The following is a 72,089-nucleotide window of genomic DNA, read 5'->3' as shown; positions in this document are numbered from 1 at the left end:
GTCTATTCTTCAGAAAGACAGAGAACCGTGACACTGAAGTATACTCAGATGCGGATTGGGCAGGAAACATCATTGACAGGCGGTCCACTTCTGGATATTGTTATTTTGTCTGGGGAAATCTTGTTACCTGGAGGAGTAAGAAGCAATCAGTTGTAGCCAGAAGTAGTGCAGAAGCTGAGTACAGAGCTCTTGCACAGGGAATCTGTGAAGGGATTTGGATAAAAAGGGTTCTTAGTGAATAGGGACAAACGAGTTCATCTCCAATTCTGATGATGTGTGATAATCAGGCAGCTATAAGCATAGCAAAGAACCCTGTGCATTATGATAGGACCAAGCACGTTGAGATTGACAGACACTTCATCACAGAGAAGGTGACTAGTGAGACGGTTAAATTGAACTATGTTCCTACCAAGCACCAAACCGCAGACATCCTCACCAAAGCTTTACCTAGGCCTAACTTCGAAGACTTAACTTGCAAGCTGGGATTATATGATATATATTCTCCAGCTTGAGGGGGAGTGTTGAAATTTGGCATTCAAAGTTAGGGTTTTAATTTAGGAAAGTATTTTAGGAATAAAAAAGGAGAGATCATTTAGGATGATTCAGTTTCCTAATTTTAGGAGAGAATCAAGCTAGATTGATATTTTCTTATTCAGTCATTTGTGTATATATATGTGTATGGTGTGTACCTAAAGGATCAATAAAGGAATTCAGAAATTCTTCAATATACAATAGGGGTTCAGTAAGATACTATCTTGTAAAATAAAGTCGGTACAGACTTAGTTATAAATAGCTGAATTATTAAATTTCTATCGCATTGAGTGTTGGGCCCTTTCAGAGTTTGTGGTTTGGTTTGAATCTCAAATATGAAAAACAAATCATAGTGAATTGTTGACTGATATTTATGACCCATTTGTGAACTCATGAACTTCTCTGTTGATTCCATTTGGTTGCTGATAAAGCACAGGAAAAGGAATGAAAACTTGTAAGGTTTATCTTGGAGTGACAGTTATGAAAAATTCCAATTTCTTTTATGCCTTTTTGCCATTTCTTTGCAATCAAACAGAAGCCCATGTGTTGTAACTTTTCTTCTTGTATAGTTGCATCTTTCTCTTCCTACATGATGGTCATCAATTTATTAGGGAAAACTTTTATCTTTGGATAGGGTGCAAAGGAGGGGATGGTCTATGGCGAATAAATGTTTTCTTTATAAGAAAGATGAAGAGTTAGTAGATCACATCCATCTGCATTGTGCTAGATCTAGAGTGTTATGGAATTTGTTGTCTTCCTTGTTCAAGATTGTATGGGTGATGTCAAGTTCATTAAGAGAAATCCTTTTGCGATGACATGGTTCTTTTTGGGGAAAAAGCAGAAGAAGGTTTGGAGGGTTATCCCATTGTGTATGTTTTGGTCTTTGTGGAAGGAGAGGAACCGAAGAGCATTCAAAAACAAAGAAATTATTTATCAAATTCCTAAATCCATTTTTCTTTGTAATCTTTTGTTGTGGGTTAGGATGTATATAGATGAGGGTTCCTAAACCATGATAGATTTTATTGATTGGTTGGGTCTTCATGTCTTTTGTCTTTTTATGCACCTTGTTTTTTTTTTTTTTTTTTTTTTTTTCTTGGCATCTTAGAGTACTTTGTACATGACCCATATACTTTGTTGTGTTTTTTGTTGGGCGTTATTAATGTATTTTTTCCTCACTGCTGTCTAGTTTGATTTTGATGAGTTTTTTTTTTTTTTTTTTTTCACATTTAGTTTGGGTCAATTGGAATTGGAGTCAGCTTAAAAGAGCAGGGACAAAGCAGGAGATGGGATATTTCTAAAAGGTTGAAATTCAGTTTCGCCTTTATGATCTTAGGGGCCCCAAATATGTAGCCCATCCAATGGAGAACTGATTCTGGGGAACTTGCTTAGACTTCTTTTCTCATTGATTGAGTTTTAGGGGCATAGTGGTTGAGGGTTTTTTATTTTTTTATTTTTGGTTCCTTTCTCTTGTTTGGATAGGAGCTTATGGTTTTTGTTTTACTCTTATGTTGCAGCATAGTTCTCTTCCTTCCGATTGACGTATTTGTTATTTTATATTTTTTAGACTAAAATTCTGGTTTCACATAAAAAAGTATGTTGGCCAGATTTTTTTTTCTTGGATAATTAAGTTCATAAAGGGCCATCAGGGGTTTCCCCATTTTATTGGAGAGATCTTGCATGTCATGGGAGATCAAAGTTTTGCATCTGGGTGCAACAAATCCTCTGATATGCTAGTTGAATTTTAGTTAAAAGAGGTGCTGATTAGGTTTTTTAGTGCAATGTGCATTCTGTGGTTGGCTCTCTGATTTAAAATTGTCCTAAGGTGGTGTTTGTTTTTTGATTGAAAAGAAAAAACTAAAATATTTGACTTTTTCTATTCAACTAAAAGCAACTTGTTGATATCAACCAACATAACTAAAATGAACTCATTGATAATGGGTTCATTTTAGTTATGTTAGTTGATATCAACAAGTTGCTTTTAATTGAATAGAAAAAGCCATATATTTTAGCTTTTTTCTATTAAGCTAAAAAACAAACATCACCTAAGTACTCATGTTGACATAATATGGGTTATTTTTTTCAAATTTATTAGAATTATACAACAAGGGAATAACAAAAATTTGAAATATTAAAGGGTATTACTAAAAGGGTTGAAATATTAGATGATATTACAATTTTTAATATTTATGTGTGATTGCTTCTTTTATGTTTCTATATGCTGTAAACATATATATATTTTTTCAAATACTACACAGCTTTCTTTTGTTTTTAATGTTATGCAGGTTTGTGTAACCCATATCTGAAGTGTCTGAGTTATTTTTACACTTACCTATGACTAATTTGTGACATTCTGACCATAGGTTTTGGCATGCCTTCGCTCGCTTATTCGAAAAAGTGTACACGAAAATTTCAGTGGTGATGATATTTTGAAGCTGTTTCCACCTGATTTGTCACTTGATCTACAAAGTCTTCTTATATTATTGTTCCAGAAGTATCAGAACCAGTGGAAGGAGGATTTGTCCAGAGAAGAGGTGATCTCTCTTTTGTGCGTTAGTGCACACACAGACATTAAATGGTTCAGTGAATGCTGTTTCTGAAACTTGTATATCAAACATGCAGTAGACACTAGTTGGACAGATTCGGGAGGAGCATATTTTAATCATGGGCACTTTCATTAGCTGAAATTTGAAATTCAACCCATATTTGTGAAGAGCATGCTATAAACACAGGCACTTTCATATGTTGAATTTTGAGGGACAAAGCATAGATTAGACTGCTTAGTTGATGGTGCTTTATGTCATAGCCTCACACTGGAAGGTTGGAGGCTCAGTTTCTAAGTAGGAAACAGGCTTATGTCCAAAGAATAGGAAGAGTTAACAAAATGTGAAGATTATAGAAGTCTATAGACATGGACTTAAGACTTAAATACATAGACGATTCATTGATGCCTTCTAGGTGACTGCGATAGTGCCCTGTCAACTTTGAAGTCGTTCACTTATCCTTGCTAAATGTCAGATGATATTATAAAAGTAACTGCAAGAAAATATTGAATATTATGTGGAACAATGTTGTTTAGTCTGATGCTTTTAAACAATTTATAGAGTTCTGGATAATATAGTTGCTGTTCTTAGATGGTTTAAAAATCATATCAGTGGAATCTTAGTAATGATTTTGTAGATTGAGTTCTAGCCATTATTGCATTATAAGCTGATTGGTTTGAGTTTTCTTAGAAATTTACATCAGTGTTTTATTTGATTATTTACATTTCTACTAATATTTATGCTTGTTCTGTTTCATTATATTGTTGTTTACTTGAATTTCTCCAGTATCCATTGCCAGGGGCCCATGTATCCTATCAGGTCAAAGCAAATGTGCCACTGTCTTTCACACCTCTCCCACCCTCAGAGACTCCAGCATCATTGTGGCCTCGACAAGATGATTCTATTGCTCATTTCAATAACAGTGATCTTGTGTCTCCTACACCAAATGTTGTTGATAATAATGTTTCATGCTTGGCTCCCATTTCTTTGCAACGTGATGTTGGTCCTCTCGATAATCTGGTACACAGAATTAATTGATTCATTTTGTTCCTCAGATGGTTTTTTCCAAAGGTTTAGTTTATTGAGTTTATTTTCATAATGGACGTATTTGTGAAGACATTTTATTGTCCCTTCACTGGTCTCCTTTGTTCGATTTGCGTGAAATACTTTTTTGTGCTTTAGATTTATTTGAATTTAATTCCTCGCCTAAATGGCTTTGCCCTCCCTGGTAATGTCTTACACCTGAAAGACTCAACTACTGTTTTGCTTGTTGGGAAAGCATTGACATAAGTGGGATGACTTTAGTGAATGCAGGCTGACAGGTGATTACAGCATGAAAGTTGTATGCTATGCTTCAGTTATCATCAAGTACTGTCACATTTAATTCCCAATTATAGCTTTCTGTAATTTCATAGCAAATTGTGAAATGATTCTGTGTCCAAAATAAGGGGACTAAAATTAAAATCTCTATATTGAAATCAGCAGTAGGTGTAGTGTGGCTTGTTATGAAATCTGAACTGGGCCTTGCACCAAGAAGATTCCAGAATGGGTCAACTGCATTAATCATGTCATGAATCATGCTTTGGAGAGCAGAACTTAAATGCTTCCTGCATGTGTGATGCACACTTGTAATTTTGTTTACACTTGCATTTTGTCAAACTATAAGGATATATGTTGGTGCTGCCTATATATCTGATAAGATGGACATAGGTTGGAGTCAGGAGCCTGAAGTTATCTCTATGTATTGATTTTTGACTTTCTCTTCAACATTTCAAGTACTTTGGAACAGATATTAGCTGACTATGACTTGGGCTCAAACATTGATTTTGAGCTGTAATGATAAGACAGCATTAAAATGTTTTTCATTTACCTATCATCTTAAATTTGGAAATTGTTGAGAGCTACTTCCGGAGGCTGGTATAATTCTCTTAATTATTTTCTATTTATGGTTACTGGTACACATGCTAAAGTATAGGGTTCTGCAGTGGAATATTCAAACTAATTAGAAAATTTTCTTTTGTTTGGAATATATCATCTTTGGCAGCTTTCCTAAATCATATTTTTCTTTTGATAATATAGGGAATTCTACCCCGGCTCAAATCAATGACTTGGACCATGGAGAAACGGAACTTGGCACCTGCTAATAGAGTGGCCTTTGTCAGTCTTAAGGTATGCAAACAAAGCAAGGTATTCTTTCCTTACATTAACAAGCTAAGTAAATCCTATTAAAATTTTTAAAAAAGGAGCAGAGATTCTGAAGTGCTTAAGGCTTTTCTTAACCTAGTACATGAGTTGGTGGTTAGGGAGCAATAGAACTTGTACCATCAAAGTTTACTTATGAGTGTGGGTATTATGAAAGAGCTGTCTTGTGTGTATGTATACTGGTGGGATTGTGTAGTGTGTTGTAGTTGGCTTGGCTGATACGAACCACAGATTGTGAGTTTGAAGGAAGAAGTCAGGCTCTACATTTGTATAAGAACTGGTGTGTATGTGTGTGTATTAATACACACTTACTCATATATGCACGTATATGTCTATTCATTGGTAATATAAACCCTAGACTAGGAGTTTGTTTCAACGACAAGGGAGAGTACTCTTACTCTCTTGCCAATCCTTTTCTCATATTATTCCTGATAAGCAAAAAATTACGAAGTGATTAAGCTGCTTTCTTTGAGGATGGATAGGGGAGGGGTCCAAATTATCCTCTTTTGACATAAGACTATAGTTGAAAACCTTATATTGAACAATCCCCTTGAGCAGGAGTTTATATATTACTCCTTGCCACCTCACCCAATTCCCTCTAGATAAACCAAAGGGAGGAGTTGAATATAGTCAATTACCAAATTAATCTATGCTATCAATTTCAATTAAACCAACCTAATTAGGTTATTGAAATTAATTCTAATGTAAACGATTGACTTTGAATTGAAGATTTATTTAGACCTTGATGTTTAATTTAAATCAAACAATTTATATAAGCAAAATTAATTGGGATGTACTATTTTTATGTGGAAAATCCTCATGGAAAAAACCATGTGACCTAGTTTAGGTGTCAACGTCTTACTGTGTACCTAAAGGGAAAGTGTTTATAAAACCATGTGTGTTGGTTTAGGTCCCCCCTAGGAGTATTGGAGATATGATGGTTATTTCATTTAGAGGGTTGAGGAATTAAATCAGAGGCAAGACTCTTTGGCATATTGCTTGCCTCACTATATTGTGGATTGTGTGGCAAGAGCAAAATGCTAGGATTTTTGAGGATAAGTACAAAATAAAAGGGATGTTGTGGGATCTTCTTAACTTCTACTCCTCCTTTTGGGCTTCTTTTACGGCTACTTTTAGAGGAATCTCACTTAATGCTATGCAACTAAGTTGGACATTGATTTGTAATTTGAAAGGAGTAGATAACGTTTGAGAACGAGCCTTTTTGGAAATAGGTGATTGTAAGGAAATATGGAGAGGAAGAGGGAGGTTGGTGTTCTGGTGCTTCAAAGGAGAGTCATGGGGTGGGCCTTTGGAAGGCCATCGGGAATAGATGGGCGGAGTTTGGCAAAAGGGTGGCTTTTAAGGTGGGGAATGGTAGAAGAGTGTAGTTTTGGAAGGACAATTGGTGTGGAGAGAATTCCTTGAAAGAGGATTTTCCAAGCCTGTATTCGTTAGCCTCCTTTAGAGAAGCTTAGGTTGCCCAACTGTGGGATGGGATAGGGGAAGTGGGTCATAGGAACCTTGTTTTCACAAGACACAACAATGATTGGGAATTGAGACATGTGAAAACTTTGTTTAGAAGATTAAATGGACAAGTGCTTAGAAGGGATGACAAGGATGTCATGAATTGGTGGATATCAAAGAAAGGCCTCTTCACTGTTAAGTCCTTTTACTCCTCCCTAGCTCCCTGCAATGCTAGAGAGTTCCTTTCAAGTATTGTTTGGAATCTTTGGGTATTGAAGAAGGTTAGCTTTTTTGCTTGGGAAGCTTTTTAGGGGAGAATTCTATTTATGGATCAACTAAAAAGGAGGGGATGGTCTTTACCAAGTAGGTGCTTTATGTACAAAGCTGAAGAGGAATCAACAAACCGTTTACTTCTTCACAATCCCAAGGCAACCATGATTTGGCAGCTCATCTTTGCTCTTTTCGGTGTTCAGTGGGTCATGTCCTTTTCTATCAAGGACTCCTTACTTAGTTGGTGTGACTCTTTTGTTGGGAAGAAAAGGAAAAAAGCGTGAAATGCAGCCTTATTGTGTTTATTTTGGTCCTTTTGAAGGGAGAGAAATAGAAGAGCCTTTTAAGACACTGAACTAATGGACCAAGCTATTTATGGTCCTTTTTGTACATGTTTTTGGATTGGGTTAGGGTTAATGTAGGCTCTAGCTCGTGGTCTTTACTTGATTTCATTGATTGGTTAGGATGTAAGTAATTTGGTGGTTTTTGTGTTTTCCTTCTCTTTTTTAGCGTTTTAGCCTTGTATACATTGTGTATACTTTTAGGTGTATTTTTTTGGCTTTCTTATTACATTTGCATTTACTTATTAAAAAAAAAAAAAGTTATCATTGCATAGTGGAGGAGTATAGTCTTACTTTGATTAGGTTTTATATTTTGCAGGAAGTACTTCTCATCCTTCTCTTGAACTTGACTATTATCAATATATATTTCGTTTCTGATAAAAAAAAAATGGTTTGAATCTGCATTCAATCATAATTCTGAGTATATATTGATTTCTGATAAAAAAAAAAATTGGTTTGAATCTGCATTCAATCATAATTATGAGAGGAGCAGTTGACAGTTGAATCCAGTTTTTTCCATCATTTTCCATCAGTTACAATGCAAAAAGAAGGCTTATGAATGAAATCATTTATATGGATTGACCAATTTGACTTTTGAATCTCAGTCGATGTCCTTGTAGTCTCATATACTGGATCCCTTGATCTTGTACATAAACTGATTTCAAAGACTGAACTTAAGGCCTCAATTGATCAAGTTACAATTTTGATGGATTTGTACTTGGGCCCTTGATTAATTTCTCTAGATTGATCAATCAATGTAAAGAGTTGATCAATCAAGCATCTGGCAGTTTTATTATATATTTGCCTACCTTTAGTGCATTAAATGAAGGTCAGTTTAGGGTTGACTTTGAGAGATGAAGGTCTGATATAAAATCAAGCTAGTTCCAATGTCTTATCATCCTTTGCCATTCCTAAGGATGCATTTAGGCAAAGCCAAAATGTCTTTGATTACAAGATACAGGGATATCTTCCAGCTACTTTGTGAAAACCAGACTGAAGCTCACATTACCCTCACTGTTTTGTCCAAAGATTTTCCAACATCAGTAGGACTTACAATCTCTTAGGAAATTCCATGACAGAACTTTATTCAAATTCCTAACCACTCAAAATATTAAACTACTTAGTTACATGTGAAAATAGAAAAATTACAAAAATTACTCCTTGAATCTAGACATTGTTGCTCATCTCTTCTTCAAATACCTACTAGCCTGCACAACACTTGCACCCTTAGAGTCTGTTTAGCACTGTTTCTAGAAAACACTTCCAGCATAAAAAACGTTTTTGAAAAAAAATCAGGTGTTTAGCAAAAATTAGAAAACACTTTTAAAAAATTGAAAATAACTTGTGGTACTTCTTTGATAGGTGACTCTCAAAAACACTTCTAGAAAAAACACTTCCACTAAGAGTATTTTGAGTAGAGACACTACTACACAGTCTTAGTGAAACTTTTTCTGGTAAAGGAGTGTTGAAATTGAAGTGTTAAGATTGAAAGAACACTTCTCTCATTCCTTGCCAAGAGTTGACAAAGGAGAGATGCAAACAAAGCAATAAGTGAAAATAAAGGATAGGTAGCCATGTATGGACAACCATAGTATAAGTCTGTTCATGCCAAAGGTTTTAATGTTTACAAAATGTATCAACTAGAAACTTTAAAACGTTTTTCTGAACTAGCCTACTCAGTGGGTGACTGTTCAGCACCCAGTTCATAAGATGTGTAGATGAGCATATCATCCGAAGGTTTAGATGCTATTTGCTTGGGAGGCCACGTGGAAAAAGTCCGTAACATTGGATCGTCTTCAGAAAAGAGGGTTCTCCTTGGCTAATAGATGCTATTTGTGTTTGGTAGAGGAAGAATCTATTGACCACATCCTCTTGCATTGTGGGTTGGCCAGAAGTTTATGGAGCTTACTTTTCTCTCTCTTTGGAGTTTCGTGGGTGCTCCCCTCTTCAATAAGAGAGGCGTTATTGGGGTGGTTAGGGCCTTGTGTGGGGAAGGAAAGGAGGAAAGTGTGGCGTTCAGCACCCTTGTGCCTTTTTTGGATTGTTTGGAAGGAAAGAAACAGTAGGGCTTTTGAAAATGTAGAGCATTCAATTCAGGGGTGTAAATCGGTTTTACTTTGTAATCTGTGGGCGTGGTCCAGGGGTTTTTTTGTTTCTGGTCCCACTTCCGTTGTAGATTTTGTTGATTGGTTAGGCCATGGGTAAAGGTTTTTTCTTTGTATACTTCCTGTATACATTGGGGTGCTTCCTTGAAGTGCCTCTTTTTATTAATATATTGTCTCTTTATTCATCAAAAAAAAAAAATATCATCCGAAGGTTTAGCTTCGCAGTATGCAGATCTTGGGTGGAGTTGTTGGAGGATAGTTTGGATAAGATTTGTGAAAGTTAGTCCCGACCTCAGTAATCCCATGTTATAATGTACTGAACGCAATGTCACAATCACCTATAATGGTCACTTCATGTAGTTCATCAATAGCATTCTGCTAGCACTGAAGAAATCAAATACGGATTCGAGAATAAAGGCTCTCCTGAGGACAAAATGATTTTGATGATGCTGGTGATACATAGGTAGAGCTTTAGGTGACACAACTGTGGGAGCAGGTGCTATAGTATTTGAAGATGGGGTGGGCCTGTGGGTGGCCAGACTGCTGCTACTGGTTCTGAAGCTGAGAAAAACTCCTTTTAAGATTGGTGTGATGAACATGAGCATGTCTTGTTGATTGCCTGTGATTGTGTCTTAGTTATGCCCCTGGATCTTAGTTTCAGATTTGATTTGTCTGAGGGATGTCCATTATATTAAGTTAATCGTGTTACATATATTTATTTTGTGACTATCTTTTAACAAAGACTTCAGGGAGCATTCCTGCTTTCTTACCTTGTTTTGATTTTCCATCTCTTTCAGTTCATATAGCCTCATTTTTTTTCTCTACCATGTCTTGCATTTTCTTGCCTTGAACTTTTCCAGCTACAAGATTATACCAAATCTCCTTTAGGAGAAACTGAAGTGAAGTTTCAGCTTACTAGAGATACACTTGAAGGAATGTTGAGATCAATGACCTACATCAGCGAGCAACTCTCAAACACTGTAAGCACTCTTCTCTCCATGTTGTTATGGTTTTGAAAAATGTTGGAAACTAAAAGCTTCCATGTTAGGAAGTTGCTTCTTTAAGAGCCCATTTGAGAGTGATTTTGATAGGGTTAGAAGTGCTTTCTAATGCTTGGACGTGCTCCCTTACAAAAATTGGGTGTTTGATAAACTTTTAAAGATCTAAAGACCCTCTTGAAGTGATTCTTTGACGATCACTTGGTAGGAGATTCTTCCAAAAATCACTTTTTTGTTTTATAACACATTACCAAAAATACTATCATTTTTTTTTTATACAGGTAAAAACAATCGTATCAAAAGCACCTAAAACGCGGCTAAAGTATGCACGATGTATACAATGCCAAAAAAGGGAGGGATTCACAAAAAAACAACACCCTTGCTTCACTTACAACCTAACTAATCAATAAAGTCAAATAAAGACAAAGTGCTAGACCCTAAATGTACCTTGACCCACTCCAAAAACATGTACATGAAGGAGCGTAAAATAACATGGTATGTCAAGTCTGAATCTTCAAAAGTTCTTTGATTTCTCTCTTTCCAAAGGGTCCAAAATAAGCATAAAGGAGCTGCTCTCCACATCTTCTTCCTTTTTTTCCCAACAAAGGATCCCTGCTAGCTAAGAAGGGCATCCTTGATTGAGAAAGACATTACCCATTGGACATTAAAAAGAGCAAGGATGAGGTGCCACGACAAAGTCACCTTTGGATAGTGGAGAAGGATATAGTTTGCCGACTCTTCTTCATCTTTACACAAATAACACCTGCTTGGAAGACACCAACCCATCCTTTTTAGCTGATCTAGAGTTAAATTTTTTTCCCAAACTGCTTCCCAAGCAAAAAAACTGATCATCATTGGGACCAAAGGGTTCCACACAATACCGAATGGGAAGCCCTTTGGAAAGCACCCTATTAGGGATTGGTAAAAGGACTTCACTGTAAAGGTGCCTCCCTTTGTTACCCACCAAGCCATGACATCCTCAACACTACTTCTAATCACTTACCCTTGCAACCTATTAAGCAGCTCTTCCACCTCTCCCAATTCCCAATCATTTATTTGTCTTGTGAACACTGGGTTTCAACAATCCTCACCCCCAACCTACTCCCACATCTGGTTTACCCAAGTTTTTGTATCAATGGCAATTGAAAACAACTTTAGAAAAGCCATTGCCAAAGGATCCTTAAAAAACAACCCTGTTGTTGAATTCCTTCCACCCATTCCGGATTGCCTTCCAAAAACCCACCCCATAACCTTTCCTCGAAACTCTAGAACACTACCCCCCTTCTTCCTCTCCATACTTCCCTATAATCACCAACTTCCACAGAGCCTCATTCTCAGAAGCAAATCTCCTACTCCATTTTCCAAGGAGGGCTTTGTTCAAAGTGGACAACTTTCTAATCCCCAGACCTCCATCCCTTTTATCCAAGCTAACTAATGACCAATTCACCAAATGAGGCTTCCTTTGGAGCTCCCCTCCCCCCAAAGGAAATCTATTTGAAGCTTCTCCAATCTAAGGCTTGCCTTATGTGGGATTATAAATAAAGACATATAGTAGATTGGTAGACTAGATAAAGTGCTCTTAATTAAAGTCAATCTCCCTCCTTTCGATTAGTAATGTCTTTTCCATATAACGAGTCTTTTCTGAAATCTTTTCCCCACTACATCCCAAATAGGTAAAGACTTGAGGGAAGCGCCCAAAGGTAGGCTCAGATAAGTAGAAGGGAGAGAGCCCACTTTACATCTCACCATCCTAGCCAACTCTTTTGCATTAGAAACCTCTCCCATTGGGATTAACTTAGTCTTATTCAAGTTAATTTTAAGACTGGAAATCACCTCAAACCACATGAAAGCCCAACTCAAAGCCTCCAAATGCTCCTTATTTGAGCATTTTTTTTGTTTATAACCAAATGCTAAATGATTATCCTTAAAAGCGTTTCTAATGGAAGTGCTAGTAATAGAAGTGCTACAACTATAAGCATTTTAATGACAATCACTTCCAAATGGACTCTAGGTCTCTATGGTTGGAGGAATATATTAAGCAAAAAACCATAAAATTTTCAAAATTCTCTTGTTCTTTTTCATCGCCAGTTTTCTTCTGAAGGGGACAGGAAAACAAAAAGCTATATTCTTTCCAAGTAAGTTTTTCCTTAAATTGTAGAGATTTGGAGAGGGTCACTTCTCTATATTGAATTAAAAAATTGTGTTCTTTGCCTCTTACTCTAAAATATTTGTTTGTAATCAAGCTGAATAGAATTATCTGTAAACAAGTTGAATAAAATTGTGTCCCTCTTACTCTATACTGAATTATGTCTCTGCTTCCCATTGTAGTATCCGCTTAAGGGAAATCTTAAGTGGATTGTTACCAAAATTGATGCGTCACAATAATTAAAACCTTCAGTTAACAATTTTGTAGTTGGTGGGTCAAGCGTCTTAGTAAAAGTAATGGTTTAGGATATTTGAATATGGAATCCAATTGATAAGGTTTAAGGCTAATGTCTTTTTAAGGTACATAATTGCTGGAATTCTTGGAAGTAGGTTGCTGAAATTTCTGGTAAACGCCTGAATTGGGTTTCAGGTGTTTGGATGATGGGCTAAAGATCATAATAGGTTGAGGATTAGAGAAGTAGAATGTTTTTAGTTGACAATTCCGGACAAAATTCCTAAGTGTCCCCTAACTTGGTTTACCAATCCCTCTTCGGACTACTCGACTTTGAAGACTAAGACTTTGCTAAGAGGCCGAGGTATGTAGCTGAGTGTGTGATGATTGAATATGAATCAACCTTGTTTTTCATCTTTAAATGAGTTAAGAAAGTTGGGAGAAATAGTTTTTGGTGTAAGGCTTTTATTCCCTTGTTTCTGGATTGATCCAAGTGCAGGGGCAGATCGATCCAACTAACCTGATTCTAAGATCAATTTCCAGCCCTTGGATTAAGGGCTTCATTCTCATTTAAAATCAAACTTTCTCCCATTTTTGGAAGCTAAGAGAGCTGCAGCTGTGTGAGAGTTTTTCCTTCCTCTCCATTTTGAATGTGTTTGCCTCCTAAGAAAATCCCACGAGTTTTTCCCATAAATTTTTCTTAAAATGGATTTTCTGAAAATGAACATGGGTTGATTTTTGAAACATTCATCTCTCATTCTCTTGGTTTTGTGCAAAAACCCATTTTCTTGGTTGGTGCGGACTCCAAGTGTGCTCCGAAAGATGAATGTGAGAAGCTGAAAGTGAAGGTACTAGTCAAGTGGTCTGGGAAGGATTGATTGACTTGAGCTAGGTAGTACCTTGTACTCAGTTTTTATTCTTCATAGTGGAGTTTTTCAATCGGTGGTAGGCCCGTGGTTTTTGATCTCTTCGGAGATTTTCCACGTAAATATATGGTGTCACATTGTCTCTCTTTCTCTTCATAACATCAATTTGTTTAGTTTCAACAATTTATTAGAATTTTGATTGTCTACTACTTGATTGATTGATGAAGAGAAATGACTATGAATCATCTTTGAAACTATTTCTGATTGTTGATCATTGACATTTTGAAGTATATTGATCTTGCATTTATCTGAATGTATTTTAAGTTGATTTGAGTTTGGGAGTGTTGGATCATGTGCATGTGAATAACATTTTAATATTGTTGGGGAGTGTTGTTGCATTCATATATGCATGTGATTTATAATTTTTGTTTTTGAGAATGTGTGAAGAGAAGAAAAATATTCAAAAAGTTTCAAGGTTTGCTAATTTGAGTTGAGGATTTTTTTTAATTGGTCAAAACACCTATTCCCTCCCCCCCCTCTCCCCCATTGAGATTCACTTTTTCAATTGGTATCAAAGCATTGAAATGATTACCCAAACATGAGCTTCACCCTTAGGATCAATTTTTAACTTGAGGATCACTAAGGTGGCCTTGACAACAACATAACATAAGGGATGTCCCAATTTTGCAATGGAGGCTTTTTACACTTGAAATATTGCCAAAGAGCCATAACCATTCCGGGAAACTTAATATTTTTCTTTTTCTTTTCTTTTCCTTTTTCCTTTTTTTTTTTTTTTTTTTTAAATTTCAAAGAGAGGGCAAACAATCAAGAAGAACAATCTCTAACACTCAAGGATATTCCAGGTGACTTTACTCACTCTTTAATGCTCATTAGATAAACATAAGTTTGCATTTAGACTATAAAGAGCATTACTCACCATTTATGCAATCACAAGGTTCAACCATGAGCTGTTGCTCACTTGAAAGAAATGAAGCTAACCTTTTATGGTTTATCTAATCAAATCAAAATAGCAAGGATTCAATATCATGTTTATCAATCAAGCCATGGAGATAAAAACATCTTGAAGCTTTTAAGATCATTATGAGTCAATCTAACTTTTAAACAAAAGAATAAGCATGTCACTCTCATGAACTCAACAATTTTTGAAAATTTATGAAAAATGAAGAAAAGATTGAACCAAAGCAAAAAGAACACCACCACAAGGACACTTCGGAACTTGAGAAGACACCTAGGACTCAAAGATATGCAAGAAGAGAGTCCTAGACAAGTTCTAGAGGCAGTTAACAGAGAGTATATAAACCTATGGGGCTCCTAAGTGATTCAAACCTAGAAACGTCCAAAGGTTTAGTAATATTGTTAGCAATTTGACCCTCTATAGGGAAAAACTCTAGTGAAACAACCTTGTCTTCTACCAAGTCTTGGATGAAGTGATGCTTAATGTCCACATGTTTTGATCTAGAATGAAGAACATGGTTCTGTAACCTATCAACAACATTGGCATCATCAAATTTTCTCCCCTTATCAATCCTAACTTTTACAATGAGATGCTCTTTTTCATTTTGCAACAGTCTATGTTGCAACAAGTGATTACCACATGTAATTTTAGAACTTCCACACACAAGAGAAAATGATGAAGGAGATTTTTGACTAACAACATAACAATTATCATAAGTTCTCAAGCCAATCATCACACATGCATCATTCAAGTCAAACACCTTGCAAAGATTTTGTGAAAATTAGACATCGAACTCATTCTCACACATTTGGCTTATGCTAATTAAGTTAGCCTCTAAACCTTCAACATACAAGACCTTTTCAAGATTAGGAATGTTGGGGGCATAAATGGTACCTTTGCCTTTCACTCTAGTCACATTACCATCTCCAAATGTCACATTTCCTCCACCAAATTTAGTGAATGAAGTGAACAAAGATCTATTTCCAGTCATATGATGTGAACATCCACTATCAAGATACTATGAGTGTGACTCACTAGCTGTAAGTATGGACAACAAAACGCTTCAATTCATTCTTTTTCACCCAAATTTGTTTAACATTTGAGACTTTTGACTTTTCATTTAAAGTGCTTCCTTTCAACTCACCATTATGAGGGATCTTTGAGCTCTTCTTAGATACTCTCTTATTCTCATTCAACAACCTATTCTTCAAAGTATGACATTCATTCATTAGGTTGGTCAACTTCCTTTGAAAATTATCAAACAATCTTGCATAACATTTATCAAAAGTGTCTCATTTTTCCACAATGATTGCAATGAAACTTTATTTGAGAATGAGTTTTCTTAGGAAATTCTTTTTCACAAGGCTTAACAAAAATTGTTTTACTACTACTTGGAGTAGCATTTCCACGAAGAAATCCTAAGCCTATTTTATCAAAAGGTTCATGCCCTGAATTAATCAACTCATTAAGTCTAGAGCTAGGATGTAACTCTTCCTTTTTAGGACTTAACTCATCCTTAAACATTTGATTTTCACTTTTCAACACATCACATTTTTTCTTCACTTCCAAATGTTCATTTTCAAGAAATGCAATTTTATCAAGCAAAGCCTTCCTTTCTCCCTTTAAAACATCAACCTCATTGATTAAAATCTTCTTAGAAGCCTTCCACTTGACCTTTTCTTGTTTAAGGCTCAAACACTCCTAATGCAAAGTCTCATATGTTGTGTCAAAACTCATGTCATCATCATTGGAGTCACTTGACTCACTTGAAGCTTCTTCTAAAAGAGGTTCCCCATTGACACTTGCAACAAAGGCTATGAAGTTAGTGCATTCCTCACTTCCATTGGATTCTTTTTCACTTGATTGATTAGACTCAGAGTCACTCCAAGTAACTTGCATGGCCTTCTTATCCTTTTTCTTTGAAAGACATTCAAATGCATTTAAAGCACTCAATTTTCAACTCCTTTTTCACACCTTTCTCCATCTTTTTCTCTTTTCCAATTGAGTTCCTCCATTTTTTTACCATCATTTGATTCTTTCTTGGCTTTTCTGAATTTCATGTACTTGAATTTTTTAGCAAACTTAGTAAGTTCAACCTCCGACATTTTCTCATCATCCTCACTTTCGGAACTTAGGGACTCTTCTTTAATAGCTTTTAAAGCAATTTCCTTAGCTTTCCTAGGTGATACAAGGGTCATCTCAAAGGTTTGGAGAGAACCTACAAGTTCATCTATCTTCAAGGACTCCACATCCTTAGACTCTTCAATGGCGGTGACCTTAGCTCTAAATCTCTTCGGAAGAGATCTTAAAATTTTTCTAACCACCTTAGAGTTAGAGATGAGTTCACTTGGATTGAAGTTAGAATTCACAATGTCCATCAGTTTTGCATGAAATTCTCTAAAAGTTTTATGATCATCCATCCTAGTGGTCTCAAACCTAGATGTCAACATTTGAAGTTTGGACACTTTCACAACATTAGTGCCTTCATGAGTCACTTGGAGGATATCCCAAGCCTCCTTAGCCAAAGTACATGTGGCTATCCTACGGAATTCATCCGTGCTAATGACATTAAAGATGGAATACATGGCTCTATCATTGTTCTCACTAGCTTCATTATCACCTCTATCTCATTCCAACTTAGGCTTGATAACATTAGTTGGTCTACCTTCTCTATCCAACACCTTAGGTGGAGACCAACCAAATTCAACGGCATTCCAAACTTTTTCACTTTGCATTTTGAAAAAATATTGCATTCTCACTTTCCAATGAGAATAATTTTTGCCGGTTAAAAATGGTGGTCTCCCAATGGAAGTTCCCTCTTGATGAGGTTCCATGATTGAGATTCCAGGAACGAAAATAATGTTTTTTTTTTTAAAGTGGAATACACCTAGAAAAAGGGTGAATAGGTGTTTTGACCAATAAAAAAAATTCTCAATTCAAATTAGCAAACCTTGAAACTTTTTGAATATTTTTCTTCTCTTCACACATGCTAAAAAATACAAATTATAAATCACATGCATATATGAATGCAACAACACTCGCCAACAATATTAAAATGCAATTCACATGCACATGATCCAACACTCCCAAACTAAAATTAACTTAAACTAAATTCAGATAAATGCAAAATCAATATACCTCAAAATGTCAATGATCAACAATCAGAAACAACTTCAAAGATGATTCATAGCCATTTCTCTCCATCAATCAATCAAGTAGTAGACACTCAAAATTTTAATAAATTGCTGAATCTAAACAAAATATGTTAACAAGAGAGAGGGACAATGAGACACCAGATTTTAACATGGAAAACCTTCGAAGAGATAAAAAACCACGGGCCTACAACCGATCGAATAAAAATTGAATACAAGGTTTTACCTAGTTCAAGCCAACCAATCTTTCCCAGACCATTTGACTAGTACTTGTCACTTTCAGCTTCTCACCTTCTTATCCCGGAGCATACTTGGAGTCCACACCAAGCTCAATCTCGGCCTCTTCTTGAATCCACACAAGAAGAAAATGGGTTTTTACACAAAACTAAGAGAATGAGAGATGAATGTTTCATAAATCAACCCATGTTCATTTTTAGAAAATCCATTAAAACAAAATTTCTTGGAAAACTTGGATGAGATTTTCTTGGAGCAAGCAACCTCAAAGAGAAAAGGGAATGAGGAGAACAAGAACGACTGCTACAATTTCTCACTTTTAGAAATGGGAGAAAGTTTGATTTTAATTGAGAATAAGCCCTTAATCCAAGGGCTGAGAATTGATCTTAGAATAAGATTAGTTGGATCGATCTACCCCTGCACCTGGATCATTCAGAAATAAGGGAATAAAAGCCTTGCACTAAAAACTATTTCTCCTAGCTTTCTTAACTCATTTAAAGATGAAAAACAAGGTTGATTCATATTCAATCACCGCACACTCGGCTACATACCTCGGCTTCTTAGCAAAGTCTAAGTCTTCAAAGTCGAGTAGTCCAAAGAGGGATTGATAAATCGAGTTAGGGGACACTTAGGAATTTTGTTCGGAATTGCCAACCTAGCTAAACGCTCACAATCTCCCTTTTTGGCAATTCTGGGACAAAACCCTTTACAACATGAATGAGTACAATTAAGTAAGCCCTATCCAACTCTCATATAAGACCACTCACTCAAAACCTCACCAAAGGTACTACAATACCTGCAAATAAATTTCAAGAAAAACATTAGTAGCACCTGCACATATTTCCAAGATGCTTCCACAAGTTTCAAATGAATTGACACACAAATATCCACAAAGATCACTTGTCTAAAGATAGTCAATATGCATTCATGAGTCCAAAACCATGTTCAATATCCACAAATACACAAAAAAAAGTTATCATGATCAACATATCAAATATCCAAAGCAACAAAACACAAAGAAATTGTCATGATCAACTACATGTCATATTACCATCCATGTAAAATGTAAAATGTCTCCCCCTTTTTGTCCCAAAAGGAGACAAAGAATTGTCCAAAATAAGCAAAGTATATAAGACTAGCAAAATGAACATGATATCAAAAGAAAGCTATCTAAAAAGATAGCTAGCTACTATATGACTAAGAGAGATGCTTATGGACAAAGTCTTCAAAAGCGTGCAACTGATCCATGTTGCAAAGCATTTGTCCATCAATTAGTGAGAAACCTCTCTCCATATGAGATTGGAGTTGAGAAATCTGCTCAGACAACAAGGTGGATTGAGCAGAAATTTTCTCATCTAATGCATCAAATCTAACACAAAGTAGAGCTAGGACACTGGAATTTACAGTTGAATTTGAGTCACTTTCACCAATTTTGCTCTTAGCTCTACTACGACACCTTCTTCTTAGAACCAAGGGCACCCTTAATCTGTTCCTGACTTCGATTCCAAGATGAAGTATCAATGGGACCCATGGGTTCAAGAAAGAAAGAATTTATGAGAAATTCAACCCTATCCCTTTGGCAAAGTTTTATGATTAAAATGTCATAAGAAAGAACCTCCTTCTTAGACATGGAAGGATCTCCTCGAACAATCATTTCTTCTAAGATGGAAGATGCTAGGTTGATGGGTTCTCTTTGAAGAAATCCGGACAAGATAATGCAACTCTTCTTACAAATATTTGCCCGATGAGAAGGGAGATAAACAGAGAATGTTAGAAAAGTCGCCAACACCCATGCATGACAAGATATGCTACTAGTGTGTACAACTGAGCCTAGCTGATCTTGAACCTCTCCCCATAAGTCAATAGACACTCTATCCAACAACTCATAGGTGATTTCCAAATCACTCACAGAGGGTGCTTCAACCAATGGGATGCCTAAGACTTTAGCAATCACCTCTGGAGTGACTTTAACAACAATTCCAAAGAGACTTGACTTTAGGTAGGACTCATCCAAGTCATGTTCAATAATATTTGAATAAAATATTCGAACAATAGGATCACACATGGTCCCAATGAAGCTTGCTAGAGGAAGCCAACCTAGTTCTACAAACATTGTAGAAATTGGTGTGTCGAGAAATGATTCTAGATGAAGTTGTCTCTCAAGAATAAGAGACCTTTGATGATAATCCTTGGTGTACAGGTCTCTACAGAACTTTGCCAGGAAAGCATTGAAAGGAATCCCATCAATGGAAGTTTTCGCAAGAGCCTTAGGGATACTGGGAGGCTAGACAGGTGGATTGGTGGGCAAATTCTCATCTCGAGCACCGTTTGGGGTCCTAGAGGATGACCCTTTAATAGGGGTTTTGCTCCCACGACCTTTTGAAGGCACAGTTCTAAGTAAAAATACAAAGAACCAAGCAACCAAAGATTGAAACAGTATTAGATATAAAACAATCCACTCAAACAACCTATTGTGAGAAAATCACACAAAAACTAACAAGCAAAACCAATGGAGGATGACCAAACCTGAACACAGAGGAATAGGGGTTGCGAGAGCCGAAATCCTGTGACGGAGAAGACATAGACACAACTACAAGAAGAAGAACTCGCCAAAAAGGATGTTTGTAGCAATAGATGGAGCATTAGTCGACGACAAAAGCTAAAGCATAGGCCAACAACTAACACTAGAGAAAATGCAGACAAAAAGGAAGGAAATGCAATAAGAGAAATTCCAAATCCCTAAACATGCATTTGTGAAAAATTCCCTTTTTGTCCCCAGCAGGTTATACTCACATGGTTTAATGGACGAGAGGCATTTTCATAATTTAAAGTTAAAAAAAAATTGTAAAAGTCAAAAATCCCAAAATCATTTTAATTTTCTCATTTCTCTCAAAGCCCTAAGGCTTTTGTTCCAGAGAAGAGAACCTTTCTTCTCTGCATATCTTCTTTAGCTTTCACCGCCGTTTGTTAATTCCGGTCACTATCGTCGGAAATCATCATCGTTGGTGTTCTCTTCCAGTCATTCCCATTCCACTCTCATTGTCATTCAACACAACTCATCCCCTAGGTTTGCACAGTCAGCACATCCTGTTTCGCCTGTTGTTTTTGGCTCTTGCCGTTGGCTTATAGTTCTCCACTATTTCCGGCAGGATCTTCATTCTATCTCGATTTGCTCAGCTCGTTTTTTTTTTATTGTTTTTTGTTTATCGCCGACCTTTATTTCCTTTCTTTCTGTCAACATTTTCTTCGATGTTAGTCATCGGCCTATGTTTCAACTTTTGTCGCATATTAGTGCTCCATCTGTTGCTACTGACATTTTTTTTGGCGAGTTCTTCTTCTTGTAGTTGTGTCTATGTCTTCTCCGTCACAGGATCTCTGCTCTCGCAACCCCTATTTCTCTATGTTCAGGTTTATTCATCCTCCACTAGTTTTGCTTGTTAGTTTTTGTGTGAGATTTTCTCACAATAGGCTGTTTGAGTGGATTGTTTTATATCTAATACTGTTTCAATCTTTGATTGCTTGGTTCTTTGTATTTTTACTTAGAACTATGCCTCCAAAAGGTCATGGGAGCAAAACCCCTGTTAAAGGGTCATCCTCTAAGACCCCAAAAAGTGCTTGAGATGAGAATTTACTCATCAATCCACCTGTCCAGCCTCCCAGTATCCCTAAGGCTCTTGCAAAAACTTCCATTGATGGGATTCCTTTCAATGCTTTCCCAACAAAGTTCTGTGGAAACCTATACACCAAGGATTATCGTCAAAAGTTTCTTGTTCTTGAGAGACAACTTCATCTAGAATCATTTCTTGACACACCAATTCCTGCACTGTTTGTAGAACTAGGTTGACTTCCTTTAGCAAGCTTCATTGGGACTACATGTGATCCTATTGTTCGAATGTTTTATTCGAATATTATTGAACATGACTTGGATGAGTCCTACCTAAAGTCAAGTCTCTTTGGAATTGTTGTTAAAGTCACTCCAGAGGTGATTGCTAAAGTCTTAGGCATCCCATTGGTTGAAGCACCCTCTGTGAGTGATTTGGAAATCACCTATGAGTTGTTGGATAGAGTGTCTATTGACTTATGGGGAGAGGTTCAAGATCAGCTAGGCTCAGTTGTACACACTAGTAGCATATCTTGTCATGCATGGGTGTTGGCGACTTTTCTAACATTCTCTGTTTATCTCTCTTCTCACCGGGCAGATATTTGTAAGAAGAGCTGCATTATCTTGTCCGGATTTCTTCAAAGAGAACCCATCAACCTAGCATCTTCCATCTTAGAAGAAATGATTGTTCGAGGAGATCCTTCCATGTCTAAGAAGGAGGTTCTTTCTTATGACATTTTAATCATAAAACTTTGCCAAAGGGACAAGGTTGAATTTCTCATAAATTCTTTCTCTCTTGAACCAATGGGTCCCATTGATACCTCATCTTGGAATCGAAGTCAGGAATAGATTAAGGGTGCCCTTGGTTCTAAGAAGAAGGTGTGTCGTAGTAGAGCTAAGAGCAAAATTGGTGAAAGTGACTCAGATTCAGCTGTAGATTCTAGTGTCCTAGCTCAACTTTGTGCTAGGTTTGATATATTGGATGAGAAAATTTCTGCTCAATCCACTTTGTTATTTGAGCAGATTTCTCAACTCCAATCTCATATGGAGAGAGGCTTCTCACTAATTGATGGACAAATGCTTTGCAACATGGATCAACTGCACGCTCTTGAAGACTTTGTCCAGAAGCATCTCTCTTAGCCATATAACAACTAGTTATCTTTTTAGATAGCTTTCTTTTGATATCATGTTCATTTTGCTAGTCTTATATACTTTGTTTATTTTGAATAACTCTTTGTCTCATTCTAGGACAAAAAGGGGGAGACATTTTACACTTTACATGGATGGTGATATGACATGTAGTTCATCATGACAATTTCTTTGTGTTTTGTTGCTTTGGATATTTGATATGTTGATCATGATCACTTTTTTGTGTATTTGTGGATATTGGACATGGTTTTGGACTCATGAATGCATATTGACTATCTTTAGACAAGTGATCTTTGTGGATATATGTGGATATTTGTGTGTCAATTCATTTGAAACTTGTGGAAGCGCCTTGGTAATATGTGCAGGTGTTACTAATGTTTTTCTTGAGATTTATTTGTAGGTATTGTAGTACCTTTGGTGAGGTTTTGAGTGAGTGAGTGGCCTTGTATGAGAGTTGGGTAGGGCTTACTTAATTTTACTCATTCGTGTTGTAAAAGGTTTTGTCCTAAAATTGCCAAAGGGGGAGATTGTGAGTGTTTAGCTAGGTTGGCAATTCCGGACAAAATTCCTAAGTGTCCCCTAACTCGGTTTACCAATCCCTCTTCAGACTACTCAACTTTGAAGACTAAGACTTTGCTAAGAGGTCGAGGTATGTAGTCGAGTGTGTGGTGATTGAATATGAATCAACCCTATTTTTCATCTTTAAATGAGTTAAGAAAGTTGGGAGAAATAGTTTTTGGTGCAAGACTTTTATTCCCCTGTTTCTGGATTGATCCAACTAATCTGATTCTAAGATCAATTTCCAGCCCTTGGATTAAGGGCTTCACATTCATTTAAAATCAAACTTTCTCCCATCTCTGGAAGCTGAGAGAGTTGCAGTCGTGTGAGAATTTTTCCTTCCTCTTAATTTTGAGTGTGTTTGCCTCCTAAGAAAAAATCCCATGAGTTTTTCCCATAAATTTTTCTTAAAATGGATTTTCTAAAAATGAACATGGGTTAATTTTTGAAACATTCATCTCTTATTCTCTTGGTTTTGTGCAAAAACCCATTTTCTTCTTGTGAGGATTCAAGAAGAGGCCAAGATTGAGCTTTGGAGCGGATTCCAAGTGTGCTCCTGAAGATGAAGGTGAGAAGTTAAAAGTGAAGGTACTAGTCAAGTGGTCCGAAAAGGATTGGTTGGCTTGAGTTAGGTAATACCTTGTACTCAATTTTTATTCTTCATTGTGGAATTTCTCAATCGGTGGTAGGCCCGTGGTTTTTTTATCTCTTTGGAGATTTTCCACGTAAATATATGGTGTCAACATTGTCTCTCTTTCTCTTCATAGCATCAATTTATTCAGTTTCAACAATTTATTAGAATTTTGATTGTCTACTACTTGATTGATTGATGAAGAGAAATAACTATGAATCATCTTTGAAGCTGTTTCTGATTGTTGATCATTGGCATTTTGAGGTATATTAATCTTGCATTTATCTGAATGTAATTTAAGTTGATTTGAGTTTGGGAGTGTTGGATCATGTGCATGTGAATAACATTTTAATATTGTTGGGGAGTGTTGTTGCATTCATATATGCATGTGATTTATAATTTGTGTTTTTGAGAATGTGTGAAGAAAAGAAAAATATTCAAAAAGTTTCAAGGTTTGCTAATTTGAGTTGAGGATTTTTTTAAATTGGTCAAAACACCTATCCCCCCCCCCCCCAGGGTTGATGAAAACTCTTTAGGTTGTTTTTGAAACACTAGAATAGGAATAGGAAATGGTTATTAGTGTGTTTAGGTTATGATATACGTGGGAATAAAAAGTAGGAATGGACATCTCAATGATTCTCATTTATTCCTATGTTGGGATAACTTAAATAAGTGAGATTTCAATTGATCTTTATCTGTAGGTATTTTGATGGTGCAAGAAATGATATAGAATGTGTGAAAAATACTATTTTACCCCTTCCTTTCCATGGGTTTTGTATGACTTTTTATGTTTAATTTTTATTTAATGAGTAAATGTTATTTTTTTCTTAGTCTTATTATTTAGCTAAAAAAAATCTCAAAGGATGTTCTTTTAAAATATATATATATTGAACTATGTGTAAGGGTATTATTGTCAATTTATTTTTTATTTTTTATTTCCATTCCTATTGTTACTAAATGTTGAAATAGAAACAAATAATCATTGTAACCTTATATTTCGAGGTGTATTCAAATATAAGAATTGGAATCATTAAATTCACTTTCATTCAAAAAGAAATAAGAGTGACAACAAAATATTCATTCTCATTCCCCATTTTCACATACCAAACGAAATTCATTCTATTTCTCATTTAGTAATATGATTAGGTTACAATTATAAATGAAAAATATGAATAAAAAATTCATTCATGTGAAAATCAAAACTCACTTATGTAAAGACTTTGATTCCTCTATTGCATCGGCTATTTTGATTCACCTCCATTTTCATTCATATTCTCGTATACCATACACACCCTCATAGACAATATTTATGAGACCATATGTGCTAGAATTCTAAAAATAAACTGTTTTCCTTTCTATCAAAGTCCTGGGAAGAATGTTGTACGAGGACATTAATTTAAGGAAAGTTGTAATGACTTTCCTTGGGATGAAAGATGTTAGATGTTATTAGCTTATATTGTTTTCCTTAATCTGGGCTGCATGGTAATAGAACTATAAGCACTCCATTTGGTTTTAGGAAAGTACTAAGGAATGGAAAAAAAAAAACGTTGAGAAAAATAATTTTTAGGTTCGGTATTTTTTTAATTAAAATTTTAATACTACGAAAAATACAAAAAGTAAAATATAATTAAAATTAGTAGAGAACTTATACATTTTCAAGTTTTTTAATCTTTATGTAGAAGAATTAAAATAAGATAAATAAAACTTAATTTTTATTTATTTATTTTCTTTCATTTTTTTCATTCTTTCTTCTATTTTCTTTCCATTGCACTTGACCTTTGGCATCTATGAAAAATAAGATAACCAGCTTTTTTTTTTCACGGGCAATTTCTTTTGCAGGTGGGATCCTCTGCAGAGCCATTGCAGAAGCGGCCGAGACAGTAGAGGCCATTTCCATTTCCATTTCTGGGGGTTGTCTTGTTCATAATTCTCGATCCAACTTTACAAATGCAGCAAACTCTGCTTGCTCAGTCTGCATTCAATTTCCAGGTCTACAAGGATGATTCACAGGTTCGCCCCAACATGTATGTTGTTCAACATTTTCTAGGTTAATGATCGATTTCTCGGATGATTGCCTCTTAAGTTTGCTGCTGATTGATAGTTTTGATTAGAATTTAGATCCCTAGCTGTATAAACTCATGCTGCTGCAACCATGCTGGTAAGCTTGGTAGTTTGTTTGTTTGGCTACCGAGAAATACAGGAAAAATGATGGAAGTTGAAAATTTTGAAGTCTTAGGTTCTTCACAATGTGATGCAGAATCTTGACATTTTTTTGGCAGCTTGAAAACTGTTCTGACGAGTAATTTTATTGAAAAAAAACTGTATAAATCTATATTTTTGTTTTTTCTTTTTTAAAAGACGACTAAATGTTTTATAGAAAAAAAAAATGAAAATTAAAAACACTTCAAACTTGTTCTAAGAAAAAGTAGGTTTTAAAACAAAATCTTAAAAGGTTGTTTTAAGAAGTAAGGTCGAAAAATGTGATGCTCATAATTGAGAGTTATATCTACCGATTTCTAGAAGTTATATTTGCCCTTCAAATGTTATTTCTAGGCTTTGAGAAGCAGGATTTAGTTCAAATCAATGATTTTCTTTTGACACTTGTTAGACGTTTGATAAATTAAATTAATAACTTAAAATGATTTAATAATTTGATTTAAATTATTAAATAAATTAAATATGTTTAGTAAAATTATTTAATGGTATATTTTAAAAGTAAAAAAAATAAATTTAAATAATAAATAAAAATAATTAACTTATTTTTAAAATAATATTTTTATTTTATTTTATTTTTATCTCATTTACCCTAGTTGTCTCAATGATTTTTTTATTATTTCATGACTTTTATTATTATCCGATCCTTTACCCTAATTATAATTTATAAGAATAAATACGTTAATTTGATAATTTAAAATAATTTTTAATTTAATTTTATTAAACAATTTTAATACTTAAAGTAATTAAATAATAATTTTAAGTAAATAATTTAAGTATAATTTAACTTAAAGTTAATTTAAATCATTAAATAATAAGTATTAAGTTTTATTAAATGCTCCAAATTATATCGTCAAATGTTGGCATCATGCAAAATTAATTAAGTTGGATTCAAACCGTCCAAGTTCCACTACCAATTTGGATTTTTATTGACCTAACTTTTCCTTTTAATCAGACAAGGAAAAGAAAGTGGTAGATGGAATAAAAGCTTGGGGCCATGCCACTTTTGTGGAGATAAGACCCCAAAACTAAACCATATAGAGGGACAAATAACCATGTGTGTAGGACTCCACCCCTTCGGGTTCAAGGATGGCACCTAAAGCTTCAACATCTTAGACTTCTAGGGTTTGGTGGAATCAACCCACTTTTCTAAAGGTCCACATGGAACATCTATTTTATATTTTGTTTGAATTCAAAAAAAAAAATTGTAAAAATTTAATAAAGAAAGAATTGCGAAAATGAAAAATAAAAAATTGAAAAGAAAATAAAATATAAATTTGAATTTAATAAATAAAAAAAATCTTCGATTATTTCTCTAACTCTATTCAGGTGGTGTTTGGTTTTTGGTTGAATAAAAAAAGTAAAAATATTTGATTTTTTTCATTCAGCTAAAAGTAACCGATATTAATTAATATAATTAAATTAAATCTATTCATAACAAGTTTATTTTAATTATATTAATTAATATCATTTAATTTTGACTTTTTATATTCGACTGAAAAACAAATATCAGCTCATTATTTAATACTAGAAACAAGAATTACGATAGTAGATAAAAAATTTAAATACTTGCTATTATATTTGGTTTTTTTTTCTTTCTAATTTTGGTTTGAAAAATAAGAAAGGTTGAGGTTTTGTTTGATTATACTTTACACTTTATGCTATTCTAAATAAATTTTATACGTCATTTGGTTATTGAAAAGCTTGAGAAAAAGTGGAAAAAAAGAATAAGGAGAAAAAAAAATAGATAAAAGAGAAGTATAAAGATCTTCTTTTTTAAAAAAGAAAAAAGAAAAAAAAAAAAGCTTAAACTTAAAATTTTCTTTTAATTTTTAAAATTTATAAAATTTAAAATTCCTTTATATATATATATACTTTTGGTGGTCTAACAAGAGCCTACATCATGTGAAGTATGTGTTAAACAATCAAAATCATTACTTATACGAAATGAGTCTTGAATGTAATTTTTTATTTCAAAATTCGTTTTTGGAAATGAAAATTGTTATATACAGTTTTTTTTTTTTTTTAATTTTTAATTTTTGCTATTAAATTTTTAGAAACAAAAAAGAAAAAAATGTTACTTAACATGATTTTTTATAAAATTATTTTATGAAAATTTGAATTTGGATTAATTATAATATAATCCATAAATTAAAGATTAAAAAATAGAGAATAAAAATGGTTATAAATTTGAGAAATTTCAAATTTGAAAGAAAATTATACATTTTATTAATTTTGAGTATCATCCATTTCCTTTCCTTTGTTGAAGTAAAAATGTTGTGATAAGTCCCACAATCTTTTTATTTTAATTTTTCATTAATATGTACAAACTTAAATCCCACACCCATCCCTTTCCCACACTTTGTAAGAAACCGTCAAGTTTTATAAAATAGAGTCAAAATATATTTGAGATATATTGGAGAAAATTATAGAGTCAAAATATATTTGAGATATTGGAGAAAATTATAAATCATTAAAATTAAAAGGTTAAGAAATGGATGATTATAAAATATTGAAATTAAAAGTATAAGAAATAAAGTCAAATTACATTTGAGACATTGGAGAAAATTATAAATTATTCAAATCAAAAACTTAAGAAATGGATGGTTATTTTATAAGAAATGGATGGTTATGATGTATTTAAAATTATTGATCTTATATTTTTTTTCTTGGTTATAATTTATAAAAATACTCAAATCAATCACTTCTACATTCACAAAATGCAAATTTACAATATGCAACTCAATACAGCCAGACTACAAACTCCTCAAACTACGTACTTTTTTAGAAATACAAGGAAAATTTTCATACTTCAAGAAATCAAACCAAAAACTCATTCTTGAAGCCATCAATCAACCAAAACGCTGCTTGAAACCTAAAGATACAGGCAAATCAAAACCAAGAAAAAATGGTAATCGCGTACAAAAAAACTGGAAGAACATCGAAATCCAATCCACTATTTTCTTGTTTCTTTATCATCTTCAATCAGACCTGGAGTTAGACCATTTCTTGTCAAACCCCACATCCTCAATTTCCAATTGAATGGTCTAGTGTCTGAGCGGCACTTGTGCTCTGAGTGCCAGATTCTTCGGTTCTGGATTCATTTTCCTTGGAGGAACTCCCTTTGTCTACTGCATTACCTTCTGAGGCTTGCTTTAGAGCCTTGAGAATATCTTCTAGTGATCTTGCTTCTACCATTTGTAGGTCTAAGTTTGTTTCTTCCCCCGGATATTTGGATTCAACAAAGGGTTTTCCATCAATTGGACCGGAAACGATGGATTTCTCAAGATCTACTCCACCATGGAGTTGCTTGAAAGCCAAATCAATATCGTCAATTGACCTTGCTTCAAGAACTGGCAGCTCCAAATCTTTTGGAAATAGTGCAGACTCCACAAAGATAGGTTTCTCACCTTCTTCTTCAATGTTTTTCTTGCAAGCTGTATCAATATCTTCAAGAGATCGATCTTCAAGAACTGGCATTACCGAATTGATCTCAAGGTCGGGAAATGACTCCTTCGACCTTGGTTCAGCATCATTTAGAGCTAAATCGATATCTTCAAGGGATCGTGCTTCAATAATTGGCATCTCCATACTGATCTCGTGGACGGGTACCTTAGACTCCTCAATCTCAACTTCAGTCTCCTTTGACATTAATTTGGTATCCTTGAAAGCTAAATCAATGTCTTCAAGGGATCGGGCTTCAAGCACTAGCATCTCAGAATTGACATCATTTTTGGATACCATGGAATTGATGTCATTTTCAGGTACCTTGGAGTTGCCTTCAACTTCAGTTTCCTTCGACATTGATCCCGTATACTTAAAAGCTAAATCAATGTCTTCTAGGGATCGCGCCTCAGTGACCAGCATCATTGAATTGATCTCAATGTCGGGTATTGTGAACTCTGAAGCCTCAACTTCAGTTTCTATTGACATTGGTGGCTCAGCATTCTTCAAAACTAAATCGATGTCTTCATGAGATCGTGCTTCAATCATTGGCATGCCTGAATTGATGACAAGGTCAGGTACAATGGCTTCCTTTGACATTAATTCCGTACCCTTAAAAGCTAAATCAATGTCTTCAAGGGATCGCGCTTCAATTATTGGCATCCTTGAACTGATTTCAACATCGGGTATCATGGGCTCCGCATCCTCAACTTTAGCTTCCCTTGACATTGGTTCAGCATCCTTCAAAGCTAAATCAATGTCTTCAAAAGACCGTGCTTCAATCGTTGGCATGCCTGAATTGATGTCAAAGTTGGGCAGCATGGACTCTGCAAACTCAACTTCAGTTTCCTTTGAAACTGACTCAGCATCCTTAAAAGCTAAATCAATGTCTTCAAGAGACCGGGCTTCAATAACTAACATCTCTAAATTGGTAATTGGTTCCTGGTTGGGCTTTGAATCCTTGACTTCTCCATCATCGGATTCCCTATAGGATGAACCAACATGTTCAATGGAGCTAGCTCTAGACAACCGAAACCCTGAGTCACTCTCTTTGACTTCTAGAAATTTATCATTCTCCTCTTCAATAACAACCTTACTTTCATCAACTTCATTACAATCATCTTCAACAAATCGAATAGTCTTGGTTTCAGTATCATGTGGCATAAGAAGGGTGCCTCTCTCTTCAATCTCATTCAAGTTCGATCCAACTCCATTAACACTAAAGTCACCAACTCTATCCAATTCTGCCAACAACCCTTCATCAAACTCCTTTATCTCATCTCCCTCTTCATCATCAACATTTTCCTCAAGAACATGAGACACTGCCACTGGAAAATCTAAGAGTACTAAACCAGAAAGTTTCTGGCTGTCAATCTTAATTCCATCAACTGCGTCATATTTTGGATCTACAGCAGATGAGGATGATCTGTTCTCCGAAACCTCAGACAAGATAGAGGTAAGAGAGGGATATGATGAAATGTTATCCTCAAGCTCATGGCTCCTCAGCACATTCAGATTGTTGGTGATGCCTACTTCCTCAATACACTCCACCGGGATAATATATGGTTCCTGTTTAACATCGGAATCGTTCTGGTTACCACCCTATTATATTTTTTTAACATAATATGGTTTATTCTTGAAATGAAAAACCATATTGTGATAAAAATATCGAAACTGTAAAACTTATCTGTGATAATACAATATATGTCACATAAAGAACAAGTGAATCGAAACAAAATGAAGCATACATACTGACGATGCCACGAACAAGCAACCAAACTGATACAGAATTTTACATAATACTATAGGGTTAAAATTTTTGCTAGACAACTGGTGTAGCTAGACCTAACTACATTGAGCAACCCTCATGTTTGGTAAAAATTATGTGTGCAAGCCTTGTAGTCTTGCACATAACAAAGCATCGAATTACGCCAAAGGTTTGGTAAATGACTCAACACTCCCATTGTTTGACATAAATACAGGAACCTCTTCATATTTCGGCTTGATTACCTCTCAATTAATCTAGCAGTAAAACACTCTTAGGATAGAGATGCCTCTCTATTAATCTAGCAGTAAAATACTCTGAGGATGGAGCTGTCACTTTAGTACCAGATTAAGAATCAAACGTAAATGCAACAGCCCAAACAAATAGTATTAATCATGTTTTTTTTTTTCTTGGTCAGCATCAAAGTAAGTTAAGCAAGAAGAAAAGCAATCTATATAATTGTGCCACACTACAGCAGGGTCTAAATAATTACACTACTTATAATGATAATGCCTCATTGATCACAGTTTGCAAAGAATACTTCGGAAAAGAAAATTGCCAGTTCACAGGAAGTACCAGTCCACAAGAAAAATGAAAAAGGAAAATGGAAGGGAAAAAAAGGGACAAAACCATGACTCAATACTCTCTAGTTGCCTAACTTACATGGGGTTCTTCATGGGCTGTGATTTCTTCATGAGCATCCAAAGATGGTTCGACTGTAGATTTATCTGACAGAGCTGAAGGCAGCGATTTCTCCAGTTCAGACAAAGACATTTCCCGGGGAGACACATTTTGAGAACCATCATCCAGCTTCTCATCCTCATCTTGGTAGCCACCAATCTTTGCATCAGAACTTGATAAGTGTACTTGGTCATGTTCAAATTGAAGAGTTTCTTTGTTACCTGTTGAATCCTCTGCTGATTTTGTCTCTGATGAAGATAAATTGGAACCATCCACAGAAACCAGCTTCTCATCTACAATTTGGTGATCACCAATCTTTACATCAGAAACTGGTGAGTGTACTTGGTCATGAAGAGTTTCTTCCTTACCAGTTGAATTCTCCTCCGCTGATTTTGTCTCTGATGAAGGTAAATTAGAACTGTCCACAGAAACCAGCTTCCCATCCACATCTTGTTGGTCACCAATCTTTACATCAGAACCTGGTGAGGGTACTTGGCCATGTTCAAACTGAAGAGTTTCTTCCATTATTGTTGAATCCTCCTCCACTGATTTAGTCTCTGATGAATATAAATTGGAACCATCCACAGGAATCAGCTTCCCATCCACATCTTGTTGATCACCAATAATTGCATCAGAACCCGGAGAAGTTTCTTGGTTACGTTCAAACTGAAGAGTATCTTCCATTATTGTTGAATCCTCCTCCACTAATTTAGTCTCTGATGAAGATAAATTGGAAACATCCACAGAAACCAGCTTCTCATCCACATCTTGATTATTACCAATCTTTGCATCATAACCTGCTGAGTGCACTTGGTGATGTTCAAACTGCAGTGTTTCTTCCTCATCTGCTGAATCCTCCTCTACTGAGTTAGTGTCCGATGAAGACAAATTGGGATGAACCACTGAAACTTGCTCAACCACCAATGAAGGATGTTGTTCCTCCATGGCAGACAATGTTGTACTTTCAGAAGGCATATCCAGATCTCTAGAAGTCATAAAGTCCCTATTCTCACTCACCTCTTGGTGTACTTCCCTAGTTTGAAACTCCACACCAAAATTTAATTGGTCAACTTGATCCTGCTTATGCTGAAAACTTTCGTCTTTATGCATCACAACCTCCTCTACTGATTCAGTGTCTGAAGCAGATGAACTTGAATCAGTTGAAACGTGCTGAGGCACAGACCTGGGCACCACAGATATTGGATAATCAGAATTCTGGTCAACTGCTGAGAACCCAAACTTTATATCATCATGCTCCCTCATCTCTTTAACTTCCCATGATCTCGATTCATTTTCATCTACCACATGCAGTTGCGATGAGGTTGCCCATGTCTCCTCATTACCAGAAGCGCCCTCCATGATTTCTTTACTGACTTCAGATTCTTTACATGCCAAAGGAGCAGTCGTTTCAGATGATGCGGTGGTAGGTACACCAATTTCAGACATTTCTACTGGCAGATCAGAAGAAATGGATGAAGAAGAGAGATTCTTCTCAACTGCTGGTGGGCTCGAATCATAAACAGGCTCCTTGTGAGGATGTCCAACCACAATCCCAGTAACAAAACTGAAACCTGACCTTTCTTGTGAAGGCTGTATTTGATTTCCAGATTCCTCAATAACCTCAGCTTTCCTTGACTCCAAAATTGATGACTCTTCATCCGGTTTCAAATCAAAGCTGTGGTCACTCACTTCTGACGATCGTGATGAGCTTGACCTGCTGCTGTATTTCTCTTCACCTGCTTCTGCTTCCAGACAAACTTCACTCATGTCCAATTCTATAGGAGTTGCAAAGCTTGATTCAATTTCATGGAGATTTACCTCATCTGCAGGCTGTGCAACCACGTTAAGATCAATTTCTGTCTTCTCGACTTGGTCACTCTCCTCAGAATCAGAATCTTCAGAAGATTGTCTTCCATCTTCAACATGGTCAGATACATGGTCTATGTTGGAGATGACCTCTGTTTCCTGAGAAATATCTTGGTCAATTACCTTGGAATCTTCCTCATCCACAGCTGAACTTACTGACTCAGTTTCAGGGACAGAGCTTGCCTTCGAATCACTAAATCCACTTGATTGTCTTTCAAACACAGGATAGCTTGTCCCTTCCCCAGCCATTCGTTCTGGTACAAAATACGGTCTCCATTTGATGTGTTGCCTCTCGTGCCTAGGACCCCCAAAAGATGAAGCTCCCAGGCTGAAACTTTCATGTCTTCGGAAGAGCATGTCCTTCTGGTGAAATGCCATGAACTCTTGTTCAAAACTGTCTCCTTTAAGATCAGGTTTCTCTTCACTTGGGTCATAAGGAAGATCAAAAGGATTTCGTCTCGGTACCAAAATGGAAGGAGCAGATCCAGGAATGGGTGGTAAACCCATATCGTCATAAGAATCACAAGGGCTATCAAAAGGATTGCGCCTTGTTGTTGAAATGGGAGGGACATAAAAGGGAGGATCAGCACTTTCTAAGTCTATAAGATTCTTCTCAGCCACCACTTTCATGTTTTTCCGTGCTCTTCTCCTTAAGATAAGATTCTCTAGTCGTTGATTTCTTTCCAGCTCAGAAGTTCCCAAATCCATTAGATTCTTTTGGTCATCCTCTGTCCAAGTGATTCCAGATTTAGTTTCATCTACTTTACTGCCCTGTGCCTCTTCTTCCTCGTCGTCCTCATCGTCATCACCTTCATCATCAACATCATCTTCTTCTTGTTGATTTTCAGTATCCTCACTTGACTCAGCACTGCCATCATTACTCTTCCGAGACCGTTCTGAAGCTGCATCCGAGTCATCATGGGAGATAAGAGCAGGCTGAGGAGATCCTGAGTCTAAAAGTGGGTGGAGCTCATCAAGCAATGGTATAATATCAGCCATTGAAGCATCTGGAGATGAACTCTCTCCTCCATCGGACCCAGAATCCGAAGGCTCATTGTTGTCCTCCTCATGCTTCCAAGATAACCCTGGGGAAAATTCCAAGCTATCTCCCATCTGTGCAACCACAAGCCCAACTGGCGATTTATCATTTTCCACTTCATGATCCTCATCTTCTAAACTTTGAATCAAAGTGTACTCATTCTCAACAACTTCGCTTTCACCCAACATACCTTCAACCCTTGGTTTCTCCTCATGAATTTCCTCAGTTGGTCCACACTGGAAATCATGAAAATCTCCCTCCTCTTCCTCGATCACCGGCTTCTCCAAATGAATTTCCCGAGATTTTTCTTCAATCAATGGAGCACATTCAAGCAAACCATCACCTTTCTCAACCTTACAGACATCAATCTCCTCTAAGCCCCTATCTTCAATGGCCTTCTCTACCACATCCACTCCTTTTCCTGTGTATCTATCCACACCAAAACTCTCACCACTCTCAACCACAACAGCATCTTCCAAAACCCCTGACTGGGATTTCAAAGCTGCAATTTCATGGGTTATCTTCTCTTCTTTTTCGACTTCTTTTTCAATGTCTTTTTCGATTTCAGGTATGTGTGGTTGCCCAAAACTCAAAAGGGTTCCAAGCAAAACAATAGTACAAACCAAAACTGGGGAAGATGACACCAATATGGAAAACACAAAAGGAAATGATCTGTACAGAAAAATCAAGAAAAACACAAAACCCACCAGAAATGGATGATTGCACACTGATCTATAACATAATCTGGTTGAAAAGATCAAACCTCTCTTGATTTGAATTCCAATCTTCAATCCGTCAAAACCCATTTCTCTATCACTATTCCTCACTTTCTCTCTACAACTTGTTTCTCTTTCCAATCTGTTTCGGAAGCATAAACCAAACAAATACCCGTTAGATCTATCAAACAAATTTATCAGTTTCAATAGAAAAAAACACAACGATAATTCCTGTTTGGTTCCTGAGAAAACAGAGCCAAAGCATAAAGAAAAAAAATAAAAAAATAAAACCTGCAACACTAGATTTACAATTTTGCACCTTCAATTCTACTCCATTTGGTTTCTGAGAAAACAGAAGGGAAAAAAAAACCTGTAAACTAGATTTACAATTTACATGATCCAATTTCCTTCCGTATGGATTCTAACAAAACAGAGCAAAAGTACCAAAAAAAAAAACAGATTTCCAATTTTGAATGGTTCAATAGCCCTTTTCCTCAATTTTTCTTCTTGTTTCTCATCAACCAAACAGGCTCCATGCAAAAAGGCAAAAAAAAAAAAAATTAAAATTAAAAGTAGTCTGAGCAAAAACCCACCTCAAGCGAAATTCAGAACAATAAGATGGTGATCAATTAGACACCCGTTGCAGAAAGAAAGAGAACAATGGAGGAAAAGTAATGGGTTGGAGACAGCTTGAATTTTCTTAAGAGAGAAAACGAAGGAAAATGAAGGAAAAAAAGCTAAAGAGTATGAGAAAATTGAAAAGCTATAGAATCCTCTGCTTTACACTTTTTTTTTCTCTCCTTTTGTTTTTTCAATTCTTTTGCCTCAGCAACAGCTTAGGATAGCTGTAAGCTTTAAAATAATAATAATAATAATAATAAAATTAAAAAACCTTTATCATATTATTTTGGGAAATATATATATATATAATAGTTTTCTAAAGCTCTGCATGACAGAGCTTTTAGGGCATGCTGTTTAAATTTTCGTTTGGGAAGTAGAAGAAATAATTAATATTGGGTGGCCATTGGATTTATGTTTTTACCGGTATTTTATAAAAATTAAGGATAAAAAAAAAAATCATATATATGTATATAATATTTAAACTATGAGACTTATCCATATATAAATTATTAAAATATAAGACGTATTTAATAATTTTTTCAAAAACATTTGGTACATTTAAAAAAATATATGGAGAATGAGAATTAGTGTCCGAGGACGACAATGATGTGAGTTTTTTTGAGTAGGTACCTTACTCTCTTTCTAATGGGAAGTGCTTAAGATAAATATAAATATGCGGATTTATGATGTTTTTAAACTTGATACGAGTTCTAGGTATGACTTTGTGCTAAGTTATAAATAATTTTAAATAAAAAATTATTTTTATTTATTTATTTTTATTTTTCAACTTTTTTAACAAAAATAAAATATTTTTTTCATAAAATTAAATTATAAATGTTTATTATATTTTTTATTTATAAATATTTGAACTTATATATTTGTACCCTTATCATATATTTTAAACGACTAAGATTATAAGTCTCATAAATACTGAATGAGTTTCTTGAAATTTTCGTAGTTTACATTGAATTATTGGAAAATGATTTTTTAAAACTTACTTATCCCAATCATTATAGTTTTTATATTTATATTTATTTAAAATATTATTTATAAAATAATTTTATAATTATTCACTGTATAATTATGAAAATCATCTTATTATTGTATAACTTTCTAAAAAAATAAAAATAAAATAAAATTCAAGAGTTGATCCGGTAGAAGGAGGAACATGGGTGTGGTATGAAAAGAAGAGAGAGGAAAAGTGGTTGGTTGTCAACCTTTTCTCTTTCCCAAAGGGAATGTCTATTATTTAATTATATACCTTGCTTGCAAATCTTGTCTTTTAAATTAATTATATGTAGGAGTATTATAAAAAATCTAAATAAAAATATTAATTTCAAAAATTTTAAACTTAAAGATTTATAAAGAAAAAAAAATTGAAAACAATAGTTTATTTTTTAATGAATTAGGGTTTTTTCTTGCCATTTTTCTTTTTTAATTTTAAGAAACAATTAAAATAATCATGTTTTATCTGAAATGATTGATGATTTTTAAATACATCACTCCTTTTGTTTTTTTTTTTTTTCAAAAATTGAAAATATGGAAATTCGACTCGGTCATGTACCAATCAAGAGATGTCATATAACCGAACTCATGACTTCATAATTAAGTTTCATTGTTTTGTATCTTATTTATAAACTTATTGTTTTATAATATAGAAATATGAGTTTGACTCGGCTACGTAGATGTCATATGATCGAGCTTATCACTTCATAGTCAAGTTTCATTGTTTTGTATCTTATATATAAACTTACTATTTTGCATTATACGTGTAATTTTATTATTTTATATTTTGATTTTCATATGATCGTTTTATTTTTATTTTGATATCATGTATTTATATTTTCATCTCGTGTATTTATACTCTCATTCAACAATCTAAATTTTGTTATCTACTTGAAAGTTTACAATAAGACTAGAACCTAAAAAGAACAAGAAAAATTAAATTTGATTAATTTAATTTATAAGACTTTAAAAAAATACAAATTACAAAAATTGCAACCATTTAATTTTTAACAAAAAAGAAAAAGAAAAAAAGACAAACCAATTAATCAAGCTTAGACCCACTACAAAAGTGGAAAAAGTGAAGCGGGTCAGTTGAAGGGTCTATTCAAGTCAAGTTATTAATTTATTTTCTAAAATTTGTCTCTAAAAATAATAAAATAAATTTAATTTAATCTAATTTAATTACTTGAACACACACACACACACACACACATATATATATATATATATATATATATATATATATATATATATATATATATATATATATATATATATATATATATATATATATATAAATTAAAAAAAAAAAAAGAATTTGGCTTTTAATAAAAATATTATGGACCAAGATTCTTGCCTTAATTGTATTAAAATATTGTGTTGAATTTTTAATAAAATAAATAATATTAAAATCTTTTAATAATTTAATATATGTGAGGGAGAACATGAGGACCACCAAGGATTTTGCTTTTGTGTTAGAATAATAAAAACGGAAGCTTTTTATTGAAGTCTTAACTGGCTTCAAATGACCAAGTCCATGGGGCTAAATCATCATTTCTCTTTAATTTTTATTATTGTGATGTGTTGTGGTCATCATTACTTCTCTTAGGATGAAGGTATCTATTATTTTTATATTCTCCATCTTCTTTGGATTAGCATTGGAGTGGGCCTACACACACATTTGTATCCAATTTTATTGGGCCCATCGTCAAAATTGCCCTAGCCCATGTATGGCCCACTCCAATATTCCATAAAATCTTCACTTAAAAGATGTTGTGTTTGGTTTGGGGGAAAATACAAGGAAAAAAATATATATAGAATTGACAAATAAAATGAAAGAAAATAGAAAAAACAGATATAAAGTTAATAATTTTTTTTATAGTGTTTTAAGTTTATTACACTAATTTTAACTATTTGATATAAAAATTAAATAATTTTAGAATACATAAATTTTTAATTATTTTTAATTATATATATATATATTCATATTTAAAATAGACTATGTTTGATTCTTGAAGGTTATGATTAGTTCACAGTAAGTTTGAAGAAAAATGCAAAGAAAAGAAAATAGAAAGGAAAAGTATAAGAGGAGAGAAAATGAACGCAAATGAAAAATATATTTGAAGTTATTTAATTATTTTATATGAAAGATTAAATCATTTGAAAATATATAAGTTTTTTCCTAATGTTAATTATATTCAACTTTTTTTCATGTTTTTTTAATTATATTCAATTTTCCTTAACACTTTTCATTTTTTAGTACTTTTTGAAACCAAACATAATTGAAAAGTATTAAGGAAAGAAGAAAAAATTTAAGCAAAATATATTTTTTTAATGTTTAGGTATATTGTGAAAAATATCAAAGAAAATCAAATATAATTAAAATTAGTTCGAAAGTTATGCATTTTAAAATTATTTAATCCCTATATCAAATAGTTAAAATAAGTTAAATGAGTTTAAAATTCTATATGAAAATAATTTGTTAACTTTATATTTATTTTTTATTTTCTTTCATTTTTCTTTCTTTTTAATTTTCATCTCTATTTTCTTTACTTTGTATTCTCTCAAATTTTCTAAAAACCAAACATAGGCACAGTGAAACTAAATATAAGAAAATCATTTTTTTTATTATTATTTTTTCTTTTATACTTTTTAGCAACCAAACATAACCTTAAAGGCCGTTTGGCCATATTTTTTGAAGCTTATTTTTAAAATTATTTTTTATTCTTTAATTTAAAAACAAGTTTAAAAAAATATGATCAAATATACTCATTTTCCTTTTATTTTTAAAAATTTGTGAAAATAACTCATATTTGTTCCCTAAAAATTATTTTATATTTCACTTTATTTTTAAAAATTGTTTCTAGATAACAACAACCAAATCAATGTTAGAAAATTTTAAAATCAGTTTTCCATTTCTAAAAAAAGAAAACTGTTTTAAAATTACACAATCAAGCATACTCTTCGTTTTTAATTCTTAATTACATAAAAGAATTAAGTTTTTTTTTTTTAAGCTCTTTTATAAGTCGGATAAAGAATTTCTTGAGCTATCTTAATAATTCTTTTAAAAAAGGGTTTAATATAAAAGTCGATTGCCTTCAAGGTTCTTAGTGGCAAAGTGAATTTCAATTACAACTTTTTCTTAGATGAGCATGGAAGCGGGCCCACAAACTCAAATTTCTATTCAATAAGGGCCCAACAAAATTGCCCAAGCCCATGGTTGACTCATCCCAATAATGGATAAAAATCCTCACCTGAAAGTTCTTCTTGATTAATTTTATCCTTTTAGAAGTTTAATAAGAATTTTTGTAGATAAATTTTTAGTAAAATGCTTAATATGAAAAAAAAAAAAAAAAGGAGGAAAAATATGCTATCAAGGTTATCTCATGGATGTTGTTGGTCTACACAACCAATTTTCTATTCAATGGTTAGGCCCATGTAAGGCCCAACAACTTTGTCCAAGCCCATGGATGGCCCACTCCAATAATCCAACAAATCTTCACCTAGAAGTTTTTCTTGATTATTATTTTTTTATATTCTGAATAATAATTTCTATACATATTTGATTAATTCTTTAAAATACGACATTAATTTGAAGCCCTCGATGTCCATCCCATATTGACTCAAAGTCTCAACCCATGACGTTTGTTTGGATTAACATGGAGATGGTCCACACAACCAAATTTGTTTTCAATTATATTGGGCCCATGTTGGGCGCATCAAAATTGTCCAAGCCCATCCATGGCCCACTTTGATAATTGATAAAAATCTTCACCTAAAAGTTTTTCTTCATAAATTTATTAATTCTTTATTACCTAAAAATGTCATCTAACTTCTCAGCCAGTTTTATAATTTGTTTAGATCAATTTTTGAGAAGTTTAAAACTATTTTACAAGTTTAATAAAAGCTTTTATATATTTTTTGTAATTTTGTTAAAAAAATTTATAATTTTTAAAAAAATTATTTTACTTTATGCAACAAATTAATTTCCGTACAATAACATTTTTATAATATTGATATGGACCTTTTAAAATAATAATTTTTTTGCTTCAACTTTAGCTTTAGTTAAAGCCAAAAAAAAAAAAGAGTTAGGCCTATTTGGTAATGGTTTTGGAAACATATCTAAAAAATATTGTTTGAGAACAATTTTTGAAAACTGTTTTGTAATGTTTTGTGGAAGAAAAAAAAGTTATTTGTAAATTTAAAATGCTTTTAACCTGTTTTTAATATTTTTAAATATGTTTTAAAAATAATTTTTATGTTTAAAACTTTATTTTTAATCATTATACATATTTATATAATTATTTTTTTGAAATAGTTCTAAAAAAATAAGTGAAATCAATTAAAAGATGTTATATGAAAAAACCATATTTTATGTTTTTCAGAATAGAAAATAAAAAACAGTTTTTTGGTTGTCAAATGTATTTTCTAATTTTTTATTTTAAAAAATAAAAAACAAAACAATTACCAAAGTAACCCTTATATTTTATTTTTGCTTTGAATTTGACTTTAATTTTTTCTTTTTCTTTTTTTATAAAAAACATCTCCAACTTGTACAAAAGACACCTCTCAGTATATAAAAATTCCCCGATATTACAACTATGTTTGGTTCCAAAAGGTTTGAAAGAAAATGTGAAGGAAAAAAAATAAAGAAAAAAAAAAAATAAATAAAACATAAATTAAAATCAATAAATTATTTTTATATATTACTTTAAACCTTTTTCACTTATTACCTTTTCTGTATAAATATTAGATAGTTTAAAAATATGTAAATTTATTAATAATTATAATTATATTTAACTTTTTTTCATATTTTTCATTATAAAATTAAACATGAGAAAACTATTTTTCTTAACACTTTTTCTCATTAGTACTTTCCCCAGAACATAACCTAAAGTTTCAGTACTTAATTTTCAGTTTTATCAAAAACCCCATTGGTATCAGGGGTTAAAAGAACAGTATATATATTGATACAATCGTGTGTAAATGTTAACCAATTACAGCCAAGTCCACCTTCAACCTGGAAGACAAACTTTTGAACAAAATGTTGTGTTCATGCTACTACAATGCGATTCAATCTGAAACAAGACTTATCATTCCCTAGAAACTCACTCTTTCTGCATCTCTTTGGGCATGTCTGCTTCAATTTTGGGAACATCTTTGCAGCTAACTGGTGGGTTTTCGTGGCTGGATGCAATGCCGCCTCCATCAGAGGCCTCAGAGGCCACGAAAGATGGCTGGAAGTGTAGGGATGAGCACCCAGAATTGATGAAATTGGCCATCTTCTTATCATCCTCCATCATCTGTTTTGCATATGTCTCATAGTTGAACCCGGTTGAGTTTCTTCCACCAAATGAAGATTCTAATGTGTCCATGTCAAAGAGCTCTTCCATTTTCTTCTGGCTTACAGCATCGTTGGAGTAGACGAACTTCACTTTTTGGAATGTCTTGGTCTCAAGGAAGGGTCTCACCATCTGCAAAACCAAGAGCTTCTTAGGTTCTTGAGACAGTAATCGTAGTGAAGAACCAATAATACAAAACATCCATCAAAAATAGCTTAAACGCTATATTTGGTTCTGGTAATGTACTAAAGAGAGGATAAAAAAAAGGTCTCACCATCTGCAAAACCAAGAGCTTCTTAAGTTCTTGAGACAAGTAATTGTAGTGAAGAACCGATAATACAAAACATTCGTACAAAATAACTTAAACGCTATATTTGGTTCCGGCAATGTATTAAAGAAAGGAAAAAAAGATTAAGGAAAATTATTTTTTCATGTCTATTTTAAGTATGGAAAGATAAAAAAGAAAACAAAATATAATTAAAATTAGTTAAACTTAAATATTTTCAAATTATTTAATTTTTATATAGAAGAGTTAAAATAAGTGAAATAAATTTGAAGTAACATAAGGAAATCATTTACTGACTCTAATTCTATTTTTTATTTTCCTTCTACTTTTCCTTTTTATTTTCTTTCCGTCACATTTTCCCTCAAATTTTCTACAAACCAAACATACTTAAAAGTGCAGATAGATTAAATGATGAAATGTTACGAAGACAAAATGGTGAATTCAATTCAGAAATAGAAAATAGTTTTCATTTTTGCTTCTAAGCAGACTTCTTGTTTTAGTCGATGAATCTCTACCATAAAAACAAGTAAAGAGACTACCAAATTCCTTAAGGGTATGTTTGTTTCTAGGAAAGTACAACAAAAAGGGGAAAATGCTAAGGAAAATTGTTTTCTCATGTTTGGTTTCACTATGAAAAATATGAAAGAAGATAAAATATAACAAAAATAATTTTATATATTTTAAAACTATTTAATCTTTATAATGCAGGAAAATAAGTGAAACAAGTTTGAAAAAGTATATAAAAATAATTTATTGAATTTAAATCTATTTTTTAATTTTCCTTCATTTTTTCTTTATTTCTTTGTTTCTTTATTTCTATTTTCTTGAAAAAATGAAAAATCAAGAGAGGTTCCCATGATATTTTCCCTTTCATAGGATAGATCCTCACACTACCTTCATATTCCTGATGTTGAAACTATGGTACCTAAGACACAAAGTTGCTTCCTATGCAAAGACTAAAATTCCTACATTAGGCCCTACTTGGGCCATATGTATGAATGTAATAATTTCTTTGCCACTATTAAGGAGCCAATTATCGACCATAATATTTGAAGTCTATAACTAGAGATCTTGCTCTAGAGCCAATATAATGATAAATTATTCCAAAATTGAAAAGATGGTAATAATTCAATTATAAATATACCTTCTAAAAGTAATAGGTCACTTTGTATCTAAATTGCATTGATATCTGCTCACCATCCCAACAACAAAACAAATGCCCGGTCTAGTTCATAGTATGGCATACAAGGCTACCCATTGTAAAGGCATAGGGGTAGTCTTCATGCAATCTTTCTCCTTAGATATCTTAGGAGATTGAACATGAGAATGGGACGCTCCATGTTTGAGGTTAGAAGACCCTTCTTGGAGTCTTGCATCACATACTTGACCATAAACTTGTCAATATAGGTGACTTGAGACAAAGCAATTTTTCTATTCTAGTCGATCTACAGTAACACCACAAGGTCGTAGAATTTTCAAGTTCTAATACAATTTCTAATATTTTCTAAATTGGCTTGGTATTCAACACATGTACCCATATTTTCAAAACCTCTATATGATCCATGATGCCAATAGTTTTTCACTTGGTAGTCCATTGAAGCCTACTCCTACACAAACAATCCTCACGTTTGATAGCATCAAGTGGTTCAAAACTATTGCCTAAAAATGATTGAGCAAATAATACACTTGCAAGCCTACCAAAAAGAAAAGTGTCAAGCTATGTAGATAATATTTTCTAGCCTACTAGTAAAATTAACAATAAAAAAGATATAATGAAAGTAAAAAGCAAATAATAAAAATAAAAAAGTAAAACGAAACACCCAAACTAATTATCATTTTCCATAGATCACTAATTAATTAAATTTAATTCTAGCATTCATTATAACCTTCTTTGTTTTATTGGATCACTTCATCAATTTACTTAGTAGATAGATCCATGGAATGTTTGTTCATTAAAAAATGCATGAAATAGAACAAATAGGTTCTCATTTTAGCTTTAGCTTTACTACTTTTTAAAGAAGGTTTATTACTACTAATTAATCATAAGTAAGCTAATTTTATGCTTTTTACTAAATAGAAGACAATCTATGACTGCATTCCAACTTTATTGGGTGGGTTCCCTAATTCCGAACCATTTTAGCCCTTTTCCAAAAAAGGGTTCTTAGTAGTCTAACTTGAGGAATAGATATCTCCACTACGAGCCACAATCACATAGTTTTTTAAGAAAAAGAAAATATAGTGCTTGCCTATGTATTAAAGGGTAAGAAGTCACTTGGCAACTTAAATTTTAATGCATGTGTAAATATGTCTAAATAGGCAAGACAAATGATTTATTGCACCCTTGTAGAGGTATTATCCTATTCAACAAAACTCAAGTAATAATTTGCAAGTTTTTATCGTAACTAAATTGTATTGAATGTGTATACTCTAAGGAAATAAAGCAAACAAGATACAAAGATATCATTTAGGAAGTGTCAATCACTAGTACAAAGCACAAATTTTTATTGAAAATAACAGTATCTTAATTTGTCTTTTAAACAAGTTCTTGGCTGCACCATGTGCTTGCAATGACAACTTAACATATTGGTAACAACTAATGAGCAAAATCTTGTATAAGAAAGTTAACTACTAATGAATTGATGACAAAAGGCCACTAATTGTAGCATTCCATTGGCAACGTCATCATAAGAACATACAAATCCTAAAACTCATTGAGTTGGGTTGCATGGAAAGAATGAATTGCACATTTTCTTTTAGGGGAATGTGACAATGCTTATACTCGTGTATAGAAATCTAAAAGCCATGATTAGTGGGTAGACTTAGACAGCATTTGGTAAATCAATTTAATGACTAAATAACTTAATTTAAGTCATTAAGTAGATTAAGCATGTTTGGTAAAATAACTTAATATTACAACTTAAAATTATTTTTAACTTTAAGTATTAAGTCAAAATAGTTAACCTATTCTTAATCTCAAATCTTTTATCTCATTTGCCCACACTAGTGAGAATATATTTCTAGAATCATGATTCCATATTCATGACTCATTTTCTATAATAAATATTTTATGGTTATCTTATGAATTTACAATACTTTAAATATAGATGTTTTACAAATAAAATTATTTCTTAAAATTAATAAATATGAGTTAAAATCAACGAGGATAAATATTAGTTAAAAATAATAAGGGCAAATATGTCAATTTGATGATTTAAAATAAGTTTTAAGTTACTTTACGAAACAACCTTAGTACTTGAAATAAAAAATAAGTAATAAGTTTTAAGTTAACAACTTAAGAATAATTGAACTTAAAGTCAACTTAAGTCATTAAGTATTAAGTTTTACCAAAACACCCAATTAGTCACTTAAAAAAAATAACATGCGAAATGCTTCAACAGATTCCAAAATGCAAATTGTGTATGATAGTGAATGATAGAAACCATCTTGGGGGTACTTTTCATCCTTGCCCATACGATATCCATATAAAAAAATCAATTATGCTATTCTCATTTATAGGTAGCAACAAAGTAAGGGCAATGGTTTCTTTAGGCAATCAAGCATCAACAGCAAGAGGAAACCAGAAATAAAGTTCAAGATGAGTAGATTATGTAAAGGGTGGTTGTATTATATCATACCGTCCAAAATGACTCAAATATTTTTGGTGGATTATAAAGGATTGCAAGGCCCAATCTCTCCGGATAATGATCCTGCAATATATTAGCTGTTTCTCGGGTTACCCTCATTGATATGCTTGACATGGTCCATCCCTGAAAATCTATTAGCCACACCATCTCCTCCTGATCTGGATTTAAATTCATTAAGGCATTCTCGATACAGTAAACCAAGTACTTGATCTGCGCTTTTGTTGAATTTGTATTCTGAAACAGAAAAATGTCATAACACCATGCCAAAACAGAAATAAATACAATAAATAGTAATAATTGCTATTATATGTACCTGGAAACCAGGTCTCATAACAAGAACAGTCCTTCCCTGCTTGTCATGGTAATTAGCCCTGTAAATTTTTCCTGTCTCAGCTTCCTGAGCGATATCTTCCTAAAAGGACAAAAAAGAGATAATGCAATGAGCACAATAGGTGTAACTTCTATAATCATCATAATCGAGCAATGATGCCTTGGAAACACTGCCACAAACTGTGTGGCACACTTCACTGTCTAGTGGGTAATGGACCTCCAAAACCGAGAAACACAAGAAAAAATGCACACAATTTTATGTAAAGGGTGCCTCTTTAAGCCATTTGAGACCCAAACAACCACCTCCGGCAACTTGCTACAATCACAATGTTTTCCTTTCTTGAGATCATGGAAAGGCGCCCAATATAAGATGAGCAGATTGTACGTTGTTCCATAACAACAACTTATTTCTTTCTTTCATCCTCAAGTAATTGGGCAATTGTGTGTTCAAGACAAATAAATATAATCACTGGAAAAGCATAAAATGCTTACCCATCGGATCTTCTCTGGCTTGTGTTCCATCCTCCATTTTATGGTATCTTTCAGCATCTTGGTTGCCTTCTTTGTATTCCAGTTTCTTGCTCTCAGATACCTTGATATAATATCATCTGAACATGGGACTGGAACCTTACTGGTGGCAGGTCCTATTAGCTTCCTAATTTCATTGATCTGAAGATAAAGACCATAATTAGTTCACCAACTAACAATTTCTCCAACAGATATGTTTATGTTACAATTCCTCAAAAACCTTTTAGTAGTAAATGAATTTATTTTAGTAAAAGTCTAAAGGTGTGTTTGATACATAGGAATAGGAATGTAAATAGGATAGGAATGAGGGCGAATCATAATACCATGTAGAAGAGAGGAATCAAAATCCTCGGGAGAATGGAATTGGTTTCAAACAATGAATTTTTTATTCTTATTTTCATTCTAAAAAACAATCCAAACACATTTATGAATGGGAATGGAACTTATTTCCTGTTCCCATTCTCTATTCCAACATTCCAAACATGGCTTAAATTCTAATTTGTTAGCATTATAAGAAATGATTCAAATAAGGCTACTAAACTTCACTTTGAGCAGTCTGGAAATGAAAACTAGAAACACACTGGAAATGGCATAGAAGTCCGCAAACACATGAAACCTTTTAGAAAAATTTAGAACAGACCAATTTTGATGAGAAGGTGCTCTCTTTCTAAATGAAAGTTAGCCCTCATTTTTAAATGAAAGTATAAAGTATTAAAGGTGCTCTAGCAATGTGAAATACAGGGATAACTTATTTACTAATAAACTGCATGCTAAGGGTGCGTTTGGTACGTAGGAACAGAAGTGGAAAGAGGAATTAAAATAAAGATAAATCACAATACCATATAAAAGAGAGTATCAAAATCTTGGTAAGGGTGGGATTTGGTTTCCATGAGAATGAAGTCTTGATTCCCATTCCTATTTTAATAAGTGACCCAAACATAGTAATGAATGGGAAATGGATGGATTTCCTACTCCCATTTTCTATTCCAATGTTCCAAGCATGCCCCTATTGCATTCAAAGTTTCATTCATTCTTATTAGTGTGTGCTGGTAGATTCTAAATAATTTTGTATTTATTTCTTTGGTAAAATATGATTTATGTGAGAGATTATAGGATAATAGATGGTAGGTGAATAAGATCCCTATTTATGGAAGAGATTTTAGGGGAATCTAATCGGTTAATAGGATGTACATATTGTATTCTAATACAATTTTTAAGGAAAGAAGAATTCATTTCAATATTTTGGATAGCCTCATTGGACAAGATTATAATGCAGATCATATTGTAGAAATTGGAAAGGTTCCCCCCTAACTGGTGTGCATGCAGGATGGGGTTGCGGCTGTCCCTAGTAAACTCTATACCAGAACTCAAGTATATGTCGATCCATGATTTTTTTTTTTTTTCTTTTTACAAATATCAGGTTTCATTAGGGGAAAAAAAGTGTTTTCTAGGATTTTCTTCACTTGTATCACGTGGTTTAGTAGCTTTCTAATTCTTGTTCTTTTTTGGTTATGTTTGGTTCTTGGAAAGTACTAAGGAAAGCAAAAAATACTAAGGAAAATGATTTTCTTATGTTTCGTTGTGCTAAGGAAAATACCAAAGAAAATCAAATATAATTTAAATTAGTTACAAACTTGTGCATTTTCAAATTATTTTATCTTTATATTGAAGAGTAAAATAAGTGAAATGACTTTAAAGTAGCATATAAAAATAATTTTTTATTTTAAATCTATTTTTTATTTTCCTTTTATTTTCTTTGCCCTACATTTTCCCTCAAATTTTTTGGGAACCAAACATAGCCTTACTTCTTTTTCATGAACAATGTTCCCATCTTAGCACCATGATTTCATTGCTTTAAGAAAACGCATGCCCCTAGGGAACGCTCTACCAAGGTTCAAGCATGTGTTTCTCCATGAATTTTTTTTCTCCTTTTCCAAATATCAGGGTTCATTAGGAAAAAAAGGTGCTTTCTTGGATTTTCCTCACATGTATCATGTGGTTTAGTGGATTTCTATTTCTTGTTCTTTACTTCTCCTTCATGTGCAGGATATTCCTCAGTTACATCTCCCCTTTATAGCACCTTCAGTGGACTGGTTCTACTTGAAAATTTTATTGTATTCATTTAGCTGATTTTATTGAAATCTACCAAGGCTAATGTAGCAGTTTCATAGTCACCAAATCTCTACCCTCTTAATCATAAGAAACATTTAAACTTTCTGATGTATTCCAAAAAGAAAAGTAAAATAGGAAAAAAAAAAAAAGTTTCTGATAATATGTTTCTTTCTTGTCTAGGTTCTCTAGAAGACGGGGGTGATAGCAGTTTGACATAGAGAAATTCAAATCAACAACATAGCTTATTTGGAATAACCATGTCTTAGAAAAATAGCAGCACACAACCCTTGGCATGGACAGGGTGCATGCAACCTCTGAGAATCATGTTTCAAGTTCCTAACTCCAAGTTCTCTAAATGTGTGATATTATTATGCATAAAAGAGGATAAAAAATCAGAGACAATTATTAAATTTGTTCACTAGGATGGGATAATCCATCATCCCTTCTTCTGCTTACCAAACATTTGAGAAGCATGTTTCAAGTTCCGAACTCCTAGTACTCTAAATGTGTGATAATTATGATGCATAGAAGAGTACCAAAAATCGGAGACAATTATTAAATTTCTTTATGAGGATAGGATAATCCATCCTCCCTTCTTCTGCTTACCAAACATTTGGACAATTGTGAATCCAAGCAAGAGCCAACAATTATGATGGTTACATGCATGTATTGAACTAGGTCCATCGTGCACTACTAAGGCCTAACTTATATGAAACAATATAAAGTTATTCTTTATGCAGATTACATGAAGGCAACATGTTTTGCCTTCCTCTATCTTGATTTGTTATTCAATGAGACCTATGGTTCAATTTTTAGAGTGAAGAGAAAATGACACTACTTCATTAAGATTATAATCAAATATACCTTAGCTTCCTGCTCTTCAGGTGACAAAGTTTTCTCTCCTGCACTTCCCCGCACTTTTTTCGAAGACATCTTTTCATATGCTAATGAAACTAGAGCAGGCTGACATGATTTTAGAGACACAACAACCAGGAATTAACTGGATATTTCAAAGAAACTAGGGTCTGCAAACAAGCAAACAAAAATACCATAAACTAATTGATAGATGTTAGGAAATGAAATGAAACAAACAAATTCATACTATATTTTTTAAGAAACTGTGGGAATTCTTACAGAAGAACAAAGGATGAGAAATGCTTCAAAAACATGAAGTATATTCAAAAGAGACAAAATTTTTTGCAGTAGAAGGCCTTTAATTTCATATCCCTAATGAGTCAATTAAAGCTCCTATAAAAGGGCACCGATTCCCAAATGAAGATGTGATATCCTCCAAAACCAATGGTCCTATCTTTATGATCCTTTATGACAATTAGTCAACTGCAAGAAAATTGTTGTTAAATCCCCTCCACCAGCAAATTGGTGATATCCACCTCACTTGCAACTTGACCCTCAAGTAAAGCAAGTACTTCCACTTCAATAGCTAGCTCAAGCCCACCCCTCTTCTAAAAAAACTTCAGATATCTGAACTGTTATGATCCCAAATAAGTCCTTCAGCACCCAACTGACTTGGATTGCCCAAGAAAAATTCTTTGAAATCGAGTTTCAGAAGACTAATTATAGGAAGCTGGGCGGGGGGTGGTGACCAAACTTCTAGAGCCACAAGATAAAATAAACTTGCTTTTCTCCAAGTTAATTTTAAGGACTGAAACTGACTTCAAACACAGAAGAACCCATCTAAGGTGTAATAACTTCATAAAATCAACCTTACGAAACAGTGGAGAATCATATAAGATGCTTGAACAGGAGAGTGTTTGTGAGCTTGTGCATTGGTTTTATTCTTTGAATAAACTTAGACTGGAACTCATATCCTTGAGAAGTATCCACATTTATGCTGCAATAAGCTTATAACCCCAAATGCAGGAAAGTCTTAAAATGGATAACGTCATTATCTCATTGTGGCTCATTCTTTAAATCAGTTACAGATCATCTACAGCTAGTAAAGGTATTTGAATGAAAGAAGGAAACAAACATTGTATGTTGTGATCAAACTGAACCTCCACGCGAGCATTATAATCTACCTAAGCATACCAAGGAAGAATGTGGGGAATTAATCCAGAGCTTTTGACCACCATGCAACCTTAGCGTTGTCTGTCTTAAGAGACCAATAGCCCATACTGCCTCTTCTTCTTATCCACCTATAAGTGTAAGTAGTCTAAGAGAACGAGCAAGTCAAACAGTATATGGTTCACTAGAATAAGTTCCATTTACTTCTTCAAACACAAAATGTGGTCTTGCAACCTTTCCTTTTCTCACTTTTTTTTTCCTTCATACTCCACAATCTAATCATTGATTTAGGATCCTCCAGTTACCTTATGGCATGTCATCGCTTTTCGCTCCTTGTTCTGCTTGTTTTGCTAAGGATAAAGTTAAAATTGCAGATGTTCTTTAACTTCTATTACTAATAAAAGCAGCATCAAGTTTTCCCTTTTAGTCCTTACAATTTGCAATTTTCGTTCCTAATTTTGTTATGAACTTGCTCTCAGTCACAACTGTTACAAAGTACTCCAATTATAATATTATTTAGTTTCCAGCTTGTTTTGTATTTTGGGGTTTGAGGATTGGAAATGTGATCAGATGTGGCCATGAAGATCATGGACTTTATATTGGGATGCACTAGACAACTTTCATGCTAAGATTCATCTCTTAGATAGAACCAGTAACCCTGCTAATTGTCATAGGATGCTTCAAATGAGCCTCCCCATGGGCTTATATAGAGCCCAGGAAGCTTCTGGAGACTCCTGGAGCCATCTACACTAAGCCATTGATGGGAAGAGTGTGGAAGGTTCTAGAGATGTCTGGAGATGTCCACACATCTCTACACAATGGTGGAAGGCATGAGAGGAGTCCATTCTAGAGAATTCTAGGAATCTCTTGTATATTCTTGTACATAGGTTTGTACATAGAATTATGTAGGGTGTTCTAGAATATTCTTGATTTGTAAGGAACCCTCCAAGGTTCCAAAGAGTTCCAATGGTGCCTATAAATAGGTGAGAGTCTCATTTGGCCAAGGTACCACCCAAGAACCTAACCAACCAAGCAAGTGAGTTCTCAAAGCACTTGTAAAAGCTTCCTTTGAGCAATAAAAGCTTCCATTCTTTAAGAGTTGCCTACTATGCCTTCTAAAGCTTCCGAGTCGTGAACATCTTAGCCTAGCAAGCTAAGCATTGGGAGTCAGGCTGACTTAGCAAGATCAAGTGTCTTGACTTGTCTAAGTGCCGCACAAGCTTAGGAAAAGACTAAGTCCGTGACATAGTGATATGATTTAGGAGGGCAGCATCATTGTTTAGACGATCCTTCTTCTTTGCCGACTTTAGTTCTTTTATTTTCAGAATTAATAAATGTACTTCCATTTCTAACTTTGTTGTGAACCTAGCGAAGGAGCCAAACATTATAGATTTCATAGCCATATGGAGGTAATCAAAATACTTCTTTTGATCTTGTTCATGCCAAAGTATGGGAACATCCCCCAGGGACTCCTTCTCTGGGATGTTGCTGTTTCATAATACTAGTGGATGATTAATCTTATGCTACCAGGACTTGCCTTTTGAAACATAAAGGTGATGTGTAAGTTGTCTTAATAAGTTTTAATACCATATTTATCGCTCATTTCAGGATCAAGAATAGGGTTGTCAAGTCTTATTACATCTATTAAGGCAGACTCCGTCAAGCAGGCACAGTTATCATTCTCCAACTATGGTGTACTCCATCAGCAATCAAGTCCTAGACAAAACAAAGTAGCAGAGATGAGAACTCAACATATCCTTAAGGCTATGAAGTTCCTTTTGTATAGTCTAGTGTATGTTGTTTCTTACAAATGGCTTCTATCTCAAATCGTAAATTTCCTGATTCTTGTCTCTTTCATGTCCAATCAACCATCTTTTTTCATCTTAAGTATGAACTGCAGTAATTTTTTTTTCTATTCATCATTCTAATTACATAAAATTGAACCTAAGGCCTTAACATGTCCATGCATGAGACACTTTTCTGCACAAAAAAAATAATGTTGTTATCATCGTTCCCATAGATGAATCGCCCCTTTTCATCATCTTCCTTTTTTCTCTATTCAAGTGACTCTTCTTCAAGAGGGATGGTATCTAGGGAAAGGAATAAAAACCCAATTCAAGAAGGCATATCAGAAACAATAGTTGATGCTTCAGACAAGAATCACTGAGTATTCAAGGCGGAGGAATGATAATCATTTTCCTCCACCTTTTCTTGATGTTCCTTGTTCTGAATTTAATCAATACATGGACAATCAACAATAGAAAACCAGGCCTGCTAGTCCTAAAGTACAAGGCTGCACTTTGCACTCCAGAATTGGACATAATACTGAACCCCAAATTTTAGAAAGGGTAATTGTAGATTTCCTCAAAATGGTTCTCCAATCAGACTTTCCAACAAGACCCGATTCATAAATGCTCTTAATTATGTAAAAAGAGAAAGAAAAAATATAGACATGGCATGTCATTGGGTTTAGGATAGGCAATTCTAGAATCATTGAATCATTTTCATGACAGAAGCAATTTGGAGAATCATTTCGGATAATTTATCATTTTCCATATGTGAATGGAGTACTTTCAATTCAATTCCCAATTCTCAGATGCATAAAGCAACCAAACAATGAAACAGAAACTGGGTTTTCCCATTCCAATTCCTATGCCAATTCCCAGGTCCCACATCTCCATGCAACCAAACACAGCCCAATCCTAAATGGGTGCTATTAAAAAAATCTGACAATATTGTAAAAGAGAAAGCTAAAAAAATAAAAATAAAAATAAAAATCCGTTTGGTTCCCCAGAAAACACGGGAAAATAAAAAAGACGGCCTGGAAACCCAAAAGTGGTTGAGTTGTTGGGTACAGAAGTTATCTTTTTCCTTTTTTTCTCAGATTTTCTTGGCAACCAAACAGAGAAAGAGGAAAAATAAACCATGGAGAAGAAAGAAAACTGGCCAAGAAGCTTACCTTTATGCAGAGAGACAACCATATGCACGGAAGAATCCTTCAAATGGGTATCATTTGAATCAAATCCATGGCTATATTTATTTTTATTATGCATAAAATTTAAATTTTTTTTAAAGGACGAATATTCGGATTTTGGGATATGCACATGCAGATATGATTATCTTTTGACTGTCAGTGAGGATTAGTCCAAACATGTCCTTAACGACATCAATTGAAACGATCCTTCTTTCATACGGTCCCAATCATACTAACCCTCTTTTGCATTATTGTCCAACTAGCTTTTAAGTATATTAAATTTTTGGAAAATTCTCGAAATCTCTGTCTCTCTCTCTCTCTCTCTTCTTTTCCAATTAGCTTTTAAGTATATTAAAATTTTGGAAAATTCTCGAAATCTCTCTCTCTCTCTCTTTGGTTTTTTTTTTTTCTGACAGCTCATTTTTATTTTTTATTTTCTCTCTTTATTTTTTTCGTCACAACTCATTTTCTAATTTTTTTTTTTTTTTTAATGATGGAGTAGAAGTTGTTTCGTGTAGAAGTTTTATTTTAATTTATAGAAGTTCTTTAACGTTTAATACAAGTTTTCATAATATCTGTTAGAATTATTTATTTATTTATTTATTAATTATATTAGAATTATTTTTTTTAGAAGAAAGGTTTTTTTTATTTTCTTTCAATTTATTTAAACTCTAATTGTGTCATATTTATTTTTCATGTGTTGAAATCCTAATTTTCTTTTTTATTTTTTTTCTCTTTGAATCTTTTACATTTCACAATATCAATATTACCCATTGAAAAATGTGACTTTGGTTTCAATTTTGGCTTTTAACTAAAGTAAAAAATAGAAATATTGTTGAATCAAATATTATCGAGAACAATTAATCCCTGTTTTAGTTTACTCTGAGTTTAGTCTTCATTTTGGAAAATGAAGGAATGATATTTATTTTGTACTTTGATCTTCTTGCATCAAATTTGTGAGTGTATGGTTAAAAAATCAAGTAAATTACATTAAATAAAACGGTTATGGATAAGTTTAATTTTTGGTTTTTTAATAAAATCTTGATTTTGGTGTATGTATAAACATATAAAATAAATAAATCTACCTCTCAAGAAAAAATTATAAAAATTTATGATACTTTTATTAGTAAATTATATTTATTTTTAATATAATTATTTTAAAAAAACTAAATTGAAAAATAACTTTTTAAAAAATAAAATGGGGCAAATATGAGAAATTTTATATCTACTCCACCATTTTTATTTATTTATTTATTGGGATGAGAATGAGAATAGAGTTAAATAACAAGGGTGAGATAGGGGTTGTTCCATTTGTATTTTTATTTTTATTTTTCTGGAAAGGAGATGAGAATAGACTTAAATGAAATGGATACCAAATTAGCTTAATCCGCTATTTGAAAATTGGAAAGTTTAAAGGGAGTGCATGTTAGAGAGAAAATAAAAATAAAAATAAAATGAAAGAGAAAACGAAGAAAAATAAATAATAAATTTAAAGTAAATAATAATTTTATTATATGTTCGTTAATTTTATTTTATTTTTTATTAAAAATATAAGAATTTGAAAATGTATAATTTTTTAAATAATTTTTATTATATTTAATTATTATTTGTACTTTTAATTGAAAAATCCCCTCCTTTAATAATAATAATAATATGATGGGCCAAAGATACTTAGCTTTTTGGGTCCAATGGGACCCCATTTTGGGAAATTTATGATGTTGGGTGATCATGGGTCCCACGACATCAATTCTTGACATGATTTATAAATACGATTGGAAAACAACATGGAATGATCTAGTTTGTTTTAGGATGATAATAATGTTTGTATATATTCATGTTAATTCATAATTCCTTTGTTAAACAAATTATATTCAATTTGAAATATTTAATTTAATGAGTCTTATTGATATGATTCTTGATTTAATTCACATATAATTCATTTATTTGTGTAATTATAGGCTAAAAAAAAAATCAAATAACACAACTTTTATTACTAAATTATAATAATTTTTTTATATATATATGATTTGAAAAATAAGTGAATTTATAATTTATATAATTTGAAACCTTGAATACGATTAAAAAAAAGGTCCATATCAAATATTTCGTAACTATGTTCAGGCAACAAATAATGAAATACATTATTTGATCGATTTTTTATTGATTTAATATAACTCAACAAAATCTAATTCTACATGTTTATCATTAGAGCTACACAAGTTGTGTTATATCACGTGTATAATAAATAGGTTTGATATAAGTCATTTTCAGATAGAAAAACATTCACATAATTATTAAATGAATCATTATCAATTGACTAAATTTTTCGGGTGTTTTTTTCTATTAATAATTCAAGAATGTATAAATGACATGGAAAAACCATAATAGAAAATGGAAAATAATTATGGGGAAGATTTCTTCATTTTAAAAAAAAATATAAAAAAAAAGGGAATAGAAGTCCTTATTATCTTCTTTGTAATAGAGGTCGGTAGAAATACATTAACACTTGACATGAAAATCCATCGTCTCATCGATACAAAGAAGAGAAAGAAAATAGAGAGATTATAGTTATACCACAAAAGCTTTCATAATAGTCCTTCAGCCCTAAATGCTGTTTGGGCTTAAAAATGGTTAGAAGAACAACCCACTATGTGGGCCTAAAGAACTTTTATGGGCTGAAACCCATATGGGGCTAGCCCAACATTGCTATCCTTGTTTTCTATTCTCTACTCCAAAGACCTCAACCCTCCTAAGTCACAAGGATTATTTGGCAATGTAAGAAGAAAATGCACATTTCATTGTGATAATTATTTTCTTTCCAAATTTTGAGGATCGTTTTTAATTGACATTTAGGGGAGAAAAGTTCTTGTGGCAAGAAATTCTATTTGATCGATATCATATTCAATATTAAATTAGAACCTTAAATATGTATGATTTTTTTTAATCATTAATAAAATCTAGTTATTTTTTTTACCCTATTGGTCCCAAATTTGGAAAATTTATGACGTTGGATTATTACGAGTCGTAAATGCCAATTCTTGACACGACTCCTAAATACGACTTGAAAACAATATGAAATAATCTAATTTGGATTAAGTTTAATAATATTTGTATTATATTCACATTAACCTGTAGTTCCTTTATCAAACGAGTTATGTTTGATTTGAAATCTTCAATGATTAATATAGAAATCCCTATGTAGACATAAAAAAGTTGGTGGATTAAATTACCATTAAATTAATTATCAAAATTGTGACTCTTCAGCCCAACAAATTTGGGTTTGGCCAATGATGATCATGCACATCAAACATACAATATGTAATTTAAAGGATGACGCATGAAAAAATCTAAAAGATTACAAAATCAATTTTTAAGAAAAAAAATCAAATTAATTATAGTCAAAAGAGAATGAGAAAAAAGTATTATTTTGTTGACAAAGATAAATTATTAAAATCAATGAGTCAAATTTCTTAAATTGAACGACCAAATCTTGGGAAGCCACCTACAAGTTTGAGAAAGGCACAAAGTACAACACATGCACTATGCCCTTACTGAATTTCAACCCTAAAAAATATACCAACTTGTCATCCCTTGGACTATGATCCAATTGAATTGAATAAGAGAAAAATATTTTTTTTTATAAAGAATGTTATCATAGATGATCATATCTTACTTCTTTTTGTTGAACTTTTGAAATTTATGCATATATTCTCTTCTAAAAAATATAAAAAAGAGGAAGAGAGTGAAAAGATTGAAGAGATTATACCATAAAGGTTGGAGCTGCATCCAAAGTTAATCAATCACCCATAAGAACTTCACTTTCACACCTTGATACCAAGCACCCTCAACCCTCAAATAGTGCCCAAAAACCAACCCTTATTTTCCTATTTTGCCCCTATCTGGTTCTTTAGCTCCTTCAAAACAACCTTAGATGGTACCATATATTAATATTAGGCTTAAAAAAAGCTTTCATGAGCTGAAATCTAAATGTGGATTGACTTCCCAACACTGCCACCCTTGTTTATGACCCTCTTGTCCAAGAACTCAATCATCAAAGACATCAAGACTGCTTGGCAAGTCATAGGAAAATGCAAGTTTCATAGCAGTAACTACTCTTTTTTTTTCTAAATATTGTATTATCTAAGTGCAAATAATACTCTCAATTTAGGATGACATTCATTTTATTCAGACTTCAATAATAAATATTCAACTTTAACATAGACTATGTTTGATTCTTAAAGGTTATGATTAGTTCACATAAAGTTTGAAGAAAAATGCAAAGAAAAAAAAATAGAGATGAAAGTAGAAGAGAAGAGAAAGTGAACGCAAATGAAAAATATATTTGAAGTTAATAATTTTATATATATATTACTCCAAACTCATTTTACTTATTTAATTATTTTATATAAAATATTAAATCATTTGAAAATGTATAATTTTTTTACTAATGTTAATTATATTCAACTTTTTTTTTTCATGTTTTTTAATTATATTCAATTTTCCTTAACACTTTTCATTTTTTAGTACTTTTTGAAACCAAACATAATTGAAAAGTACTAAGGAAAGAAGAAAAAATTTAAGCAAAATATTTTTTTTAAATGTTTAGTTATATTGTGGAAAATACCAAAGAAAATAAAATATAATTAAAATCAGTTAGAAAGTTATGCATTTTAAAATTATTTAATCCATATATCAAATAGTTAAAATAAATTAAATGAGTTTAAAATTCTATATGAAAATAATTTGTTAACTTTATATTTATTTTTTATTTTCTTTCGTTTTTTTTCTTTTTATTTTTCGTCTCTATTTTTTTTACTTTGTATTTTCTCTCAAATTTTCTAAAAACCAAACGTAGGCACAATGAAACTAAATATAAGAAAACCATTTTTTTATTATTATTATTTTTTCTTTTATGCTTTTTGGCAACCAAACATAACTTTAAGGGTCATTTGACCATATTTTCTGAAACTTATTTTTAAAAATTATTTTTTATTATTTAATTTAAAAACAAGTTTCAGAAAATATGATCAAATAGACTCATTTTCCTTTTGTTTTTAAAAATTGGTGAAAATAACTCATATTTATTCCTGTATACCCTTTTAGAAGTGAAAGGGGCCCGGGGAAGCTGGTTTCTTCTCCTTCTCCTTTTGCATGACATGTGTGGAAAAAGAGAGGGGGAGGGACATTCCCATGCATGGCCTGAGATGCGGACAACCAGCAGGAGGCATGGTTGCTCATGGGAGTGGTTGGGGTCTCCCATGCTGGCTGACGAGGGAGAATAGGAAGGTGGTTGGGGGGTCTAGAAAGAAGGAGGCTGTTGGTGAGAGGAGAAGAGTGAGGTAAGCTTGCTGGTTGGAGGCAGCCTGAAGGGGAAAGGGAAGGTATGACTGCTATGAATGCTTAGGTTTTTCTTCATTGGAGCATAATCTCTCTCTGTTTTTCTGGATATTTTTTTGCGTGGATTGTTTGGCTCTGTGTTTAGTTTTATGGTTTATGCTTGGTTGCTATCTCCTTCATTTTTCTTTGGGATGATTCGAGAATAACATAACTCTGTTTAAATTTCACTATGCATCATGCGGGAGTCTTGTTATCTTTCATTTCAATTCCATGGGATGCTTGTTTGATTTAACTCACCCTCATCTAAACCCATTGATTCAAACATGTAATATGGCTTGTATGGGTTCGTTTTATCCTTTCCCATTGTGCTCTATTTGCTGTTTTCCCATGTTCTCGATGCCCTGCCATGGTGAATACTATAGTTCTCCATTCTGTCGGAGTTTTTATACCGGAGAGCACCCACAATCGCGACCTTGGGTGCAGTTGGTGCTGGCGCGGGCAAGTGTGGGCACGAGCGCTGGCTGGTGCTGGCGCGGACTCAAGTGCAGGCGGGCTGGCGCGGCATCCAGTGACGATGTCGGGGCCACCCCAGGCAACTCATTCCACACCGACAGCCTATCTCTTCTTCCACCTTGGGCTGGCCCATTGATGATAGGTGTGGGCCTAAGTTGGAGCCCAGGCCCGTTTGTGAGGGTGAGGAGCCTCATGCCAGCCATCTTCCTGGCCCAAGTCCACCTTAAGTTGGTGCCTTGGGCTTGCCCATATTGGTGACAAGTTTGGGCTTGAGTTGGAGCCCAGGCCCACAATTGCTGATGAAAGGCTCTTTTGCTCCCTGTGCTAGCCATCTCCATGGCCTAAGTCCATGTTGGGTTAGCCCATTTGGCTACATTATGTCTAAACAAGTTTTTTTAATCTCTAACATTAGTAAATTATTAACTTATTCATGCTTTTTTTATTATTATTATTTATTCTTATTTTTACCTTATTTTATCTTCACCAATTTAGTTAGCTCAACTTAAAGACAATTAAAAGATAAATTATTATTGTTAATTATATTTTTATCTTGAAATTTACACTATTCAATTTCACTAGTTTAAACATTATGATTGTCAACTATTATTATTATTTCGTACGTATCTATTTATCATCTTTCAAAATCTCACTCATCAAAGTTAAATTCTAATCCTTCAAAAACCCCATATCTTAATCTAATCTTTCAATAATCCGTTTAAATCTCGTTTTCATCAATTAAGAATTATTATCATATATTTATCTAGTTATTTGAAGTCTTACCCTTTCAAAAATCTCATGTCTTAATTCAATTTTCCAACAGTCCGTTCAAACCTTATTCGTCTAAATGTTATTTTCGTTAATTAGTATTATTATCCTATATAAGTTTATTTATTTAAAATCCAATCCTTCAAAGATCTAATGCCCTAATTTCATTTTCCAAGCCCTGAAAATTCCACTATTCGTCTAAATGTCATTTTCGTTAATTAGGAATTATTGTCTCATATTTATTTATTCAAAGTCTAATCCTTCAAAAATCCAATGTCATAATTTAATTTTTCAATCCTAAAAATTCCACTATTCGTCTAAATGTTGTTTTCGTCAATTAGAAACTCAATACTTGTTTACCTCTTTTAAAAATCTCAATCATTGAACTTAATTCTCGACCCTAAAAATCCCACTATCCTTTTTTATTCGTTTAAATGTTGTTTTCGTTAATTATTATTATTACCCTATATTAGTTTATTTTTTAAAATCTAATTCTTCAAAAACCTCATGTCTTAATTTAATTTTTCAATCCTAAAAATTCTACAATCCGTTTAAATGTTATCCTCATCAATTATAATCATTATCCCATATCTATTTAAAGCCCAATCTTTCGTAAACCCCATGTCCTAATTTAACTTTCAATCCCAGAAATTCCATTATCCGCCTAAATGTTATTTTCAGTAGTTAGAATTCTTATCCCCTATCTATTTATTTACTTAAGGTCTAACTCTTCAAAAATTCAACGTCCTAATTTAATTTTTAATCCTAAAAATTCCACTACTCATTTTCTATCTGTTTAAAATATTGTTTCCGTTAAATAGCATTATTATTCCATATTATCTATTTAATCTAATCGTTAAAGTTCAATTCATCAGAACCCGACTTCCAAATCTAATTTCCAACCTCAAAAGCTCCACCGACCACATATCGCCGTTTAATGATTATTCTCATTATCAATGTTATCCCATCTACTCACTTATTCAATTATTCATACATCAAAGATCTCATCTTTAAATAAATTCTCAAGTTTTCAATCTCTAAATTCACATCTTCAAATCTCTAAAATTCCATCTTTCGCAATTATTTACCTAAACTTTATTACTTCACTTTCGTTATTATTCCATCCCTTTACTTATTCACTCATCCACTTATCCCCCCATTTAAAATCCCGAACTCTCAAACCATTTTCAAAGTTTCCAACCTTGTTCAAATTTAATTTCTAAAAATTCTCATTCCCGCATTTAATTCCTGAAAGTCCGATCTTCAAATAAACTCTAAAATCCCAATTTTCTTAAATAACCTTCAAGACTCCAATTTTTCAAATGAATTTCAAAAATCCGATTTTCTCTCAAATAGCTTTAATTCCATTCTGGTCTTCAAACAATCTTCTGCTCCTCTTGATTTTAATAAGCAGGAAAGAGTTTTCCGTAATTCTGAATAATGGAATCTATGGGATTAATTCATGCAATATAAATCGGGCTCTGGTGGGGGCCCAACATATGTGATTTCCTTATGATTGATTGATTGTTTGTTTGATTTAATTGTCATGCATGATTGATTTTATTCTGCTCTATGACATGCTCGAAATTATTCCTTAATTGTGCACTAACCTCACTTTTTTATAGCGCTTTATGGATCTCTGCCCAGGTACGTATCCATATCCGCTCGGGTCATTTTCTGTATGCATGTTTAGATTCTCATATGTGCATGATCACTCTGAATATTCATTGATTCCCTCATCAATTGTCATGATTGCTTCATGTTATTAGTAGAGACCCGACTTTAGGGACTTAGAGGGGTGCTACGGTCTTTACCGTACCTTCCCGATAAATAACCTAACCCCCGAACTCGATTCGGTTTTTCGTAGACCACATTTTCCAAATAAGGAGTCACACTTAGGGTTTTTCTTTCTTATTTTGTTTACCCTTTTTAAAAATAAAACAAAAATAAGTGGCGACTCCAAATCATTTTCTTAATCAATAAAAACCATTTTTCAAACAAAAATCGAGGTCGCCTTCAAGTGGGAAACGCACGAGCCGAAATGCGGGGTCCATAGTTCCCTAAATATTATTTTCTATTTCACGTTATTTGTAAAAATTGTTTTTAAATAACAACATCCAATCAATGTTAAAAAATTTTAAAATCAGTTTTCCATTTTTAAAAATAGAAAATTGTTTTAAAATTACACAATCAAGCATACTCTTCGTTTTTTATTCTTAATTACATAAAAGAATAAGTTTTTTTTTTATAAGCTCTTTTATAAGTCGGATAAAGAATTTCTTGAGCTATCTGAATAATTCTTTTAAAAAAGGGTTTAATATAAAAGTCGATTGCCTTCAGGGTTCTTAGTGGCAAAGTGGATTTCAATTACAACTTTTTCTTAGATGAGCAGGAAGCGGGCCCACAAACTCAAATTTCTATTCAATAAGGGCCCAACAAAATTGCCCAAGCCCATGGTTGACTCATCCCAATAATGGATAAAAATCCTCACCTGAAAGTTCTTCTTGATTAATTTTATCCTTTTAGAAGTTTAATAAGAATTTTTGTAGATAAATTTTTAGTAAAATGCTTAATATGAAAAAAAAAAAAAAAAAAAAAAGAAGGAAAAATATGCTATCAAGGTTATCTCATGGATGTTGGTCTACACATCCAATTTTCTATTCAATGGTTAGGCCCATGTAAGGCCCAACAACTTTGTCCAAGCCCATGGATGGCCCACTCCAATAATCCAACAAATCTTCACCTAGAAGTTTTTCTTGATTATTATTTTTTTATATTCTGAATAATAATTTCTATACATATTTGATTAATTCTTTAAAAAATGATATTAATTTGAAGCCCTCGATAATTTCTATAATTATTTTTAAAAATAGTTCTCAAAAAATAAGTAAAAATAATTAAAAGATGTTATATGAAAAAGTCATGTTTTTTTGTTGCCAAATGCATTTTCCAAATCTTTATTCTAAATAACATAAAACTATTCTTGAAAACAATTACCAAAGCAACCCTTATATTTTATTTTTGCTTTGAATTTGACTTGTTTGAAAAACATCTCCAACTTGTACAAAAGACACCTCTCAGTATATGAAAATTCCCCAATATTATAACTATGTTTGGTTCGAAAAGTTTGAAAGAAAATATGAGAGAAAGAAAATAAAGAAGAAAAAAAAATGAAAAAAATATAAAAAAATAGATTTAAAATCAATAAATTACTTTTATATATTACTTTAAACCTTTTTCACTTATTACCTCTTCTGTATAAATACTAGATAATTTAAAAATATGTAAATTTTTTAATGATTTTAATTATATTTGACTTTTTTTTTCATATTTTTCATAATAAAATTAAATATGAGAAAATGATTTTCCTTAACATTTTTTCTTACTTTCCCTAAACCAAACATGACCTAAAATTTCAGTACTTAATTTTCAGTTTTATCAAAAACCCCATTAGTATCAGATATCAGGGGTTAAAAGAACAGTATATATATTGATACAATCGTGTATAAATGTTAACAAATGACAGCCAAGTCCACCTTCAACCTAGAAGACAAACTTTTGAACAAAATGTTGTGTTCATGCTACTACAATGCGACTCAATCTGAAACAAGACTTATCATTCCCCAGAAACTCACCCTTTCTGCATCTCTTTGGGCATGTCTGCTTCAATTTTGGGAACATCTTTGCAGCTAACTGGTGGGTTTTCGTGGCTGGATGCAATGCCGCCTCCATCAGAGGCCTCAGAGGCCACGAAAGATGGCTGGAAGTGTAGGGATGAGCACCCAGAATCGATCAAATTGGCCATCTTATTGTCATCCTCCATCATCTGTTTTGCATATGTCTCGTAGTTGAACCCGGTTGAGTTTCTTCCACCAAATGAAGATTCTAATGTGTCCATGTCAAAGAGCTCTTCCATTTTCTTCTGGCTTACAGCATCGTTGGAGTAGACGAACTTCACTTTTTGGTATGTCTTGGTCTCAAGGAAGGGTCTCACCATCTGCAAAACCAAGAGCTTCTTAGGTTCTTGAGACAGTAATCGTAGTGAAGAACCAATAATACAAAACATCCATCAAAAATAGCTTAGACGCTATATTTGGTTCCGGTAATGTACTAAAGAGAGGATAAAAAAAAGCTCTCACCATCTGCAAAACCAAGAGCTTCTTAAGTTCTTGAGACAAGTAATTGTACTGAAGAACCGACAAAATAACTTAAACGCTATATTTGGTTCCGGCAATGTATTAAAGAAAGGAAAAAAAGATTAAGGAAAATGATTTTTTCATGTCTATTTTAAGTATGGAAAGATAAGAAACAACACAAAATATAATTAAAATTAGTTAAACTTCTATATTTTCAAATTATTTAATTTTTATATAGAAGAGTTAAAATAAGTGAAATAAATTTGAAGTAATATAAAGAAATCATTTACTGACTTTAATTTTATTTTTTATTTTCCTTGTACTTTTCCTTTTTATTTTCTTTCCGTCACATTGTCCCTCAATTTTTCTACAAACCATACATACTTAAAAGTGCAGATAGATTAAATGATGAAATGGTACGAAGGCAAAATGGTGAATCTAGTTCAAAAATGGAAAATAGTTTTCATTTTTGCTTCTAAGCAGACTTCTTGTTTTAGTCGATGAATCTCTACCATAAAAACAAGTAAAGAAACTACCAAATTCCCTAAGGGTATGTTTGTTTCTAGGAAAGTACAAAGGAAAGGGGAAAATGCTAAGGAAAATTGTTTTCTCATGTTTGGTTTCATTATGAAAAATATGAAAGAAGATAAAAGATAACTAAAATAATTTTATATATTTTAAAACTATTTAATCTTTATAATGCAGGAAAATAAGTGAAACAAGTTTGAAAAAGCATATAAAAATAATTTATTGAATTTAAATCTATTTTTTAATTTTCCTTCATTTTTTCTTTATTTCTTTGTTTCTTTATTTCTATTTTCTTTCCATCGCATTTTCTCTCAAATTTTCTGAGAATTAAACATAGCTTAAAGAATTTAAGAATATACTAATTTATCATAGCTAAACTTGCCAAGGATGATGGATTTATAGATCAGAGCCCAATGCATCATTTCCTAAATGCAATTCAAAGTGGAGGTTGTTCTAGCTAAGAACATTTTAGAAGGGACAAATAACACCTTCATCCCCAAAAAAATGTCAATTATAACAAGCCCTAAACATGAAAAAATGAAAAATCAAGAGAGGTTCCCATGATATTCTCCCTTTCATAGGATAGATCCTCACACTACCTTCATATTCCTGATGTTGAAACTATGGTACCTAAGACACAAAGTTGCTTCCTATGCAAAGACTAAAATTCCTACATTAGGCCTAACTTGGGCCATATGTATGAACGTAATAATTTCTTTGCCACTATTAAGAAGCCAATTATCGACCATAATATTTGAAATCCATAACTAGAGATCTTGCTCTAGAGCCAATATAATGATAAATTATTCCAAAATTGAAAAGATGGTAATAATTCAATTATAAATATACCTTCTAAAAGTAATAGGTCACTTTGTATCTAAATTGCATTGATATCTGCTCACCATCCCAACAACAAAACAAATGCCCGGTCTAGTTCATAGTATGGCATATAAGGCTACCCATTGTAAAGGCATAGGGGTAGTCTTCATGCAATCTTTCTCCTTAGATATCTTAGGAGATTGAACATGAGAATGGGACGCTCCATGTTTGAGGTTAGAAGACCCTTCTTGGAGTCTTGCATCACATGCTTGACCATAAACTTGTCAATATAGGTGACTTGAGACAAAGCAATTTTTCTATTCTAGTCGATCTACAGTAACACCACAAGGTCGTAGAATTTTCAAGTTCTAATACAATTTCTAATATTTTCTAAATTGGCTTGGTATTCAACACATGCTCCCATATTTTCAAAACCTCTATATGATCCATGATGCCAATAGTTTTTCACTTGGTAGTTAGTCCATTGAAGCCTACTCCTACACAAACAATCCTCACGTTTGATAGCATCAAGTGGTTCAAAACTATTGCCTAAAAATGATTGAGCAAATAATACACTTGCAAGCCTACCAAAAAGAAAAGTGTCAAGCTATGTAGATAATATTTTCTAGCCTATTAGTAAAATTAACAATAAAAAAGATATAATGAAAGTAAAAAGCAAATAATAAAAATAAAAAAGTAAAACCAAACACCCAAACTAATTATCATTTTCCATAGATCACTAATTAATTAAATTTAATTCTAGCATTCATTATAACCTTCTTTGTTTTATTGGATCACTTCATCAATTTACTTAGTAGATAGATCCATGGAATGTTTGTTCATTAAAAAATGCATGAAATAGAACAAATAGGTTCTCATTTTAGCTTTAGCTTTACTACTTTTTAAAGAAGGTTTATTACTACTAATTAATCATAAGTAAGCTAATTTTATGCTTTTTACTAAATAGAAGACAATCTATAACTGCATTCCAACTTTATTGGGTGGGTTCCCTAATTCCGAACCATTTTAGCCCTTTTCCAAAAAAGGGTTCTTAGTAGTCTAACTTGAGGAATAGATATCTCCACTACGAGCCACAATTACATAGTTTTTTAAGAAAAAGAAAATATAGTGCTTGCCTATGTATTAAAGGGTAAGAAGTCACTTGGCAACTTAAATTTTAATGCATGTGTAAATATGTCTAAATTGGCAAGACAGATGATTTATTGCACCCTTGTAAAGGTATTATCCTATTCAACAAAACTCAAGTAATAATTTGCAAGTTTTTATCGTAACTAAATTGTATTGAATGTGTATACTCTAAGGAAATAAAGCAAACAAGATACAAAGATATCATTTAGGAAGTGTCAATCACTAGTACAAAGCACAAATTTTTATTGAAAATAACAGTATCTTAATTTGTCTTTTAAACAAGTTCTTGGCTGCACCATGTGCTTGCAATGACAACTTAACATATTGGTAACAACTAATGAGCAAAATCTTGTATAAGAAAGTTAACTACTAATGAATTGATGACAAAAGGCCACGAATTGTAGCATTCCATTGGCAACGTCATCATAAGAACATACAAATCCTAAAACTCATTGAGTTGGGTTGCATGGAAAGAATGAATTGCACATTTTCTTTTAGGGGAATGTGACAATGCTTATACTCGTGTATAGAAATCTAAAAGCCATGATTAGTGTGTAGACTTAAACAGTATTTGGTAAATCAATTTAATGACTAAATAACTTAATTTAAGTCATTAAGTAGATTAAGCATGTTTGATAAAATAACTTAATATTACAACTTAAAATTACTTTTAACTTTAAGTATTAAGTCAAAATAGCTAACCTATTCTTAATATCAAATCTTTTATCTCATTTGCCCACACTAGTGAGAATATATTTTTAGAATCATGATTCCATATTCATGACTCATTTTCTATAATAAATATTTTATGGTTATCTTATGAATTTACAATACTTTAAATATAGATGTTTTACAAATAAAATTATTTCTTAAAATTAATAAATATGAGTTAAAATCAACAAGGATAAATATTAGTTAAAAATAATAAGGGCAAATATGTCAATTTGATGATTTAAAATAAGTTTTAAGTTACTTTACGAAACAACCTTAGTACTTGAAATAAAAAATAAGTAATAAGTTTTAAGTTAACAACTTAAGAATAATTGAACTTAAAGTCAACTTAAGTCATTAAGTATTAAGTTTTACCAAAACACCCAATTAGTCACTTAAAAAAAATAACATGCGAAATGCTTCAACAGATTCCAAAATGCAAATTGCGTATGATAGTGAATGATAGAAACCATCTTGGGGGTACTTTTCATCCTCGCCCATATGATATCCATATAAAAATATCAATTATGCTATTCCCATTTATAGGTAGCAACAAAGTAAGGGCAATGGTTTCTTTAGGCAATCAAGCATCAACAGCAAGAGGAAACCAGAAATAAAGTTCAAGAGGAGTAGATTATGTAAAGGGTGGTTGTATTATATCATACCGTCCCAAATGACTCAAATATTTTTGGTGGATTATAAAGGATTGTAAGGCCCAATCTCTCCGGATAATGATCCTGCAATATATTAGCTGTTTCTCGGGTTACCCTCATTGATATGCTTGACATGGTCCATCCCTGAAAATCTATTAGCCACACCATCTCCTCCTGATCTGGATTTAAATTCATTAAGGCATTCTCGATACAGTAAACCAAGTACTTGATCTGCGCTTTTGTTGAATTTGTATTCTGAAACAGAAAAATGTCATAACACCATGCCAAAACAGAAATAAATACAATAAATAGTAATAATTGCTATTATATGTACCTGGAAACCAGGTCTCATAACAAGAACAGTCCTTCCCTGCTTGTCATGGTAATTAGCCCTGTAAATTTTTCCTGTCTCAGCTTCCTGAGCGATATCTTCCTAAAAGGACAAAAAAGAGATAATGCAATGAGCACAATAGGTGTAACTTCTATAATCATCATAATCGAGCAATGATGCCTTGGAAACACTGCCACAAACTGTGTGGCACACTTCACTGTCTAGTGGGTAATGGACCTCCAAAACCGAGAAACACAAGAAAAAATGCACACAATTTTATGTAAAGGGTGCCTCTTTAAGCCATTTGAGACCCAAACAACCACCTCCGGCAACTTGCTACAATCACAATGTTTTCCTTTCTTGAGATCATGGAAAGGCGCCCAATATAAGATGAGCAGATTGTACGTTGTTCCATAACAACAACTTATTTCTTTCTTTCATCCTCAAGTAATTGTGCAATTGTGTGTTCAAGACAAATAAATATAATCACTGGAAAAGCATAAAATGCTTACCCATCGGATCTTCTCTGGCTTGTGTTCCATCCTCCATTTTATGGTATCTTTCAGCATCTTGGTTGCCTTCTTTGTATTCCAGTTTCTTGCTCTCAGATACCTTGATATAATATCATCTGAACATGGGACTGGAACCTTACTGGTGGCAGGACCTATTAGCTTCCTAATTTCATTGATCTGAAGATAAAGACCATAATTAGTTCACCAACTAACAATTTCTCCAACAGATATGTTTATGTTACAATTCCTCAAAAACCTTTTAATAGTAAATGAATTTATTTTAGTAAAAGTCTAAAGGTGTGTTTGATACATAGGAATAGGAATGTAAATAGGATAGGAATGAGGGCGAATCATAATACCATGTAGAAGAGAGGAATCAAAATCCTCAGGAGAATGGAATTGGTTTCAAACAATGAATTTTTTATTCTTATTTTCATTCTAAAAAACAATCCAAACACATTTACGAACGGAAATGGAACTGATTTCCTGTTCCCATTCTCTATTCCAACATTCCAAACACGGCTTAAATTCTAATTTGTTAGCATTATAAGAAATGATTCAAATAAGGCTACTAAACTTCACTTTGAGCAGTCTGGAAATGAAAACTAGAAACACACTGGAAATGGCATAGAAGTCCGCAAACACATGAAACCTTTTAGAAAAATTTAGAACAGACCAACTTTGATGAGAAGGTGCTCTCTTTCTAAATGATGATTAGCCCTCATTTTTAAATGAAAGAATAAAGTATTAAAGGTGCTCTAGCAATGTGAAATACAGGGATAACTTATTTACTAATAAACTGCATGCTTAGGGTGCGTTTGGTACGTAGGAACAGAAGTGGAAAGAGGAATTAAAATAAAGATAAATCACAATACCATATAAAAGAGAGTATCAAAATCTTGGTAAGGGTGGGATTTGGTTTCCATGAGAATGATGTCTTGATTCTCATTCCTATTTTAATAAGTGACCCAAACATAGTAATGAATGGGAAATGGATGGATTTCCTACTCCCATTTTCTATTCCAATGTTCCAAGCATGCCCCTATTGCATTCAAAGTTTCGTTCATTCTTATTAGTGTGTGCTGGTAGATTCTAAATAATTTTGTATTTATTTCTTTGGTAAAATATGATATATGTGAGAGATTATAGTATAATAGATGGTAGGTGAATAAGATCCCTATTTATAGAAGAGATTTTAGGGGAATCTAATCGGTTAATAGGATGTACATATTGTATTCTAATACAATTTTTAAGGAAAGAAGAATTCATTTCAATATTGTGGATAGCCTCATTGGACAAGATTATAATGCAGATCATATTGTAGAAATTGGAAAGGTTCCCCCCTAACTGGTGTGCATGCAGGATGGGGTTGCGGCTGTCCCTAGTAAACTCTATACTAGAACTCAAGTATATGTCGATCCATGATTTTTTTTTTTTTCTTTTTACAAATATCAGGTTTCATTAGGGGAAAAAAAGTGTTTTCTAGGATTTTCTTCACTTGTATCACGTGGTTTAGTAGCTTTCTAATTCTTGTTCTTTTTTGGTTATGTTTGGTTCTTGGAAAGTACTAAGGAAAGAAAAAAATACTAAGGAAAATGATTTTCTTATGTTTCGTTGTGCTAAGGAAAATACCAAAGAAAATCAAATATAATTTAAATTAGTTACAAACTTGTGCATTTTCAAATTATTTTATCTTTATATTGAAGAGTTAAAATAAGTGAAATGACTTTAAAGTAGCATATAAAAATAATTTTTTATTTTAAATCTATTTTTTATTTTCCTTTTATTTTCTTTGCCCTACATTTTCCCTCAAATTTTTTGGGAACCAAACATAGCCTTACTTCTTTTTCATGAACAATGTTCCCATCTTAGCACCATGATTGCATTGCTTTAAGAAAACGCATGCCCCTAGGGAACGCTCTACCAAGGTTCAAGCATGTATTTCTCCATGAATTTTTTTTCTCCTTTTCCAAATATCGGGGTTCATTAGGAAAAAAAGGTGCTTTCTTGGATTTTCTTCTTCACATGTATCATGTGGTTTAGTGGAT

General features: G+C 32.9%; 4 protein-coding genes across 12 annotated transcripts in view; 1 reads left to right on the top strand and 3 right to left on the bottom strand.

Moving 5' to 3' along the window:
- The window catches only part of LOC117920991, a 32,894-nt gene extending 6,621 nt beyond the window's left edge, over positions 1 to 26,273 (top strand). The window contains exons 2-7 of one of the 5 annotated variants that reach the window (XM_034838725.1): positions 2,892 to 3,062; positions 3,858 to 4,091; positions 5,151 to 5,240; positions 10,314 to 10,433; positions 23,881 to 23,996; positions 25,835 to 26,273. In XM_034838725.1, coding sequence (XP_034694616.1) covers positions 2,892 to 3,062; positions 3,858 to 4,091; positions 5,151 to 5,240; positions 10,314 to 10,433; positions 23,881 to 23,991 — 726 coding nt within the window. In that variant the 3' untranslated portion in view covers positions 23,992 to 23,996; positions 25,835 to 26,273. Of the gene's footprint in view, positions 1 to 2,891; positions 3,063 to 3,857; positions 4,092 to 5,150; positions 5,241 to 10,313; positions 10,434 to 23,869; positions 23,997 to 25,834 lie in introns of those variants that run through there. The other 4 variants (XM_034838724.1, XM_034838726.1, XM_034838727.1 and 1 more) reach the window with 4 other exon arrangements.
- Positions 26,274 to 28,888: 2,615 nt separating this feature from the next.
- On the bottom strand, positions 28,889 to 36,522 carry LOC117920805. Of its 2 annotated transcripts, XM_034838443.1 has the most exons (4): positions 36,314 to 36,522; positions 32,468 to 35,862; positions 32,082 to 32,392; positions 28,889 to 31,222 (listed from the first exon to the last, which is right to left on the bottom strand). In XM_034838443.1, the coding sequence occupies exons 2-4, from the start codon at positions 35,808 to 35,810 to the stop codon at positions 29,237 to 29,239; spliced, it is 5,640 nt and encodes a 1,879-aa protein (XP_034694334.1). In that variant the 5' UTR covers positions 35,811 to 35,862; positions 36,314 to 36,522; the 3' UTR covers positions 28,889 to 29,236. The 2 variants fall into 2 exon arrangements, with proteins under 2 accessions (XP_034694334.1, XP_034694333.1); XM_034838442.1 differs by having other exon boundaries at positions 32,082 to 35,862.
- Positions 36,523 to 42,263: 5,741 nt separating this feature from the next.
- LOC117920806 (phosphatidylinositol transfer protein 3-like) lies at positions 42,264 to 54,767 on the bottom strand. Of its 2 annotated transcripts, none has more exons than XM_034838444.1 (6): positions 54,573 to 54,767; positions 50,453 to 50,613; positions 47,441 to 47,617; positions 46,932 to 47,030; positions 46,610 to 46,852; positions 42,264 to 42,820 (listed from the first exon to the last, which is right to left on the bottom strand). In XM_034838444.1, the coding sequence occupies exons 2-6, from the start codon at positions 50,519 to 50,521 to the stop codon at positions 42,455 to 42,457; spliced, it is 954 nt and encodes a 317-aa protein (XP_034694335.1). In that variant the 5' UTR covers positions 50,522 to 50,613; positions 54,573 to 54,767; the 3' UTR covers positions 42,264 to 42,454. The 2 variants fall into 2 exon arrangements, with proteins under 2 accessions (XP_034694335.1, XP_034694337.1); XM_034838446.1 differs by having other exon boundaries at positions 50,453 to 50,551.
- Positions 54,768 to 64,606: 9,839 nt separating this feature from the next.
- Positions 64,607 to 72,089, bottom strand: part of LOC117921149 (phosphatidylinositol transfer protein 3-like) — a 12,175-nt gene continuing 4,692 nt past the window's right edge. For 2 of the 3 annotated variants that reach the window (XM_034838953.1, XM_034838955.1), the window contains exons 3-6: positions 70,042 to 70,218; positions 69,533 to 69,631; positions 69,211 to 69,453; positions 64,607 to 65,199 (exon numbers count right to left, since the gene is read on the bottom strand). In XM_034838953.1, the coding sequence (XP_034694844.1) occupies positions 64,834 to 65,199; positions 69,211 to 69,453; positions 69,533 to 69,631; positions 70,042 to 70,218 (885 nt within the window). In that variant the 3' untranslated portion in view covers positions 64,607 to 64,833. The remainder of the gene's footprint in view (positions 65,200 to 69,210; positions 69,454 to 69,532; positions 69,632 to 70,041; positions 70,219 to 72,089) is intronic. The other variant, XM_034838954.1, reaches the window with a different exon arrangement.

Source organism: Vitis riparia, chromosome 8, assembly GCF_004353265.1.
Source record: "Vitis riparia cultivar Riparia Gloire de Montpellier isolate 1030 chromosome 8, EGFV_Vit.rip_1.0, whole genome shotgun sequence".
Lineage (NCBI taxonomy): Eukaryota > Viridiplantae > Streptophyta > Magnoliopsida > Vitales > Vitaceae > Vitis > Vitis riparia.
Note: the sequence above shows the minus strand (reverse complement) of the source record. Positions and strands in the feature narration are given on the sequence as shown.

Bases quoted from the DNA above. Each gene is read 5' to 3' on its own strand.
- LOC117920805 (XM_034838442.1), bottom strand. From the start codon at position 35,810: ATGGGTTTTGACGGATTGAAGATTGGAATTCAAATCAAGAGAGGTTTG. The intron at 31,223-32,081 runs GTAAGTTAGGCA...GATGTTAAACAG, and splicing joins CAGCCCATGAAGAACCCCAT to GAACCATATATTATCCCGGT.
- LOC117920806 (XM_034838444.1), bottom strand. From the start codon at position 50,521: ATGTCTTCGAAAAAAGTGCGGGGAAGTGCAGGAGAGAAAACTTTGTCA. The intron at 47,031-47,440 runs GTAAGCATTTTA...TTGTCCTTTTAG, and splicing joins AGCCAGAGAAGATCCGATGG to GAAGATATCGCTCAGGAAGC. The intron at 46,853-46,931 runs GTACATATAATA...TTTCTGTTTCAG, and splicing joins TTATGAGACCTGGTTTCCAG to AATACAAATTCAACAAAAGC.